We start from the raw sequence: 70,158 nt of genomic DNA on the forward strand, positions 1-70,158 counted from the left end.
ATACATTATTGTTAATATTAATACAGCTTTTAACATATTAAAGTCACTTTGAGATGAGGCACTAGTTAACCAAGTTAAACACAGGATGAACCAGACGCTAACAAGGCTGATAAATGCTCCACATCCACAAACACCCATCCAGCCAATCTGCAATTATTGAGCACACAGAGCCCAGCATTGTAATTTCCCTGACTCTCAACAGGAATTTCTTGTTTGCCAGAGTTTTTTTTTTTTTTTTTTTCATACCCTATCACAAGTGCAGAAGGAAACATTATGAAAGTACTCTTGTAATTACTGACATTTTGTTTCACAGGGAGCTGCTGAAAGAATACAAGAAGAATCACGGAATCACTAAATTATTTAAGTTGGAAAAGACCCTTGAGATCATCGAGACCAACTGTTAACCCAGCACTGCCAAGCCCAACACTAAACCATGTCCCCAAGTGCCACATTTACATGCCTTTCAAATCCCTCCAGGGAAGGTGACTCCACCCCTGCCCTAGGCAGCAACACTCTCCAAACAACATAGGATCAGGGAAGAATTTTCAAACCCTAGGAGGAAGCAAAGGAGATATTTCACCGTCCTGGCAGAAGAGCATTTTGTATTTTATAGCAACCAGCACTGTCCAGGTCTCTCCCAGAAGCACAGTCCTGAAAACCTCCAAGGAATAGCTGCAAAATCTATTTGGTTTTTTTGTATTACAGAGTCATGGCCACTCCGTGCTGCTTCTGTCACTGACAGCTACAGCTGATATCCAGCCAAAGGCTGCAGCTCTGGATAGCCCTTGCAAAAGCTGAGTAGAGGCAAGTGGAAGATGCTTTTTCCTCACATTCCTAGCCCTAGATGATCTCCAAGGTTTCTGTCAAAATTCTGCCTTATGCTAACATTTTAGTGTGTAACTTCATTGCAAATTTACTATACATATCAGTGCTGTTTTGAGTTATTCTTCTTCAGTGTTTAGTCATTAGTCTTTTATTCTACCTGTGAATCATGGGAACATTGGTTAGTGGTGTAGTGCATTATATCTTGTACAAAATAATTACGAGATATTTATGTATGTACGAATGCATATGCACACTGTATATAAAGTAGTAGATAATTCGCTTTAGTTTTGCTTTTGGATTAGTTGTAAACTGTATTTTAATCTGGCTTGGTTTTTTTCAACCTTGATTGCATGTGTATCTGTGCATGGGTTAGACAGTGACAAAAAGAAAAGACAAACCAAAACATAAGCAGGGATGTGATGACATCTAAAACCTTACCCTCATCACCCTGGCATCCAGCCTCATCCAGTGCACCTTTGTAAACCAAAGCAGACAATTTTTAACTTCTTTTACCAGGTGCAGTTCATAAAACCACAACTCTTTTACACAATCTTTCCTCTGGGGAGCCTCTTAATACCAAGAATCTCAGGATTAATTTCACCTGAAGAAGGGAACTGCTCTGAGGGGAGCATTGCTCACCTTGATGACTAAGGATAATCATTGTGGCATTGGAAGGAATGCTATCAGTCTCAAGCAAATTACTGTAAATGGAGACTATGTGAAAAAATGTCCAAAGAGTACATGGAATTTTTAATCTCTTGCTAGGATTTTATCATTTGGCACAGATCAAAGCATTTTCCAAAAACCTGCACATTGACAGTGTAAGCTGTACTTAAAAGCAATGTGCTTTATTTTGTGAGCATGGATTCCTATTGATTTTGAAAATCTAGTGTATAAGAGTTTAAAGTATATTTCTAAATACACAAGGCATTCTGTCCCACCTCTCAGAGAACTCACCAATCTGTGATTTCTACCTACGGAATTCTACCTACCACTCTAACTCAACTCTAGTTTAAGAATCCAAGACGAATGGTATTGTCATTTTCATATGTATAAATATTTACAAATCAGGCTCGTACAAATCAATGGGGCCTAGTCCCTACATTTTTCTGTATTTTCAAAATTCTGTTTACACCTGAGAGAACGTATCTCACAATGGGAAAGTTTTTTTCAGATAAAGCCAGCAGACAGACATGAGCTGCAGGCTGGGCACTCCTGCATAGCTGCAATGTTTCACATTCACTGGGGCAACGCCTCACTCATCATGCTGCTCTTCCTTTCGCACTTACTTCGGGGTCACAGCCTCATCTGGATCTGTATCCAGTCCAGAAAAATGCCTGTGGATTGCTAGAAGCTTAATTTATCCTGTGGTTTTAAAGTCAATTACCTTGAATTTCTGCTGACTCCCAGAACTGACAGCACCCTTTGTCTTCCCCAGTAGAAACTGGTGAGAGAGGAGAGGACCAAACACAGAAGAGTGGAACACAATCCAGGATAATTAAGGCTACAATTTAATTTTTTTTTCCCTCATGGCTGTATGTGATACATTGTACTAAACTTTGGGATTTGCTGCATTTCAATATAACAAAGGAGAAAATTTGCATAGATATAAACTTTCAAACACGTCATTCAAATCTGGCTCCAGAAATTATTCAAGATTAATTTTGAAATAGTTTTGGTTTTTAATTAAAGTTCGGCTTGGTATTTAGGGAATTACAAAATATCAAACCTCAAGGAAGACTCTAATTTTCTCTTGGTAGGTGTCAAAGTTTATATCTTCTGTCGCAGGGGAGGAAATCCCCACTTAGCAGTGGGATGGAGTCCAGCAGGAATTCTTCACACTGCACTAAACTAGCAGAGGACATAAAATTTATATGATAGCAGGTGTTTATAAGGTGCAAAATACACATACCCATAGATAAGGAAATAAACCTTTCTTTTCAATAGTTAGGATTGGCATTATTGCTTTCTAGAGCAAGAATGTAATCAAACAAGGCTTGTCAACAAATAGAATTTCCATGATTTAAATTTCCAATTTCCATTTACTGAACAATGCTGTGAACAAAAGCAGTAGAAGAAGAAATGAAATGTACTTCTCCATCTTTGTTTTTGTGGGTGTCACAAAACAGGGTGGGACTGAACTCATCAAATCAAAAAGAGAGAAAAAAAAAGTAAATCCTGATGGTTTTGGGTTTCAGAGGAAGACAAAAGAACAAAAACTTGCAATGAGGTTCTTTGTAAACCACAGGAAGAGGATGATAGAAATTTTTAAAAACTACTTTTAACTAGTTTTTATACTAAGACATCTTTTAAACTACCCTAGATAAAAATCCAGTTACACAAGGGATTTTGTACTTTATTTTGTAGATTTTGTGAATGACTCATAAGCTTGCATTCATATCATTATGCAAGTTATATTAATAAAATATGTATGGTTGGCAAAAATTTCATCCCATCCTGCCAGAATTTAGAGCACCTTTTTATTGGGAGGCATTTGACATCAACTGGTGCCCTTTGGAGATGAGGCATAGTGGGGACAATGAATCTGTGATTCTCCATTCCAATTTTAGACTCCTAATACCTTGAATTACATGGAAATGCATTCATGACTATTAAAAGCACAAAAACTCTTATTGAATACTTGTTCACATCACACATCATTGCAGTAAAAAACAACCTGTGTGCTCCTGATGTGGTCAACTGCTGTTTTTCCAGCCAATAAACATTGAAAAAACAATTGATGTTTGTGCTGTCCATCAATACTTGTATCTGATTCTGATCAGCCCTGTGCAGAACTCCATGGCTAATGCCATGTAAAATCTCAGCAAAACTCAGTGGATTTGTTCACTTGGAGATGTTCTGAAGGAATAAGTAGAAATTGTGACAGGAAACACTGTGTGATTTTGGCACCACACACTTGTATGCTGCTGCAAGCTGCAAGGAAAACTTATTTTTTCCTAGTTAAAGATAATAAGTGTCAGACTGACTTGGATAATTACAACTGCTCTACTCAAACATCCAAATCTTCATCCAAATGAGTAAACTGTTGGAGTGGTGTTTAGGCCTTCAGTGTTTAAAAAGCTGACTCAGGCATCCATCAGCTGACTTTCCTTCTGTCAGACAAACAAGAAGCTGCTTCTCCATCTCCACGTAAATATGTGCTGCCTACATCCTTTTCATATAAACTACATATAGCTAAGAATAAATTTGGGAAGAAATTGCCAATAAACAATGGTTTCTTGGAGCAATGGCAAGCTAGAGGAGCCTTCTAATCAAAAAAACAATGCCAAGCCCTTGGCCCTAAAGCAAGATTTCCTTGCAAGTCTGGATGGAGCCCAGCCAGTTTACAAAACACTGCAACAACTGCAGGAACTGGGGCAAGCATCTGGGCAGCTCCCCTCCTTCCTGCAGCAGCGTTCAGACCTCATTTATAAACTGAATGTACTAGCAGAGCTGGAATGGGTGATGTGCTTCTGGGTCAGCAGGACCCTGAATGTCCAGCATGATGCAGGCTGACATCACCAAGGGTTTCATGTGCTACTGCCCTGTTCCTGTGCAGCTCCACCACTCCAATTATTGTCAGCTTCAGCTGTTTGTCATCAGGCAGTGAGATGGGTGATGCTTCCTGAAGGCTCCCTGGAGCCAGCAGGGAGGGTCTGCTGCCTGTAGCCAGCTGGACGAATGCAGCACAATCTGTTAGACCTGTTAGAATGACCCCAGGTATACCTGCACACACCAGCCCCGTGTAGAAGTCGTGCATTTTAAACACAGCCCTCACCTCCACCTCCTCTGGAGCACCTTGGCAAAGTGTCACAGGCTGAAATCAGAAAGCAAAAGCAGAGGTGGCTTTAGGCAGATCCCTCTGAACTTTCCCCCTCTCTCTGTAATTTCCCAAGATTTTGAAGGGAGGCCTCACCCACTTGTCTCAGGTCTGACAGCCGAGGGTGTAGGCACTAATTGGGTTTACAGGCTTCCAGCCACGCGGATTAGTCCTACTGCCCCAAAGAAGCGGCCGACGAGAACTCCCTAAAGACTGGGACACTTTTCCTTCCTTCTGCTTATAGACGTGGCCTCCTGACATAAGGATGTGCTTAGGAGTTGCTGCTGCTGTTACCCCTTCAGAGTAGTGCACCTCATCCAACAGCTGTTCCACCCATCCAGCCTGAGCCTGGGGTTCCCTGGCACAGAACACCCCAAACACTGACTTCTTTTACTGCACACAACCTGGCGAGACAAACTCTTCAAACTGCCCATTCCTGCACACAATACCTGTATTTTCCATTTCCTAACCTGACCTGTAACAAATCCCCTGGATGTGACGGCTCACACCACACCAACCCATGGGATGCGCAGCCAACTTCCAAACCGACCGTGTTTGTTTATGTGGTGGGAATGAGTCCACGCCAAGGTGATGGCCAAGGCTGGAGCCAGCAGAGAAGCTGAGGTGGCATGGCTTCAGGGGAGCTGGCACAGAAGCCAGAGGCTGGTGGAGGAGCCAGGATGCAATGGCTGGGGAAGGAGGCTGTCATAGGAACAGGGTGCCCAATTTGGAGGCAAGCTGGCAGAGGAGCCGGTGAGAGGCCGGTGGAGGAGCCTGGTGTTGGAGGAGCCCCAAGCACCCTCCGCCCGGCTCCATCTCGGGGGAAGGACAAAATCCTCGCTGGGGGCTGCCATGGAGCCTGGAGCCACCTTGGGTCGGCTGTCGACACCCAAACGCTTTCCCAAAGGGAACGACTTTCGTGAGGAGAAGAAAGTCTGCGCGCTCCTCCCCGCAGGCCCCCAGAACAACGCTATTTTAAAGAAAAGCCACTCTCGCTCCAGCTGAGCGCCTTCCTGCCCGCACCCGCGGCCCCCCTGGCTCCCCCGTCCCGGCTCGGCCCCGGCAGGAAGGGGAGGGACCGACGGCCGTTCCAGCCGACCGTGGAGCTGCGAGTGACCGGGCAGCCGCCGCTCCTCTTGCCCGGGATCGGCATGTCGGCGCCCGCGACGGGCAGGCAGCCGCTGCCCGCGGCGGTAAGGCGGGCTCGGGGATGCGGGGAGGGGTGTGAGGAGGGCGGCGATGCCGCTCCGCGCTGCCCCTGGTGCCCCGCGGCCCCTCCGGGGGAGCGGCTCCGCGCCGGCACCGCCCTGGGCGCGTCCCGGGCCGGGCCGGGCCGGGCAGTGCCGGGCAGCGCGGGCAGGAGGAGCAGCGGCAGCGCCATGGCTTTCGCCCGCTGGTGGTACGCCATGGTGAGTGAGGGGGAAAGCCCCGGCAGAGCCGGGACCACCCCGGTGGGGAGCCGGCACCGCCCTGGGAGCCCCGCGGGAGCGGTCGGCGGGGGCGCGGGGTGGGGCGGGCGGGATGCTCCCGCCGCTCCCCGGCGTTCGGGATGGAGAAGGTAGTGAGAGAAGGGGGTTGTGGCGCGGCTAGAGGCGAGGCAGCTCATTTTAAAATAAAATGTCCCAGTGCTTCAAGTCAGGTGGAAACGCAGTGCGCTCCAGCTGTCCGTCCGCATCGCATCCCAGAAAGCGACGCAGGAAACGGGGTTTTGGTGCTGTTAGCAGTTTTCGTCGTCGCCCGAGTAAGGCAGGCTCGCGGGGTGATGAAACCGCACCAGAACGCGTAAGACAGGATTTTATGTGGGAATGTTCATGTTTTGGGAAAAACTGCGCTGCGCCTTTTCCCAGGAGCGTGTTCTTCACGGCAGGCGGGTGGTGGCGGTGCTGCCGGGAAGAGCCGTCGTTTGCCAGATCCTCCCTGAGCAAACCACAGCTCTCTGACGGCTCCGTGTGGTTTGGATGGACTTGGGTCGCTGCTCATTACTTTGATGAACCCGCGACTGCTTTAAACGGCTTTAAAAAGCCTTTAAGAAACCTTTATGCACTTTTATTACACGTAGGAGGAAGCGGTTGGCCTCTGTGTGGAATGGTGAAAGGAAAAAGGTTTGCATTCTGTTAAAGTTTTACTGAAAGCATATGTTGTGAAATGTTGGTTTCAGAGAAAATATCACTTTAATGCATTTCCAAAATACATGATCCTGTAGGTGAAACCTCTTGAAGTTATAACTGTAATTTTAAGTTGCTTCATGTAGCTTGGATCAGTGTTTTCAGGTGTCAGTCATTGTGTTAAGTCAAATCAGTGTGGTGGAGGTGACAGAAAATCACAAAGGGGAAAGTTTGAGAAATACTGCTCTAAGCTGTGGAATGGATGTAAAAGGCCTCGTTAGCTCTGTGTCATTGCATCCAAGGGAAGAAAAGATATCAAGATATGGCTGTGTGTGGTGAGTTAAGAAAACTGCTCCCACAGCCACTCTTTTGGAAACCCCTGGTTGTGGTTGTTGGCACTTGTGGGCCTCCATGTGGGACTGGAGTCCTCTCCCATGCATAGGGAGGTAGGAGAGGTGGATGAGAGGGACAGACACAGAGGCGATTAACGTTTTTACTGGGTGGTGTATTTAAAGCTGGGATTGGATGCAGTAAGAATCTAGGTTTCACCTTTCGATTCCTTACCTGGCTTGATTGTAGCTCCCCTTGCAACGCTTTGCATCTGACAATTTTCCAAGCAGTGTAAAAGATCTCTGTCTTCCTCCCAGTTGCAGCTGAGAGCAAAAGTCAAATTCCTATCTCCTTAAATAGCTGTAATGCTGAGTTGATTGACTTTAGCTGAGAATCTTGCAAGACTTCACTTCTTGCCCAGTTACTGCAAGTCCTCCGAGATGCTGTGCAGTGGCCTTAAACCAAAGGCTTGTTAATGCCTTCTAAATCTCCTGAGGTTTAGAAGGAATTTCTTGCAAGCAAAGCCTTTAGTGAGGGTTGGATTTTTGTGCACATAAGTGTCTGTTCAGTTGTTAGTAATTTTCTCTGTGCTTTTTCACCAGTTACTTTCTAGTTTATGAGTGCTGTTTGAGTCAGAAGTTTAAAGGTGTGTCTTAATAGTGTGCTGACATTTTCATGCACTTTAGAACTGGATGAAGATCTCAGGGTAAACTTTCTTGCTCATGACACGTATTTTCGTGAACATGTAATTATGGTTGTGTGGGTTTTTTTTCTTTTTTTTAGTTAGTAAGGTTGGAAAATATTTTAAGCCAGCTTAAAAGCTACAGGGAATTGTTATCTCATGAATTAAACTAAAATTGTCACTTCAGCTGTATGCCCACTGTTGATGTGAGAGAGCTGGAGCAGCTCTGACCCACTGCTTTGGTTATGAATCTGTATCTCTGGCACTGGAATTTGAGCAGGAAAAGGAAAGAGTGCCCAAAGAAAAAGTCAGCTTTTCGTCATGAGTTGTTAATATGAATGAGCAGTGGATGTACACTGTCCCACAAAACCTGAGCTTAGCCTTCTGACTAAGCAGATTGATTTACTGCCTATTTTTTTGGTTGGTGTTGTTCTTGGTTTTTGTTGTTGTTGTTTGTTTTTCTGACTTTTTTTTTTGTTTGGTTGGGTTTTTTTTGTTGTTGTTATTTGGTTTGGAATTTTTTTGGTGTTTTTGTGTTTTTGTTTGGTTTGGGGTTTTTTGGATTTTTTTGTTTGTTTGGGTTTTTTGGGGTTTTTTGTTTTATTTCTTTTTGTATATTTCATATTTTTTTTTATTGGAGGGTTCAAAGTTTGAAAATTCAGATAAGAAAAGAGTTGTTGAAGGGCATTATTGAAATGGGCTCCCTCATCATACCTTATGCATCAACTGTTCAGGGAACCAGCATGGTTTCCCCAGGTATACTGTGAAGCTGTGCTTTCCCAGGTTACCTCCTCAGGACAGCAGACTTTCCTGCAAGGCAGTACTTTCACAGGCTGTTTTATTATCTGAAGCCAGGGAGTGAGTATCAGGGCTCTGTGTGTACCCAGTGCATGACTCAACTTACTGGGAAAAAAAAAATCAAAACAAAACTGCTCTGGTCTGACCATATGTGCTTTGTTCCCTGAACTGGAATAAACATATTTGTCCTCTGAGTCAAAGTCTCTTTATTATAGATGCCGTTTGACATTACCTTCTGGAGGGAAGATGCCATGCTTTTAGTGTCTCTCTGACTTGAGTTTAGGGATAGCAAAGCTGTGGTCCTCGTCCTGGTCTATTCTGCATCCTCTCTGGGCACTGAAGCTGCCCTGGGATCCCTCAGGGAGTTGCTCTGCCTGAGGTTGAGGGAATCCGGCCAATCCCCTTCCATATGTCCCTCCTAGTTCTGGGTCTGGATGCTCTTTTGGTGCCATCGTCCTGTCTGCTGTGGGTTTCTTTGGTATGAAGATGAGGAGGTGGACTTAGGGAGGAAGGGTAACACAGATTCAGCCCTGATAAAGGCCTGGTGTGCTCAGTAAGAAGTAAGTATTTAGTTCCTACATTCCCTGACTTGGTTTAGTAAAAGAAAAAAAAAAAAACAAACAAACAAGTACAGACCCTACACTTCAGTTGGTGTTGCTGCTTTTAAAGCTATGTCTGAATTTGAAGAAGAAAACAAATGGAAGCAAGAGAAGACTTTAATAGCTGGATTCAGGATAATACTTGATTTTTGGAGCATTTTGATGCTGAGGGTATTCATGCAAGAATAGAGCCTGATCAACAGTGTTCTCCTTTAACTCCTGAGCCTTATGGCAGTGCTGGCTCTGAAATTCCTGTTCAGTCAGCAATAGGAGACTCACTGGCACTGCTCTTACTGATAACGTGTGCGATGTGCTTTTATTGTAGCCGTAAAAAGCACAGATAGCTGGGTAAATTGTGTCTCTACTGGAAGTGCTATTATGGAGCAGTGAATCAATTAATCTCTTACCTGAATAGACAACCAAAGAGGTGTTATTTTTCATCTAAAGAGGCACATTTGGAATATGACTATAGCATTTCCAAATTTAAAACTCATTGAGTGTCTTAGTCATAACCAAATTCATTTTAAAAACTTGAATTGTTAGAGGTTGTCCAAAACAATTATTGAAATTTTTGTTGTTATAGTACTTTTTCCTGTCTGCATTTTCTCCTGCTGTTGTGCTGGAACTGATTTCTGTTGAAGATAGTGCAGTGATACATGTATCATTACTTTCTGCCTATAGCCATGTAAAGAAAAATCTGCAGGAACTAATTACTTGGTGGATTAGCAAGCTCTGCCTCCTGCTGCTCAGTCCCGAAAACAGAAGGCAATAAATGGGTCTTGAATCATCTCCTGTCTTTACTTAACGAAACAAACCAGACGTGAATTCTTCCTTCCAGATGTCTCAGTTGCTGTGGGAAGTTACACTAGCTGAGATACTAGAGAGTAGCTGTATTATGTTGCCTTTTATATTAACTTCTTGCTTTTTGCTCTTACTATTTTTGAAAAGAGATTTTTTTAGGGACCATGTTCACCACTTTTCAGAGAGGCAGTCAGTTACAACATGCTGAATACCAGTGTGTGTGCTGAGCAAAATGTGCCTTTCTTTACATTGCTGCACATTAGAAACTACTGGGATTCTACATCAAGTTAAGTGAAAGGAAGAGGAGATAAAAGATGCAGGAGGTTCAGGGATCCTGGAAGAACAGTGTTGTAGATGTACTTACCACAAACAGTATTTCCTAATGTGCACCTGTGCCTGAACTGTTGGAGCATTTTAATTTTTTTTTTCTCTATCAGCACCAGAATTACAGCAATCATGGTAACAGCTTTCTTTCAGGTGAGAAGGGCTGGGCATAACAGACATTTCAGTGTGTCTGAGGGGAGTTCAGATATTGGAGTGGGTTGCACACATCATGTTAGTGTCTCTGAGAGCTGTTCAGTTGCTGCTGAAGCCTTTGTTTCTGACATTTCCAAAACAAGCACTGGAGAGTGCTTTGCTGGTGTGGGATGAGTGATAAGCTGAATATTTTCCAGAACTTTTCACGAGAACAGTCATGTAACTGCCCTAAGAGTCATGACCTTATGACTGATTTCTCTTGAAGTTATCCAGCAGGCCATTTATAAATCCTGTCCATTAGTGAGAAGAAAAACTGTCATATTGCTGGTAGCTGAAGGGAATCATCCTTGTACTAGGAAATTTGAGAATTTCTTTGTGTGCAAGGTAAGACTTAAGGTCTAAATAACTACACATCTATTTTCTCTGTTCACAGCATGGTGACAAGAAGGCAAATGAAGCTTCTTCCAAGGCAGCAGAGAAAAATGCAGAAGTAGAAAAGGTAAATCCAAGTGTTTGAAAATATTAAGAAGAAAAGTTGGCAATGAATTTCCTCCTATGCTCACTTTTGCCTTTTGATAGCAAAGTGGTAGTTTTTGGACAATAAACTGTTGACTCCAGACAGTCATAATTCATCCCGGGAACATTTAGTTTTGTCTTGTGCTGCTGAGCAGCCTACTGGAAATTATTTTTTTGCTCTGTTTGTACTTTCCCCTAACACTTCACATTGGTATCTGTGGAAGTTACCTCAGTGGAGTGTCTGCTGTGCAGTGCTGGTACAGTGTGGGGCACAACTGGTGGCCCTGGTTTTTGAGTTGCCCAGAAGTACAGGTGAAGGGAGTGCACTCTGATGCTTTCCACCTGGTGGTTCATCCACAGCAGAAGCTGTGTGGGAAATAACTTTGCCTAAGCCTGTTTGACTGCACTGCAAATCAGGGTCAGTGAATGCTTTTGTTACAATCCTCTGAAGTAGATGATTCAAGCAATTGCTTTTCTTTCCTGTCCAGAAAGACAAGGAAAACTTCTCTAGCCTTAGAATATGTTCCACCTTTACTCTCCAGACTGCTTGTTTTTTTCATGAATATCACTGTGCATTTATACATTCTTGGTTTAATGCCATATTCTTTGACTGCACATTGTTCTTCTTATTAGAGAAGTGTTGACATTTTTTGTAGCGAGGGTGGGAGTTGAGACCTGTAGTTAGAGTTCTGGGGCTAATGTTTCTGACCTCTTATTGAGAAGATCCAGCAAAACAAAGACTCTCACTAAAATTTATTGTCTGGATACTTCTGCTTTTTGAGTCCTTAGAATACTGCATGTATGTTTACTCTTGTGGATTTCTTCATATGTTTTATTTGCTCCATCCACTCTGCAGTGCTTAAAAGTGGAAATAGATCAAAAACCTCTAACCTCTTCCAGAGACCTGTTGAGGGGCATTGATCCCACTGTGACTCATACCTACCTCCAAAACACTCTGATTTGTTAAGCAGTTGAGGAAGCAACTCAAAATCTTTCAACAACTTTCCCAAGAGTCTACAAAATTACATTTTTGTTTAAAATTCAGAGATAATTCCTATAGTCTTTGTTTTTTGAGGAAGAAATTTCTAATATATCTGCAGAGAGCTTTGGGCAACGTTGTCTAGAATATTGCATTTGTTCACCTGCCTGCTAGAAAAAGTTTGGCATTAGAAAAATTACAAGAAAATAATGAGGTCTTTGAACAGTTTGTATCCATACTGAAAGGAAAACAGTAAGATCAGTATGGTTGTTGTTTAACCAGAAATAACACCAAACAACTCTTGTCCCTTAGATTCTTTGGGTATATAGTCCTGAGGGAGTGAGAGAAGGAGGGCAGAGTTTTGAAAACCAAACTTAAGAAGGGCCTGATGCTGGTTTGAGTGGGAGATGCCAGTTAGTCACAGCATCAAGATTAACTCCCCATGAATAGTGTTAGGGTGTAGAAGAGGCTTCTTAACCCTTTCTTCTTGGAGACTTAAAAGCAGACTGAAGAAAACACAGCAGATTTGCTGTAGATAGAAACCTGTTCAGTAAGAAGGGATGGAGCTGTGATACCATGGTGGACAGGGTCGTGTTGTCCTTGGAAAGATTGTTCTCCATCACTTCTGTGCCTCAAGATACCAGCCAAGGAAAGACACTGTCATATTTGTTTGCATAATTTCAGCAGTGCTGCTCAAGCTGTGAGTCTAGACAGGATGGGGGATCTGCTTGCACATGCAGGATCAGCTCTGGGTTGAGATTGACACAATCTGTCAGTCCTGTGATGAGCAGCTGAGTGTGTATCTGTGCATGGAGCCTTGTGGAAACAGGCAAAACCTGTGCTGGAAGTTTCCAGATGTGTTAGAATATGTAATTTGAAAAAAAAAAAAATATATATATATATAAGAAGTTCTTCATCAGTGTAGACATCAATAAAAATGTATGTCCTTTTAGGCATTGCTCCATGGCTCAAATCATAGGGATCTGTCTTAAAATCTTGATGTCTTGGTTGTTAGAACCTTACATTTACTGAGTTCACCTTCTAGGGACAATCAGACACTTGCTGAAAATCTTGAAAAAAAACCCACCTGAGAATCTCATTTCAGCTTTACTGAAATGTTTTCATTCCTTGTGGGTGTGTGTATGAGGGAAAGTGAGAAATAGAAAAATAGAAACTTCCACTGACACTGCAGGATTTGATCTGCAGCCTTAGAAGAAACATAGATTGATGTAAAAATAAAGTACACAGACATTAAGCAGGAAAACTATAAAATTATTTTTCTATAGTTGTAAGTAAGAGTATGCCTTAAGTAAGTAAGAAACTGTATTGATAAGATGGTGAAGGGTGTATAGTGTAGAAATGTAACTGTATAGAGTAAGCTTAGAGTTTAGAAGTTATAATAGAAAGATACGTGTGTAGGTGTGATAGTAGCCCATTGGATAAAAGTATACTCATTGCAGCAGAAGTAAAAGTGATGTTAAAAATGCAAAATAAACTTTGTAGCAACTGCCCATAGGGTTAGAAAGTTATAAATTGTCTTGTAACAAAGTACTTATGACTACTTTGAGCTATGGCCTACTGCTTGCTCTTCAAAATGTCACAGCCTTTGAGAATGATGTTTATCTGAGCAATAAATAGTTTTTAGCCCGACTGTAATCCCATCCCTTCCAATTAAAGCACTGATAATAATAGGGGGGTGTTAACAGAAAAGAAAAGGTGGTTGTTGGAATTGCTGGTTGCTCATGCACATGAAGCTGTGGCATGTTGTTGCAGCTGGGATGCAGCTACCACCCAGCAGAAGTGAGTGGTGTGCTGCAGGTTTCCCAGGTCTGTCCCTCTGTTCTCTCACTGTGATGCGACACTGTGGGCCTGAGCCAACGTGTTTGCAGCATGCCATTGCAAAGGGTGTGGAATAGTAAATTTCCTTTCTTTCCATTGCTTTCTGGTGTTCCAAGGCTTTTAGCAATTTGTCAGTATGTGAGGGACAGCTTGGTTTTATTTTAGTCCCCATCTGGGCATTGTCTTCAGCTTAAGTATGTGTGTGCCTTTCTACCAATTTCAGATCACTTCCACTTTTGAGGCCATTGGGGCAGGAGTGCTCTAGAAGCTCTTGGATGCTAAAATATATATGGCATGGCAGATGGCACAAAATCACTGAAGAAAAACCCAGGGTGATTTATGAAATACACTGAACTTAAGAAATCCATGGCCCACAGACTGAGTCTGGAAGAGTATTTAGAAGAAATATCAACATAGACCTGAACTATGTCTGCATAACTGGTTTTGTTTTCTTTCCTATCTGCTGCTGACCACTGCTAGAGACAGGGGAATGATAAAAGTGAAGCTTATCCAAACCCAGGAAGGCAGGTCTTGCACTGTGATGAGGCACGTGGTCCTGCTGTCCTAATCTTGCACGCCACGTCCAGTAGGTGCTGCCTGTCAGAGGGCTGCCCTTGGGGCACAGTGTGTTCTGCTACACAGCCACATGAAATTCACAAGAATAATGCAGAACAAGTGCTCACATTGTGTGTGGCTGTGCTCTGAACCCCCCCCTGCTCTGAGTAGATCCATGTTAATAAGGTGGAGAAAGGTCTGTTCTCTTTTTACTGTCTCAGAGGGAAATACCAAGGAGACATTCTGTATCTGTGTAAAAGCCCAGCCTGTGCATGGCTGCTGTCTGGATGTGAAAATGTGATATTAAAAAGGAAGACAGAGTCATATATTGTAGGAATTGCAAGCCCCAGCTCAGAGTGAGGCCATATTTCACCAGGTATGGTATGAAACAGGACCCTCTCTAATGTGTCCTGGCATTTTGAGTTGTTCTTTACAGGAATGTAGGTAGAATCTGCTTTTTCAGCTCATTGTACTTATCAGGAAATATATTCTTTACTTTGAAAGAATGACAGTGATGATTGGTGCTAAGGCATCTCTATCCTTTTAGAATTGATTCTTTGCTCTGAAATCAGTGTGACTATGATACTTTTTAATCCCGAGGCTTGTCACTTCGGATTCCTTATCCAGAAAAAGCATTAAGGCTGAGTAAAGGCATTATGACTGGTGAAAATCTCGTTGGGTTGCCCACTGCTGGTCTGAGTTGTGGAAGTGCATGGGTAGTTTTTACCTAGGGTGTTTGTGAGGTTTCTTTTTACTTTGCTACCAAAATATTAATTTATATTTGCATTGTTTGTTTGTTTTCATTCTCCTTTGTGCCTCACAGCACCTTGGCACTGGTGGAGGGGATTGTGGCCTTAATTCATCTTCAGTAGAGGAGTGGGAAGGTTCTGAGAAGCACAGCAGCAGCTTCTTTAGCTGTCTCCCTTTTCTGTTTTGGTGCTTCTTTTGGCTAAAATGCCAAGGATAGTTGAAAAATAACAATATTTCAGTTAAATTCTGGCACTTGCTGAGAGCTGTTGCCATGTAAGTCTCTGCCTTCAGAAGGAATACAGGGTGGTTGTTGTTTGATCTGTTCTTGGATGAAAGATTGATGGGGGATGCTGAAATGCTGCTGATGGTTGTCAAAAATATTTGCAGAACAGAGACTGCACACCCTTGCCTCTTGTGTTTTTTTTTTTTTCTCAAGACAAGTGTGCTGAAAGCATTCTTACTGCAATCTTACAATGAACACTTGAATGTTGTAGTCCAAAGTGAACACAAAGTCCACATTTCTGGACACCAGTCTTAACACGTCTTCCTTTGCAAATCCATTTAGCAGAAGAATGTATATTTCATCTTCCCCTTATTAAACCTGCAGAATTAATATTCCACTCTGAAACAGTGTTCTGTCTTTTTGAAGGCACTGCTAACAATGAAGAGTAGATTATAAGTACCTGTGTTCCACAGCTTTTATTCCTTCACATACAATACTTTACAGGCCCATAATTCTTTTAATTCATTTCATAAAGAAGCTGTGCATTGATAATTCATTGTCTCTGTTAATATCAGGTTGGAAAGCAAGGTGTGAGTACAGCTTCAAGGTAATTCTTCAGTTGTTTGTGTCTGAGAATGTCACAGAAGAAAAATACTCTTCCAGTTCTTGGAGGGAGACAAGATGAGGATAGCTCTGATGTATTTGTCAGTGAAGACATCTGAGCTGGTTTGCATGGAGGGAACATCTTGGGAAACACCTTAACATCCTTATCTTAATAAGGGTGAAAGAAGAATAAACCTGAATTGAATGATAAACATTGAATGATGTGGCCAGTGCTTCCGCTTTTACAAATATATTAAGGGATGCATAGATACCAAAGAAGTTGCTGTTGAAAGATGACTCTGGGAACTAAAATATGTATTACTCCATGTTCTGTAATCAGTATTCACTGAGTCATACTTATTTGATATGGTGGCTTCAACTTCCACATGGCTTATCTCCTGGTAATCTTTCTCTGTTGCAGAGGAGAATTTATTTGTTAATTTTCTTCTCTATCTTTTATTGCTGTTTGGTTTACCACCAAATAATTATTGGCACTAACACTTTTTTCTTTATTCTGTTTGGTTGGTTAACACAAGTTCATACTCTGAACAAGGATTATTTCACTCTGTTAGGTGGTTCTGGTTTTGGAGGGGAGGGTTTTCTTTATTGGTTGTTTGTGTCACTTTTTAGGGGGACTTTTTTTTTGTTTTTTGGGGGTTGGAGTTGGGATTTTTTTTATTTGTGGTTTTTGGTCTGGTTTTTGGTTTGAGTTTTTTAGGTTTGGGGTTTTTTTGGTTTTTATTTTGGGGTTTTTTGGTGGTTTTGGTTTGGTGGCTTTTTGTTTGTTTTGTTTTTTTTGATTTTTCTTTAATTGTTAGTTTGGTTTGGTTTGGTTTGGTTTGGTTTTTTGAGGCTTTTTTGGTAGCTCAGACTTGCTGGGAGGTGGGGAAAGCTATCCTTGTGCCTGAAATTTTTGAGTATGTTGGTAAGTGTCATAAAGATTCCCTTCTCTAAAACAGTACTCTATGGATTTGTGGAATTCTGTGATTCTATGATATTTACAGAGCATCACAGTTCTGTTAGACATAGTCTTTGGTACCAAAGGTAAATCTTGAACACCATAAACCCTGAGCCAAAGGCTGAGGATGAGATGGCAGTCAAGATCTGTGGTGCTGAAGGTGTGAGGTGTGCCCACAATTCTGATTGCTTTTCAGTTTTGCTCCTTTTTTTTTTTTTTAATATGATTATTTTATGGTGACTTCTTTTTTTTTTTGTTTTAATTTTTCTCTTTGAAAAGGGGAGGCTAGCACTTCAGACTCTGAGCTACTTGGACAACTTAATTAAAAGTTGAAAGATTTGTGGGAAATGCTCATTACAGGGTCTTCAGTGCACTATGTCAGAGACAAAGCCCGAGGTGTTCTGCATCTCGGTACTGTCTTTACAAAATTGTAAATGCATCACACCTCCATCACCTGCCTCCAGGATCATTACCACCTCAGCTGGAACACTGTTTCCTTCCTTAGGGAGTTAAAAATGTTCATTGTAACCAGAGTTGCAGAGTATGTGCAAGGAGACTGTCTGCTCCCTTAGGAATGTGTGGTCAGAGGAGAAAATACCAAGACAAACCCGACTGACACATGATGGAGGGGGGCTGTGGTGAGGCTCCTGTGTGTCTCTGGCGTGTGTTTGGGGTGTCTCTAGGCTTTGCTGCTGCTTTTTCCTTTAACCACATCCCTCAGCCTGGGCAGAGACCCCAGGTTCTGGGCAGGTCTGTAATGGGCAGCAGCAGTGGACTTCAGTGGCTGTGCAGGAAAGTCCTGGGCTGGAACACTCTTAACATCCTTTTAGCAGGCAAAAAAACAGTGTTAGCCTTGGGGTTTGGCATCCTGTGGCCTGTTACTGGGATGTCATTTTTTTCCCAGTGTGATCCTGGATGTAAGATGCTTCTTAGTTTCAGTTGGTACCAGATTTGGGCTGTATATTTGGGCCTCTGCCTCATCTCTGGAGGTGACTGCTGAATGTGCATCTTTGCTCTAGCTTTTTGTTTTTCAAACAAAACCAGAAAGAAGAGGTAGAATTACCTGAATGGCAGAGGTCTCTGTATCTCCCACATTGTTACAATTCTGGTGTCCCGTCCATTGAAAACTGGAGCTTTTGAGTTTGCTGGTTGAATCTCTGGTCCTTCTGCAGCCTGCTCTGCTTGTTGAAATGTGAAATCTTTTATTGCATTGTGAATCTTGCACTTCTTAAAAAAAGCATGATTTTGCCCTTAACTTTGTATCTTTACTTCCTTGCCCTAGGATGTTACCTTCTGGTTGCCCACTCACATCCTGTCTAAACAGCAATAGCTTGCCCCTCTTATTTTCGTGGTACTTTTTATATAGATACTGTTGCTTTAACTGCTAGCTTAAAATGGAGTCACTGTGCCACAGGAAATAGAGCAGATTTATGTATCCTCCATAAAACACTGCAGGAGAACTCGGGCTGTTCTGGGTGTGCACATTTCTGGGCCCTGAAATGTGCCTGTGTGAATTAAAGTTACGTAGGAAAGTTCATTTCTTGATTACTTGCCTTGCAAAAATGTTTTAGGGGACATTTTTAAGTGTGGTTTTTCTTTTTTTAATACTTTGGATTCAGTTGGGTTTTTTTTGTTTGCTTGCTTCACTGTTTTATTTGGCTTTTCTTTTCCTTCATTGACATTTCTGACCTTTATTATGTCTTTTTATTTTCTAGAAGAAACAAGCAAGTGCTAATGTCAGCCAGCTGCTCAAAACAGAGACAAGTGGAGCAGCTGCTTCTGCTCAGGTAATGTGAACTTAAGAAAATGATTTTTTTTTACATGTGGAGAGGATGTGGTGTGACTCCATACCCTGCATTGGGATCGAAAATTATTTGTTTGCCAACATTCAACACCACAGGGGTGCTCTTCATGACTTGCTACAAATTCTAACCCATTGAAAGGAAAGGGGAGCACAAGTCAGCAGAACCCCAGTGTTGACATCGTGAGGAAATAAATGGGAACATTCTCCCTTTTCACATGTTCTTTGTTAGTCTCCTAGTTATTCTAAAGAATCCTGGCCCTGTTGATGTCAGTGGGCACCTTCATTTGACTTTTGGGGGGCTGTTTCTTTTTTCACCCTGAGGTGTTGGTATTTTTTGGGTTTTGTTTACTTGGTGGAACTTGGTGAATTTGAAGAACTGACAGCTTCTTTTTTCTTTCATTGCCCCCAGAGCAGTTCAGCTGATAATTCAAGAAGCATTTTAAAGCTGAATTGCAAAGGAGTGCAGGTGATATTCTCTCAGGGAAGCAGGGTGCTCAGGTCTTGCAGGGCATTGAAAGAGGGTGCTGAAAATGCTCTTGCTGATGCTGCACCTGGTAGCCATTGTTAGGTGCGTAATTGTCACAGATGAGTAAAATGCAGATCACTTAGAAGAGAGGCAGCAGTATGCTTTACTGAAGTAAAGAAATATTTTTGATGGACTTCAGTGAAGTTTGACGGTAAAGTTTAGTCTAGGGAGAACTCAGTCTGGGCCCATTTTGATGGCAGTATCAAGAGTGAGGCAGCTGGGTGCTGGTCAGCAGTGGAGACAAGATCAGTGTCTTTGTTTAGTTCGGGTACCTGTACTTGTCCTGTCCTGTCCTGTACTTGAAATTCTGGGTTTCAGATGCACCTTTTGACATATTTCTCAACCCACCTTGACTCCCATGTGTGAGCCTGGGGCTTTCCAGCTCCTCAGCTCACACCCAAGATGTGGAGCTGGCTGAGAGGGGTCCACAGATCCACCACAGTGTTCCATGTCTGCAGGGAGCCTATTATTGGAAGGATCCGAACAGCAGGAAGTGTTTCTGCTTTTGAATGGGATTTTTTACTTTCTTAATCGGTGCTTTTGTAAAATAATACACTTAAGATATCTGCATGCTTCCTAAGTAATTTGTTTTTGCTTTTTACTCAGTGAGGGAGGACACAAAGATATAAATCTTGCTGTCCCTTCCTTTCAATGTTTCTATGTATTACTAAAGACAGCTGTTATGGCTTGATACTGATGTAATGTTAGTGTTCTTATGAAAATGTACTTTCTTACATAATTGTTGTGAGATGTGATTAGGAATAGAGCAGAGTAGGCTTAAGCTTAATAATAAAATAAAAAAAAAAAACTTTATTAAACTATTACTACTATAAAAAACACAGACAGTAAATTTAGGATGAAGACTCTTCAAAACACTTTTTCTCTTCTTACTTAATTTCTAAACAAAACTACAGTGAGACACTACTCAGGATTCTTGATTAAGTTGCTATTTTAGATAATTAATACTTGGTTTCTTAAAGGAGAGAGGAGAGAGACGTCTCTTTTTCTTTTGTACTACAGACTCTCTTAGGAAATATTGTTGTTACTCTTGTGCTTTTATGTTACACATGGTAACTGCTTGGAGAAAATTTGCTAGTGTGACACTTTTTTTTATGTTACAGTGTTTTTACTACTGTGTATGGATAGACTGTTTATAGGGCTCCTTTAAGGATGTTTTGTTACGGACTAAAAGAGACAGTAGTTTAGTATTTTATTTTGGGACTACAGTCTCTTCTATTCTTTTAAGGGGGCTGAGGGTTTAAGAATAGAGATTATCTTCTTCTTGAAGACAGAGGGCGCCACTGTTCAGTTCTAGTCTTTCAGCTTTCTCAGCTCACCTCGACTAAGCTATATAGCTTCCCCTCTCCTACCTAGCCTGTAGCTGAGCGAGAAAAGTCTGCACAGCACTCTAACCAGAACTAAAGAGAAAACTCTCCTGAGAGTTCTTGCTTTTAACCCTCTGTGTTCTCAAAAGTGTATCCATACTTTCAGTAGTTACTCTAAGTACTAATATCTAAACCTAACCACTTATTGGTTTGACCCAACTTCTTGAAAAAATTCACTTCTATGCCAAACCACAACAACAGCCCACCATTTTTAATTTTTTTTTTCTTTTCTTATTTTTCCTTGCACTTTGCCAAGGTTTACTCCTCCTACTCAACCTGGATGTCCCCAGCTGCATAGTCCCAGGGATGCTTATATCTAATTTGCTGGCTAACACAGCTCTGAGTCTTTTTTTTTTTTTTTTTTTTTTTTTCCAGTATATGTTCTTTCTATGATAAGTAGAAAGAACTTCTAAGTGTGGAAGGCACAATTCATACATGCTATTAAGCCTAAGAACTGGAAGGTAGTGTCATGAAAATAATGCAATGGAATTGCCAGGAATTGCTGTAGATTAGGTTATGGCAACTTAGAATGTGTATTTTAACAGTACTCTCCAGTTTCTGTGACATTCCAGCATACTTACTGTAAAGATTATGTACTACAAAAATACTCACCTCATACTACCTAATATTGACTTTTAATCAGGAGCTAATTCAAGTTCAGCCTTTTAAGTTCCCACTCAGCCATTTCCACCTTTTTTCACTTAGGCTAAATCTTGTGTTAATTGTTAACTTTTACTCTCAACAATCCCCTGTGATCCTATAGTGTTACTTAAAACAAGGAAAACTCAGGGATTTGTTGGAGTTTGTGCCACCCATACTTTTTTTCAACCCATTTGTCTGGCTGTTTTCTTTTCTGCCTTTATTTTTGTCTCTAAAAATATCTGTTGAAAACAATAATTTTGCAGGTTTGGTTTTGTGTTTTTTAATGAGGAATTTTACAGGAAGGGAAGTATTTCTTAAAAAGCGAAGGCAGCACTTTCTGATTTCCTGCAAAACCAGATCAAATCTTTTAATGCAATCAGAAATACTCCACAGGATTTTGGACAGTTTGGGACTGCTGTTTCTTCTGTTATTTATTTCCCTCTGATGTAGCTTTAATAATTCTGTTGGTCAGTAGTACTTACTTGTCATTACTTGTCCCAGATAAATTTCTAAATCCTTACCAGAGGCAAGGTAGGTGGGATGGTTAAGTTGTTCCAGCTCCTGCCTTTTATTTTTTTCACTTGTTCCTACCTTATGGTGAAATTAATTAAACTGAAGAGCCAAGAGGGGGTTTGCTGCCTCCACATCAGACCTGGGTAATTTTTCCTTCATCTAGTAAGTAATAATAACTGATGGCTTGTTTCTTCTGGGGTTTCTAGTTTTCAGATACAGGAGCTTGTGTGTGCTGAAGGATTGTCGCTGTGTCATGCCTAAGCATGTGGGCAGACTGCTTGTCCAAGGGAGAGCACTCAGCTGCCTGGCTTTGTTTTCATACACTGTCCCTCAGAAATGCAGTTTTCTGTGGCTTCATTTTACCCCTGTGCTCTCTGTTGTGTCACTCCGGAGTTCCTGGAATTGCAGCCAGTGTTTACTCACTGCCTCTGCTCCCTGTGCTCTGACCGGGGTGTTAATTGTCTGCCTAAGTGTTCTGTGGTGCAAGAAGTGCTGCCTCTCCTGCCTCCTCCTCTGCACTAAGGCCACTCAGGAGGCTCAGTCAGCAACATGGACGTGCCCAGTTTTTGTGTGACTCAAATCCAAATGGATTATTTAGAGAGGCTTCACTGAAGCAGGTGTTCTGACTCCTTTGTTTCTGTGACAAACCTTTCTTTCCCCTCTGATGGGGAAGTCATCTTCGACTGCTGGTTTGTCCCAGGGGGGTTTCAGTGAGCACCAGGCTAGGCAGGTAAATGGAGTGAAAAGGGAGGTTCAGGTAAGGCTGTCATCATCAGGAATGTTTACTGGGTTGCCTAAGAGCAGCCTCTTCCATGCACACACTGACTGCCAAGGTGCACAAACCAGGTCATGGCTGACAGGATTAGCAGGCAGCAGTGGGGAGGAAAAACTGAACTAACCTCCTCCCTCTCCTGCCAGTGCTGCTGCATTTCCTTTTACAGCCTTTAATGAAGATTTTGCCAGTTCCACAGCCATCAGGAAAGCCAATTTCCACCTCAGTGTTCAATCATGTCTATTAATAGAAGGGACTAATACTTGAACACAGCTGGATCCAGCCACCCTTCCTGGATCTTTGTGTTCTTATATGGTATTTCTGTTGATAACAGATGGAGTTTTGCTGCTTTTTATGTAGCAGATTTTTTGCATTGCTCCTAATGAGTAATTATTTTCTTTTTCTGGCTGGCTGCTATAGCTTAGAGAAGTGAGAATCTGTATTACTTTCATGGCCTATTGAAGCAGTGCTGGGAGATCTCAACAACAGTGGTGGAAATGCAGTAATTTTTAAATTATTATTGTTGTTGTTGTTGTTGTTTTGTTGTTGTTTTGTTGTTTTTATTATTATATAATGATAATAATAATATAACAATAATAATAAATTATTATTATTATTCCGATTTTCAGAGGAAGCTTCTTGACCTTAATGATTAAAGAAATGTAAGGGTAATTACTTTTCGCTGGCACCCAAATTAACATTGTTCTAAAGGGAATTCTCTCTGCTTTCTCATGCAGCAAACAAGAAAACAAGGAAAAAGAACAGCAGTTGATAAGTATCTTTGAGTGAAATCCCCACTATTTTTGCAGCAGGCAAATTTATCTAGTTTATCATCAAAAGTGACACCTACTGTCCGTGTTTTTTTTTCTGCTACACACCTTATTAACTGTCACCAAATTTTTATTTTGTGAGCTTTGCAGAGGCACCTTATTGTGAAGGAAGGAATTTTTGAGTAGAAGGCTTCTGAAGTCACAGGAATGTTTGGGAATGTCCACAAAAATGCATAAATTTATTATTACTCTTCCAGTCATATTATGAAGGTTGGAAAGGCTACCTCTAAAATTTGAGATTTTTCAGAAAAAAAACAATTCAGGTTATCTGAGGACTTAATTGCCATGTTCTCTCCGGGATGGGTGTGTGTCATGACACAGATTCACATTTTTTAGGTGTTCTGCAGCAGGACTGTGGCAAATCCTGGGGCTCTTCCTGGAGGTTGCCCTCAGAGCTGTTGGCAGCATGTGAAAATCAGGAAGGCTGTGCCTGTGTGGAGAACAGTGCTGGCTTTCTTGGTGGCAGGGGCATGCTAAAAATAGACCTAAACATTAAAAATTGGAAGCTGCTGGAGTACAAAAGGTGCCTCGTGCATGGAAGAGCTGGCTTTGTGTAAAGATGCAGGATTTGGAACTTGTAGAGATGTGCAGTGGTCAAAATAGCACAACCCTTTTGCGAGAAAAATTCTATGCTTCACTCAGAAATGGGATATTTTCTTTGTCAGTCTGCAGATGTTAATGCCTTTTTAATTCTCTTCCAGGGCTGACTTTTTTCTTATTATTCACTCAAGATAAAGGGCAAGGCAGAGGCTATTATGAAAAAGTGGATAAAGATTTTGTTGATGGTACAGGGCTTTTTCTTGGAAAAAATCTCTCCCATAATAACACAGGTATTGAAAATTTGATTATATGGCAAAAAGAAATTCAAGAGCAGATCACTACTGGTATTTCAAGAAGCACCTGTTAATTTCTAGACTAATACAGATTATTTGGGTTTGTTATGCTTAAAAATAGCCCTGGTCAGTCAAGTTTAGGCCTTAAGTGGCCTAAATTATCTCAATTACTTTCAATTAGTAACATCCATGTACTCAGAGTGTCTGGGTAATCAGTCCAAATTTAGAGACTGTGAACTCATAACAGGGCTGAGGGGAAATGTGCAGGCTCCTTCCCTCGGCACCAGTGCTGAGAAATCAAAAGGTGGGAGGCAAATACTGCTTTTTGGATGCTGAATTTAGCTTCACCCCTCGCTTTTGCTGTGTGGCTCTCAGTGACAGCTGGGACCCTGGTCTGGCCAGCTCCAGAGGCGACCCCAGGAGGAGCAGCAGGAGGGGTTTGCTCACTGTGGCTCAGTGTGGGAGCCCGAACCTGCAGGTCTGGGTGCCCTCCCCGTGCTGCTGGGTGGGGATTGCATGGCTCAGCACTCCGGCTTGCCAAGGGCTTGGCTTGGCCAGCAGCTCCCGGAAGCCACAGCCCCAGCCCCAGTGCCGGGGCCAGGAGCAGCCGTGTCCCTGCAGGAGACTGGAGCCACACGTCCCCCGAGTGAGTTAGCTGTTCCTGCTTTGCTCTCCTGCTGCCTCTGCCTGAGGTTTGTTTCTGCTCATGCTGTAGTTCCTGTTCTCTTTTTGTTTGTTTTCTCCCCATTCTCCCCTCTTCTGGGAATTCTGTGGGCTGCAATAACACAGGCTGCCAGCTCCAGGGCTTTCTGGCGTACCTCCCCTGTCAGCAAGCTTGAGGCATTCCAGAGCAGCGTGTGGTTAATAAGCTTTTGAATTTATTTATTTGAACATACTGGAAACAGCCTTTTCAGACACCACGTGACACAGCAGTTGGAGAAGAGAGGGACAAGGAAGAGCAACCTTTAAAAGCGGTGTCTAAGTTGTTCTGTATTTATATTTTTGTTTTTGGCGGGGTTGGTATTTTTTCTTTGCTCACAGCCCACGCTCTTCTGGCTTCCAAGACCTGTGTGATTTTTTTGGGATACTAATGCAGGGCCTATATGCCTGTACGGAGTATTGCATAGTCAGGGTGTGGTGATCTGCAAGAGCAACTTCTTGTTTGAACTGTGCTCAGGTATCAGTAGTTTATTGCACTTAAAAATATATGTTTTAGATATGTTTTAGCATATCTAAAATATGCTAAAACATCTGGGGAAAAAAGTAATGCTTTTCAATAAACTGTTTGTATTGTTTCTGCAGTAGTGAAAATTTGATAGGTAGGTATTGCTTAAGTAATGCCACCGTTTGATTATTGTTGGTAATATTGTCTCTCTTTCAGAGAAAGTTAAAATAGTGCATGAAATAGCCCAGAATTTTTAAACATTGCAGACACCTGTGCTGAGTTCTTCTTGATCTCTTTTTTTTTTTTTTTTTTTTTTTTTTTTTCTTTTGGTAACTAGTTTCCTCAATGTTTTATTTTTTAGATTTATATAATACAATTTATAATAGATACTTCTGCATTTCTGCATTAGACATTCTCTTTTCTAGACTAATATTTGTTACACTCAGCCTTTTATATAACACAGTGCTTTTTTGGTTTGGGGTTTTGGTTTTTTTGGGTTTGGGGTTTTTTTTTGTTTCCTTAGAGTGGTTAGATACTTGGGGTATGTAGAGCTTGCAGAAAATTCTGTTTCTGATCTTGGAGTTGCAGAAATGAGCTCCATGAATTCTGGGCAAGTCTGCGCTGCCCTGGTGGCCCTTGGAGGATTGGGAGTGAGGGTAGAGAAGAAACCTCTCTCTCCAGAAAGCAAAGGAGCTGTTTTTTCACTGACTTGGTCTCCAGCCTCTCCACTGTCACCATTTCTGCCTTTTGTTTCCCTGACAGGAGGATGCTTGTGTTCATTAACACTTTGGGGCTTTGTCCACAGTCTCTCCTGCCAAAGGGAGAACCTGGCAGGGAGACAGGGAGGGTGGTGGCTTTCAGCACTCTTTGGGAGCTCCTTAAGGCTCAGAAACTCTGCTGGTTTTATGGAAGAAGTCAGGTTTGTGCCTGCCTTTATGCCATGCTCAGCACAAGTGCTGGAACCAACTAGAAAATCAACATTTTTGATCCCCAGGAGGGAAGACCTCTGTGAGGCAGGATAAAACCTCACCAAAGTGGAGATTTCATATTTTTTAACTGAACCATAATGCAGTTATTCCTCCAGAGCATGCTGAAGGCCCTTCTGAAGTGATTTTAAGTTGAAGCCAATGCTGAAGCAGGAAGTGCCCCAATCTGCCTCTTTTTAAGTGGGAACAATAAAACAGTGTTGGAATTTTCTAAAATTATCTAAGAACAAAGCCCAGCGGCACCACCACCACCATCCTGGTTATGCAGTGTTGCCCTTGGATGATATTTTAACAGACAATTAGTAAGATTCCTTGACTGGGTGTTTTTTATTTATTCTTCTGTGTTCTCCGTTCATTTTGGTAGCCATGTGTGTGTCAGTCCTTATACAGCTATTCATGAATATTTTTTCTTTCCATTTCCTCTGCATTTTGGGAGTGAAAAACAAATTTCCTGTTCTGAGTGCTACTCTTATATTGGGTGTTGCCTGGCTTGATTGCTGCAGTGGAAATAATTGAATTTATAATCTCTGAGACCTTTAGCCACAAGATGAAGTTGTGTTTAATGTAGCTTTAGTGTCTTTTTCAACCCTCCCCCCCTCCTTTAGAGAACACTCGTTCAGTTTGTGGCTCCCTGGTTCTGTTTGTTTGTGACTCCCCTTTTCATCCCAGCCCTGCAGAGCAGAGTGTGGTGTGACACTGCAGACCAGGTGACACAAATCCTAGCTGAGCCCAGCAGCTCCGCATGGCATGTGCCTGGCACCTAATCTCCTGTTTTCCTGGTGCTTATTTGTCAGCCTGCAGCTTGCTGCTGCAGACAACTGTGGAATATTCTGGTGTTAGAAACAGCATGCAGAGAATGGGAACAGTTGGCTGGAGAAAGTTGCAGCTAAATGCTCACATGTGGCAAAACTGAAAAGAGGATTTTTGAGCTGCACAAAAAAAAAAAAAAAGGGAGCTTGTCTGCAGTGACCAGCTCATACATTACTGTAATCCTCTCTTGTGCAGAGTGGGAACCTGAGAAGAGGCTTGACAGGACTGGTGCACTGCTTCTAATATCTGAATATGACTGAGTGGAAGTGAAATTTCAGTGTGTGACAGCTTGTAGTTTATTGTCACAGAAAAGTCACAGGAAGTTTCCGGGAGGAAGTAATCGAAGAGCTTTAAGGAGAAATAAGAATGGGGAGTTTAAAGCTGGTTGTTGATTAATTTAAAAGAAACAAGGATTGTGCAGCCTGAGATACTGAAGTGGTCTGTTTGCAGACACACGGAATATGAAGGCAGCAGATGAAGTCTGTTACCCCGCTTGGAATATACTGACATTTTTTTTCCAGATCACTTCCGATATCATGGAATAACATTCAATAGAAATTGCTTTTGCATATAGTAAAGTCTTTAAAGCAGTAAGCCAAGATGCATGCTGGAGTCTAAGTAATACCTGAGGGCCACAAATCGAACTGTATGTAAAGTTCTTGCTGTATAAATACTGTGCATGACCTGTGATCAGCTAGCAAACTCTTTCCCTCTGCTTCCAGAAAAAGCAAAGAGGCACAGTGCTTCTTGCCATCGGCTGCAGGACACTTATAATTTTTTTTTGGCAATCATAACTTCCTGCATATAAGTGAACATAAACTGAGGTGTTGGAAGCTAAAGGAAGAGTGAAATAGTACAAAAATTACTTTAAGTGAATTGTCATTCACTAGCCTCAGTTGTGTTTTGTTCCAGCATAAAGCTGTTTCAGAGTCGTAACTGTTGCTGAAATAAAGAAAAACAAACATGCCAGTATTAAGCCTTGGGGGCCTGAATTATGTTGCTGCAATCCATACATCTTAAAACAGACATCTCAGCTAAAGGTGGTTTTCAGTTTCTAGAAAATGTGAAGCTTTGTTCTACACTGTGGTAAATATAATACTGATCTTACTCACTGGTTTGCTTGATAACATTTCACTTAGTGTGACCAAATTCAAATGCAAGTAGGTTACCTCTAAAAACACTGCTTAAAAACCTGTTGCATTAAATTTGAGTAGTGTGGTTAACCAGCTTTAGCTGATGCATAAAATTCAGTAGTGAAGTATTGAAGAGTTTTGTCTCTGTGCCAGAATGGCAGAAATTTTATTCTAGTATTCAAAGTGGAAGAAACCAGTGATTCTGTGTAATGGAAGTTATCTGGCTCAATGTTCCATGAGCATCAATAAATTTAGCAGCACTTGAGGCCATAAAAGAGTCTTTACAAGCTAATCAGCACCTCAGTCTCCTGGTTCAAAGCAGTTCCTTTAAAAAATTGTCGTGTTTTTGTTTCATGAGGAAATGGCTGTATTTCCTTTGTGTCTTTTACTATCTCTAAATGGTTGTTGATCTTACTTCTGAGTATAGATTAATAATGGTTGCAAATGCTTGTTCTGCGTGGTGAGAAAATGGCAGAATAATGAAATTTTAAGGTTATTCTTTTTCACAATAGTAGCTGCAGAAATTTGAACTATAATGATAGTAATGGATTGTAGCTATTTTTCAGTTATATTCACACCAGCTGAATTTATGAATGCTAAAAGAATAAGAAAACACCTCTACAGACAACTACATCAGTGTTTGAGTAATACACAGGTACTAACTAGAAACCTGCCTCCTGCTCTTCCATTAATTGAGCTCTTAATAGTAAGCCCCTACAAAATTAACTGAGAGCTTGAAATCTTGAGAAAAATATTGTTTTCTTGGTTGTTGTGGGTATTTTTTATCTTTCTCTTGAGTGTTCTCTCAAACAAAAGCAGTTGTTTTTCTTAGAAATGTAATAGCAGAGCTGCATATAAGAGCAGCAGTGGCAAAATAGTATTTTCCAAATTACTTGGGATAGAAAATGACACAGGAGCACCCAAAGTTGTAATTTTTAAACTCAGCTATTGTGGATACCGCAGCAATAAAAGACATATAAAGAGTTAATGCTTAATCTTTTTTTCCCATTTTAAGTCACTGCACGTCTGACATGCTGTGTAGCTTTTAATATGCATGTTTATAGATTTATGTATTTATTTGTACCTGTGCACACACACCCCTTTGGTGTTATCCCTGTCCCACCTTCTGCCTCCTGTGTGTGTGCCTAGGGATGGGAGGGCTGCACAGCCCTTGCCACACACCATCAAAGCAAGTGAGAGGTTTAACCTTTTAGCAGCTCAAGTGGTATTTCACACTTCAGCGAAATAACCCATTATTTTTCACAATGGTTCTCTGAAGAGCTTTTGCTGCCCACGTCTTACCAACGCCATTAATTAAAGCTCAGTATTAGGGCCATTCACGGAAAGAAGCAGCCACTCATTGTCAGGTGGATTAGGTTTTCCCTTGCATTACACACCCTGTCAGTTAGTAATTGTGAAATCATAGGTGTTGTGAGCTCTGAGCCTGAGAAGCAGTCCCAGCTCAGTCATTCTGGGGTGGGGGTGTTAGCCCACAAGAGAACTTGGGTAGCTCTTCAGTCCTCTGTTCCAGACTGAGTTCAGCTAGATCACTCTAAAAATGTTTATACAAGCTCCCACAAAGGCTGCTAGAGCTGGAGGTGCCTGATTTATCCAGGTAGCCTTTGCCTCAGAGTGACTCTTCTCTCCAGAAAGAAGATCTTTGAGCACAGACCTGAAAGATTCTTTATTAAAGGCTAAGCCACTTCTTTGTTTCCCATCTTCTTGGGGCCCTGACCAGAGTACAAAGCATCAGGTCCTGACTCACCTTTTTCTGCCACTAATTCCCTCATACATACTTTTTCTTAATTTTTCCCCCTAAACCTGCCCTCATATCTTTCAATATTCATCTCTGCTGCAGTGTAATGGTGGAAGTTGTGCTAGCACTTGACCTAGAGAAGCTAGGGAAGCCAAAGAGTTTGAAAGTTATATTTTACATTTATATTTACGTTGTCACAGCAACAGATCACTTTTCCCCAGACTCCTCTTCCCTTGTTTGTTTTTGGTAGGAGAATCTCAGTCTGTGACATTATGGCCTTTGCATGTTTTTGTCAGTATTGCTGCCTGTCTAGAAGGGCTTGGTGTTGTTTTGGGTTTTTGTGTTGCTGCCTTCAGCCTACCACCCGTATCAGAGATCAGAAGCTCTGTTTCATTCAGCTGTCTGAAAGCAAGATAGTAACACATTGTTACAGACCAATTTGCCCATTTTATTCGAGAAAAATGTCACCTCAAGTAAAGTGGAAAGTTGCAGTGACACTGTGTCCTCCTCTGGAGGTTTGTTGCTTTATTCTTGTTGATTCTTAATTATCTTCTTGTTGCCACCTCAGCATTTCTTTGTGGGTTGCTTGCTAAATGTTTGCAGTGTCTCTTCTGGTTTTGAAGGGCTTCAGCTGGTGCATTGTGCCCCTTTCTGAGGTTGGGCAATGACCTTCCTCAGCCTGATGAATCTTCCTCACAAATTTCCAGAATTTATAGTTTTAGTTGACGTTGGCTCTCACTACACTTGGGGTAATTTCAGTGATTTTCAGGTCTGTGAAACTGAGTGCACTCATGGATTTATTTGCTTGTTGTTTTATTTTTTCAGAGGGCACCTGCATCCAGTTCTCTGAGCTGTTCAAATTTTTAGTTTTGATGTTGTCACCATTATTTTCTTCTTCTCCTGTTACACTTTCCATTTTTCATGCAGATTTCTGTAATAGTCACAGTGAGACCAGGTAACCAATTTCTGATAGTTTTGTTTTGTTTTGCTAACCCACTGCTTGGCTTCTGTGACAGTTCTCTTTCAAACAGCATGAATGCTGCTCTGCTAACTTGATAAATTAGTTTCCAAGGGTATTCCTTCTCTTAATTCCATCAAATTAGATCCCAGATCTCTTAATCAGCCCTTCCTGGAAAGCCATCCTCTAACTCAAGAGCACCTGAGGTCCTTTGGTCAGCTCCAGTGCAAAGACTGATCCTTGTTAATTACCCTACACTGCAGGTCACCCAGCAGCTCTGCTGGCAGGGTGGGGTAATGAACAGGGATCAGTCTTTGCCTAATCAGTGCTGTCCTGTAACCTCTTCCCTGTATGTCGAGTCCCTGCTGTGGTGGTCTCTCAGGGTCTGTGGTGTCTCTGGGTGTTGGATGACCCCAAGGTTGTAAAAGTCCTTGTTCTCCCAGCCCATGCAGCCAAAGAAGAAGTCTGAAATGCATAAGATCAGCTTATCAAGGTTTTTTATTTTTCCTTATCTATAACATTCTTTCTCTGACCTGCTGAGCTCCGTCTAGCAAGGAGGCCATGGCATTCTGCTCTGCCCTCTCGGGCAGTGTTTACCTTTTATATCAAAAGTTACCTATAGTCTGTTTACAATAACATGCCAATATCTAACATCTATGTTGGACAGTGTGTCTCTACCTTAAGCGAATAGAAAAGTGTCACCATCACACCAAGACATGGAGGACAAGGAGAAGGAAAGAAGGCTAGGACATGCCCAAATCCCTCCATCTTGTACCCCTTAATCACATTCTAAAAACCCCCAAATTCTACTTTTTCACCCTATGTCAGTTCACCTATCACACTACTCAAACCCTTGTGACTTGTAATTCCTCATATAAGGTTGTCAGTCTTTTCCACGGGCTAAAATCAAAGCTACAGGTGTTTTTGACTTCGTGCCAAGGTCTCCGATCCCCCTGCCAGGGTCTCGAGACAGCCAGGCCAGCCAGATGGATGTCCTGGACTCCAACAGCAGTCTTGGTGGTCTTAGGCAGGGAGCGGCTCCTGGTGGGCCATCAGTGGTCCTGGATGCCATGCTGTGGATTTGCCTCCCAGCTCACACAAGAGCTGTGTGTTAACCAACCCCCAGGCTGGGATCCCTCCTGCACATCACTCCCAGGGCATCAGGGCTGCCACAGCACCCTCCAAAACCCACGCCTGGTTTCAGGCAGGACCCACGGGGTGCAGCTGCAGGAAGAAAGGAACCAGCACTGATTGTGCTGGTTCTCCCCTCCAGCTCTGCCCTCCAGAGATCCCTGACAGCTCAGAGGACACCCCACTTTCCCTTTGCAGGATCTCCTGATGCACTCCTGCCCCAGCCTCCTGGTGGTTAAACCCTGGCAGTTTGACACCCCAGCCTTCCTGCGAGGGGGTGCTGGGGCTGGCCACGCCGGCGTGCGAGCAGGGTGTGCCACCAGCTCTGCGTCAAGAGGGTTTTGTTGCCAGGTTGCCAGGCAGCACATCAGTATTTACCTCCACACCTGACACATGTCCCTGTGCTGCTTCACGCCGTCTGCACTTCCTGTGTGGGGCTGTGGCAGAAACATCTGGGCACAGCTGGTGGCAGAGCAGGGTCCTGGGGACGGGAGAACCAGAGTAACGTGTGGTAAGAGGATGATCCTGGAGCCAGGCTGGTGGTGACAGGTGGTACAGTGGTGACCAAACCAGCAAGAGGGCTTGAAGCTCAGCAGCCTCTTGGCATTGTCAGTCTGGCTGCAGACCCCACTCGCTGAAGGGCTGTCAGAACAGGGACCCTGCTTCTTCCCTGGAGTGGCTCTTTTTGGGGGTAGAGTGGAAAATTGTGGGCCTTTATTATTGTGGGACTTGAGCAGTAAGTGGGGGAAGTGAAGCAAGGCACTCCTGTGCCTGTCCTGCTTTTCTCCGCTGGCTCCTCAGGGCTTTGTTCCCCTGAGTGTCTCCAGGGAGGATGGCTTCATGTCCTCCACAGCCCCTGGTCAGCAGCCATGCATTGAGCTGTTTTCTGTTTTCAGAACTGCTCCTCTTCCTCCATGAGTACCTCCATTCTTCATCTCCTTGCTTCTGCTGGTCACTGCCCTCCAGCTGGGCAGGGCAGGAAGAAGCAGCTGGGGTTTTGGGAAGTTTTCACTCATCCCTGCAGGTTGTGGTGGTGGTGCTGTGCTGTGTCATGGGGAAAAAAGAAATTTTCAGTGCATTTTAAGACAGTGGCTTGGTAGGAGTTTTCTGACGGCTGGAAGGGAGAATGGTTCAGATAAATGTTTTCATTATTAAACAGACAGGGACTATGGTGACTAATACGAAGGTGTAGAATAGATACCTACTTGTTAGTCATGCAGAAGGAGTTCAGATTGATTTCTTGCTGGGGAAAGAAAAGGAGAGGAAAAACTGTTAAAGAGGAAATTAAGTAAAAATACCTGATGGTAGTAGTGGAAATATGTTAAAAGATTATTAAAAACTTCATTTCTTTGCCCTGATGTAGGAGACTCTTTACATTCCTGTGTATGTCTTCACCTATGCAAAAGCTCCCATCTCTTAAGTAGTCAATCTGTAGGTATATGGAAGCAGGTATTATTTGTTTACTTTTCTGCAGTGTTACAACTGCAGATTCTCTATAATATATATTTGGAACAATCAAACCTCTCACTGAGGTGTGTGAGAGATCAACTAAGCTGGTGGGGGGAGACAACGCTGTTGTCATCATAGTGTGCATTTTAAATTCTGTACAGCTCTTCTCTTAGTGCTGAGAAATCCTTGTGTTGCAAGAAGTTAGGGGAATTAAAAATTTTTCCATGTGGAAGTAAGAAGCCACCCTGGGGTCTAGAGTAGTAATATGGCTTCTGTTCATTCAAGCTCTGTGTGTGTGTGTGTGTGTGTGTATGTGTTTTCATACTTCAAGTAGCATGGTAAACAGAGACAATATAAAAAATAGGACAGAAAAAGTAAAAAAAAATTATAAATTATGCTGTAAATTTAAATGTGACCTATGAATGTGTTACTGTGACAGGGATAGCAAATCACAGGATACAGCTTTGAGCGTATGCAAAAATACAAAATACACCTTTAAGCAGAGGAGCATGAAGCAGGAATAGAGGAGTAGTATTACTTCTTTATAAAGTATTGATGAGACAGCTGGAATGCTCTGGGCTTTGAAGTTTGATACAGCCACAACAGCAACACAGCATGGTGTTTTTGGATTGACATCCCTGAAGCCAGAAGAACAGACCATGTCCTTTATGGAGTTCCAGAAAGGTTGGATGATACATAAGAACACTGCAGGGGACATGTGCTGCTCACATATTAACTAATTCTTTTTGCCTTGACATATCTGAGTTTGATACTTTAGTATTAAATATCTTCTGTAACAAGCCAGTAAATCCAAAGGCACAATTTTTTGTTTTAAAAAATTAAAAAAAGAAGCGTGGGTGAATCCTGCAAAGTAAGGCTATATGCTTCACTGTGAGAGCAGGATTTGAGTTTTTCTTGGTACTTGATGGAAAATTTGCTGTCAGTGTATGTCAGAGGAGAAAAAATAATGTTTAAAGAAGGTCTGTGGGCATCATAAAACTGTCGAAGTCCTACACGTATGTATTGTAGAAATACAGGCCAGGCAAAAGATTTCAAATAATAACTCTAATTTTCAGAAATAATTTATTCTTAATTTTCATCTGGATAACAAGTGAATTCAGATTCTTTATGCTTGCTTAATACAAGTATTTATTACAAAAGTAAAGTTGTTGTTTTTTTCTTTCTTAGAAGCAATCTCCTTCTGCAGATGCATCAAAACCAGAAATTATGAAGCCATCTGAAGCTAGGGTAAGAATTTCACAAGGAAATCATGCTTGCATGGCACATGTATGAAGCCATGGATTTTCATTTTTAACACTTTGATACTGAGTAACTTTTCCCATATTTCTTATCTGTAGCTCAGTTTCCTCTGGGAAAAATAATCTAAAAAAGTGCTATTCAAAGCAACCAGAGGTTTTTACAACAGCAATAAAAAGAAAATTAATTGCGGTGTTAAATTTTAGCTCTGTCAGTTTTGTGACATGTGTATAGCTTCCTCCAATGTAACTGCAGGCTTATTTACCTTGCTGATGATTTTTCACATACTCAACAAATCCAGGATGAGCTTCAGCTTTCTCTGTACATACAGTTGCATCTTCTCATTAATCTCCTGTGTTTCTCTGTCTGACAGCTCCCCTGCCTTTGCCCTTCACGCTTGTTCTGTCTTGATTTATGACTGGGGCTTCCTTAGTGTCAGGGCTGTGTCATCATTCCTGTCCTTTGCTTGTTAGGAGAGAGTAGTCATCCTCAGGTTGCCTAACAGGAGTTACCTGTGTTGTTTAAACAAATGATTAATGGTTCTCCCCCCACCTCTTCCATTTTCCACAGCCATGACAGCAAAACCAACAAAAGCTGGATGCCAGAGCAGGCCAGCAGGGACTTGTGTGGTGGTAAAGGCTTGGGCTGCCTGCACCTTGTGTATATGCCAGAAAAGGGGTGCATGGAGGGGTGAGGGTGGGAGAGGTCCCTGCAGGTGCTCTGGTGCAGGCAGAGCCAGCTCTGCAGGTAAATGGCACTGCTGGAGGCCCTGCCAGGCATACCTTTTGGGTACCTACAGCGCGTTGGCACAGTCAGAGATGAGGTCTGGTTACCTTCACAGTGATATTTTTTTTTCCATTTATCAAATGGGAAGTTTATCTGTGATAACATCTTCCTCTTGTCTCTGTTCATTCTGGCCTGCATCCCCATCTCTGCATTTGAACTTAGCCATTACATTCCACTCAGCCTTTTCCTCCATGCACACGTACATCTAAGAGCTGAATGGCAATTAAACAAATTTTCCATTTGTGCACCATCATCATTACTCACAAATGAAGGCATCTGCCAGCATGTGGTTTCTCCTCCCTGTTGTGTTTGTGGGCAAGCTCATTTGTGTCATGTTCCTTAGTGCTGTGGTTCTCCATATGGTCTATCCCAGACAGCTACGGTCTTTTCCTACTTGAAATTTAAAGCAACTCTCAGAAGAATGTGGTAAATGAGCCAAAAATAAAGTAGCAGAGGCATGCTTCAGCACTGTAAGACTGGTAAACACAAATCCCTTTGAAACAGTGGCTTGCATTTGCATGTGTAACATAATTACTGTTTTCTTTTAATGTCTGTTGCATTATTAATGTCTTTCTTCTGCTGGATTAAACAAGTTATTTGCATTTTTGACAGTAGAAAAGAAGTAAGGTTGCTGAGTCACTTCAATTTCTAGTCCTAAATTTCCTGCAAATTAACAGATCTTTCCCAATTGCCTGCTATAACCACATCTCATTTCTCCTTCCTGAAGTCTCCCTAGTGTGACACTGCTCTTAAACATGCTCTGGACCTCTCCTTAGCCTTCAGTTCTCTGTGCGTGTATCCTTTGCCTCTGATGAACCCTCAGAGTTGTGCCCTCCCTGAGAAAGCCCTGAGTTCACTGTGGCAGAGGAAGGAATGTGGAATTTCTTGTTCTGTGGGCAAAGCCTGGGGTTAGGTGGACAGTTTGGAGGACCAGGCTGTAGAGCCAGCACTCTGTGGATTTGGCAGGTTTGGAGCAAACAGAGCGCTGCCACCTCCACTGTCACAAAAGCGTCCCCTTCCGCTGCCTTCCTTTTGCACGTGTTTGTGTAACTGCACTGTGAACCAGGGAACCAGTGAAAAGTGTTATTTTTCATTTCAGTCAGTTTGAAATGCATCCTACTGGATTCTGGCACAGTGCAGGTGGAAGCAGGCAGTTGAAGGGGAAATGGAAGTTCTTTTTCTCCAGAGAAATTCAGTGCACACCATCAGCTTATGCCGTGGCTTCAGTCTGTGGCTGCTCACAGTTGACTCTGTTTAAAGGATGGCTGAACAATTTCTTTGAATGGATAGTCTCATATGAAAATTGTTGGGTTGATTATCAGTTTTTTTGTTTGATTTTTTAAAAAATTAGATTTGAACCTTGTAATTGCTAAAAGTGTATCTAAATAGATGTCTCTTTGTGTGAGCAGGTGTTTATAATAATGTGGTTTTTTGTGGCCTCAGCTTTTGTGTGCAAGTCTTGAATCAAATCCTTGCCCATAAGGGTCCATTTATTCTTCAGCAAACATATCACCAAACATAAATTTATAGCAATTCAATTTATAGTAATTCAAGGCAATTCTGCATATTTTAAACATTACAAAAGGATAGTAAATGATGCATACCTCACAAAGAAGGTGCATAAAGTAATCGGTAAAATTAAATTTACAGTATAAAAAAGAAGACTTACAGTTGTTCATAACTGGTTTGGCAAGCTGAGAATTTGTATTCAATTTTCTGTACAGGTGTTGTTGGGTGTGGGCAGAAGTGCAAGTACATATATTTTATGGTCCTGCAAAAATAAGGTGTGTTTAGTTTTCTTCTGAAAGGCAGATAAGAAAAACCTGGATTTGTACTCTGACAGCAGGGCACTTAGAATCCTGAGCAAGCAATAGTCCCAGAGCAAGAAGAGTCAAACTGTATTCTTTTTACTTCATCTTTGCACTTCTGCTACGTTTTTTGCATCTTGCTGCTGAAGGATACTTCATGTCTGATTGACTCTTTGCTATAGATGTTACAGAAACACACCCAACCTTAATTTATCTTATAAACTAGGAAAATTTTGGATTATCCTTTCACTATTTCGTGTACAGGTACAAACACGGACGTGTGCCTTTCAGTTAGCAGTAGTCATGTAATAAGGACACAAAAGCGGGAGCATATAAAGCATGACTAAACCTGAGAGCTGCTGTGCTTTTAACCAGGTTTTAGGCATCAGGACAAAATACAAAGCAGGGAATTCGGGGAGAAGGTGGGAATCTGCGACCTTAAGTGAAATACTTATTTTTAATACCTTTTTCTCACTTTGAGAATTTTTGCTTCTCCCTCTCCATCAGTATTTCCCCATCTGTGTGTGGAGGTGCGTCCCTCAAAGCTTCAAGACATTTGCCAGGATTATGCCCAGGCATCTGCATTTAATGTGTGCTCAGGATTTCCCAGCCAAATGTCTGCAGTTCAGTGTAGGGGTGTGAATACTTACGTAACAGAATGTAAACAAACTTAGCAAATTTCTCTGTTTGGTCAGCCAGAAAACGGAAGCTGGGTGATTCTAAATGGTAATGAAAGTTTGGCAGATGAAAGGCTCTTTCTGTGTTGCTCATAGTGCAGCTGAAACAGCAAGAAAAAATAGGAAGAAAAATATGGAGAGGAGGCTGAGTTTCTCTCTTCTTAACAGACATAACAATTCTATAATTTTTCAGTTTTAGTTCTTGCTGTTGTAATTTATTGCTTACTGTACTACTTTGACTGAATGAATGACAGGGATTGATTTTGTGGCATGGCTGCACAAGGTTTTCAGGTGTAAACCCTGGAAGTGAACCCATGTAATACTATCCTAGCCAGGTTGTCCAGCTCTGTTGTAAAATAAGAGTTTTAGGAGATTACAGAGGAAAGAAATACAAAATTTCTGCTGTGTAGTATAAGGATATTAACATATATCCCATATCCCACCCTTTGTATGTGCTGTTGAATCTAAGTAATTAATGTCTTTTCCATCAGGACATGTATTTTTATAATTACTTACTTTGCAGTTATAATTACTTCATTGATAAATTTGTGAAAAATAATTAATTATGTAATATTTGAGGCTATTTCAGAAATTGCTAGTGGCAATTTGGGTTTGGTATCAAACCCAAATATATGTTATATTTTAACATCTTTCCCTGTCAATCCTCCACGTGAGGAGTCAGTGTGTCTGTGTGTGGATGTTCGCATACATTTGAGTGCTCTTAAATCACTGGCAGCTTGTGTTAGGATGTTGTGAACTGCAAGATTAGTGTGTAGTAGTTAGACAGCATGTGTGCTGACAAGTGTGAGCCTGTCTGATATTCTCCTTTACATAATCTGCTCCTCTGCAAATAATCATGCATATTAATCTCCGCATAAATGTTGTTTATATTTCAGTCCACACCGACAACCAAAGCAGGAACTGAAAAAAACACCCAGTCAGACAAGGTAAATACCTGCCTTTCACCTTTGCAGAGCTGCTGCACTTTGGTCCTTTACTAACTGTGAAAGCAAAGAGGCTAAACTCTCTTGCCTGTTTCTGTGTCACAGGAAACTGGTGTGTGAACAGTGACATATTTTTGCATAAACTTCAGAACAGCCCAAGAAGTGTCCTCTTAATCATCTTTAGATCTCTCTGGTGCTTGTTTGGTATAGCATGGATCATATTCTGTAGCATTGAGTGGCAGAAATGGTAAATTATCTCAATATTTTATTTTATGACAGCTAACAGACTCTCAAAATAAACAGCTGTCTGAAGAGAAGCAAAAGGAACCCAGTGATGTAAGTTGGATAATTTCTACCTCTCTCTCTCTATATATATATATATCTCTATATATATATCTCTTGGAATTTTTTAATGAGGGTTTCTTCTGGTATTTTACTTAAGTCTTTTGCTTAAAAAAATAGTTTGAAAAAACAAAAAGCCAGCCCTCATTATCTAATGATAACAGTTTGTCTCTACACAGGGAAAAAACCAAACCACACCTACTGTGACAACAGCTTCTAAACCAAATAACACAGGAAAAGTAACTACAACTCAGGCTGACCAGCTTCCACCAGCAACCCCCACAGAGACAGCAAAGGTATTGTAGGAACACAACCAGTTTTTATTATTTAAGCCAATTTTTATTATTTTATTGAGGGGGTGTTAGGAATCCACATCAGTATGGATTGTTTAGCTGAGTATTGTCAAGTGACACTTTTGGGCCCCCAAAAATCACAGTGTATTTAAGCTTTTGACAAGCAAGTAACAGTAAGATCATCACAGTTTTAGGCCTGTTTCTGTGTGTTTGGGGCTCTTCTGTTTTTCTCTCAGTTTTTTTTTAAGTTCCTTGCAGCTTCACAGCTGTCACTGGCTCTTTGTCAAGCTCTTCTCTTGCCCCCTCACTGCAGTGTTGGCTCCAAATGTAGCAGGTCAGCTACAGCAAGGCTTTGAAAAAAACTAAAGTGAGGAAGGCTGGGGAAAAAAATGTGGGGAGGGGTCATTTCCACAGGGTAAATGGAGAAAAAAATGTGAAGGAAAAGCATGTGGTGGCATCAGGATGTGGATGTTTTGTTCTGCTGGTGTGCACATGTCCGGTGACAAGGCCGGGGTAACACGAAGGGCTCCTGCAGCCCTGCTACAGCACCCGTATTTTTGGCAGTAAGTGGCAATGTCAGAAATGCAGAAGTCTGCATTTTGTGTGGTGGCGTTTCCCCTCCAGCTACCTGCCTGCAGCAGTTTTCACCCCACCAGCTTGAGCACCTTCTGCTGCTGGAGTTTAATGGTGCATTGAGAGCTACCAGAAGTAAATGACAGCTTTCCAAAGAGACTTGGAAGGGGCCTCAAAGTCTTTCTTGCCCTGCAGATTTCTTTCACTGTGAGAATAAAAGAAGGAAGTAGAGTGCTTAAAAAAAAAAAAGCTTTCTTTCCCACAGCAAAAAGTCACTGGAAACAGAGCTTTTATGATGGTAGCTCACTCTGCCCAAGCGTCTGGGTACTGTGCATCTGCACCAGCCAGTTGCTGAGTCCAAAACATTGTGCACAGCCTCAGCATTGGGTGTTTTACTTTGTTTTGTCTCTCTTTTAGCATTGTTATAAACGATCTCTTCTTTTCTCTCTTTTTCTTCTCCAGCAAAAGTCCAAGGAGATGTCCACAGTGACTGGTGCAGCTGCTGGAACAGGCACACCTGGTGCAAGTGTGGTTGCTGCTGCTGACAAATCAAGTACCGAGGTTAGTAAATATAACTCCAGACAAAGGGTTCCCTTGTAATAATGTCTCTCTCTGAAATACTTTGGTTTCAGGAAAAAAAAAAAGGGTAACTGCTGAAGTACTGATACATCCTCAATGTATGTATGATGGTGGAGGGCCATCTGCAGGAAGAAGTGAAAAACAACTGTTGTGTCATTTGTGTTTTGTTAAATAGGACTTCTTTAGAAGCCAGCTTAACATTATACAAGCTTAAAATCAGTTACTCCCTATCTTCGGTTATATTTGAATATATATGTGTATCCACTGATACACAAATACAAAATACCTCGTTAATGCCACTGGAGAATTGAGTTTAGAGCCATTCTCACTGAAAAAATTGGTGAGTAATATCCTGCTGAAAGAAAGCTTTTAGGTTGGTTTCTAGGAGTATTCTACAGATTCACCAGATGCTTCCGATTTTTTTTTCCCCTGTGTACACCTTGGTAACTTCTGCAATGGTTTGTTTACTTTTTTAGCCTGGTATGGATGAGTCAGCACTTGATAGCCTAATAGATACCCTTGGTGGACCTGAGGAAGATGTGCCTACTACTCCTGTTTATACTGGCCCGGAAATAACGGTATTTTACACATCACATTCTTATTTCTTAGAAGATTCATCCCTTAATTATATCTGTAGTTGCTCATTACTGTGTTGATCCAGGACTTGTACCTGTGATCTGTGAAGAGTTGAAACAGAGTGTGCAAAGTTACATTTTAATGTTGGTTTTGTTAATATAGAAATGACACAGTTTTGGGAATTTGTTGAAGAATGCATAACTTTCTGAGTCTGAAAGGGAGAATCATGAAAAAGGATTAGATTACAAGCTTAGTGGCTCAGTAAAACATGACAAAAACTTTGGAATACATAAATGTTTAAAAAGCAATCTAGGTTCAGCAATACATCCTATGATCTAAGACAGTGAAATGGCTTAAATTAGGAATCTGGGAATGTTCTGCTGGATGATGAGCACTGTTGAAGCAGGTGAGGAGGCATGTGCATGACAGTAGGTACTGAAAGACACTACAGAGTGTCCTACTCAATATTTGCATTTTCTCTTTGATGGTATCACTGTAGGTGGCTCAATCAGAAGTTTATTTCAGTAAAGTACAGTACAGAAACATTAATTGTGCATTATTTTCACAGGAAGATATATATTCAAGATACTTGGAAGAAATGGGCAAAAGGGAAGGTAGTCTCCCTCCAGAGTATGTTAAACTGTTGAAGGTGAGCCAGTTAAAAATCAATAAATTCTTCATGTGTCTTTTCTGTAATATTGGATATTTCTGCTTCTCATTTACTACAAAATTAATTCTCACTTTAGAGCAAAGGCTATGGCAAAGACGTGGTCCCACCAAAACCAAATGAGCAAGATGAAGTAAGAACTTTTTTTTTAATATACTGGAAAGTGAAAGTAACCCAGGTGAAAAAAACCCAGTTATCATTGAATTCCTAGGAAGACATCAATGTTGCCTGTTCTCCAAAAGTCCCAGGCAATTTGGAGGGGGATGTGGGCTGCCAAATAACCTAGCTACTGATAAAACTAAATAGAGCTTGGCACAGATGTTTTTAATAAAGGTGTAGGAACTTTCACAATGCTGAAGCTGAAATGAGTAAAATAAATGCTTACAGAAATATTGGGCATAAAAATAACAAAGGGGAGAAATACTGTGCAAGTAGGAGTCTCTCTGTAATGCCTTCAGCAAAGACTACTTGTATTTCTACACTTGGCCAGAGATTTTTGTCAGCCAGCATAATTTTGCTGGTTGGGAAGTCTGACATACTAAAAATAAAAGCTTATCTGAGACATGAATCAACCAGTGGGGGCAAGCACCTTTATTTCTTGTTGTGTCAGGAACTTGTGCCAGTGAGGTCACTGTGTGAGTAATTGTGGGACACACTCAGGCTGTAAACTGAGCTTGACCCGTGTGGATATTTGAAGCTTCTCATGGTCATAACTTGGTTTGCAATTCCTTGCTCAGAAGCCAATGACAGATGATGAGCTTGCAGAGGCCCTGTCATCTGATTTCCCCTGCAGTGCCGCTTCTGCCCAGGAGAAGAAGACAAGTCTGACAGAGGTATTGACACTTTCCTTGCCATTGCATGCATTTATTGTGTGGAAAAAAAATGACGCTGTTATCATAATATTTCATTTTAAAGTAGATAAAATTTCCTGCTTCTTTTCTATATTTGCAAATTTGCTTGTAATTTCATCTCGCTCGCAGAAACCAAATAAAGAAGGAGAAATAGTGCAAGCACAAGCAGCAAGTTCAGTTAAGACTCCAGCTCCTCCAATGGAGAAGAAACCAAAATCAAAAGAGGTCTGCATAATCCTTTTTTCACTGGTTACCTTATAGTTAAAATTTACAGGCATATACTGCTGTTATGTGTTTTTGTTCTCATAAAGATGCTCATCATTCTCATTTTCAATAGTAAATCCTCTTTATTATAGAAAATACAGCAATAACAAGAAATGCCATTGCCCAGATTCCATTGTGCCTTAAAGCTCTTACTTTAGTATATCATCTGATTTTCTGTCTGGATTCTGAGGAATAACTGTTGTTCTTCTCACTAGAGGAAGTAGAATAGAAATATTTGTAGGAAAATTTTCTTAGCTCTGTGATCTGTGTTTAAAACTTGGATATGATGTAACTTTCTCACATTTTATGAACTTTCTGGTTTCAACCTCTAAAGAGAGCAAGTGTGACCTTACACTTTTCCAGTTTGCCAAGTCAAAGCATATGAGAATTGTGTTAGATGACACTGTGGCACTGTGGTTTTTGGGGGGATTTTTACTTCCTTTTTTTTTTTTTTTTTTTTTTTTTTGTAGTTGTTGTTGTTGTCTCTTTAAGAAAAGCTGCTAATTCTGTGACGTAATTTGGTGTTAAGTAAATTGGGTAAAGCCAAACCAAAATGACCAATTTGGTGTTGGCTGTTTTCTTCATATACAGTATAAAAACACTTGAGGTAAAAGCTCGTGCCAGTTAAAAGAAATTACAAAGCGTTTTGCACATTTTCTTAAAATACAGGAAATGAAAGATGATGCAATGGATGCTCTTCTTGATACTCTTGGAGGACCTGAACCTGAGCCTGAAGAAGATCCTACCCCTATTGTAGAGGTGTCAGAGGTAACACCTCACTCCTTTTTTACCCTGGCTTACAGACTCTGCCTGTGGAACCCCGAGTTCTCCTTGTTAGACACTGAACGAATATGTAAAATAACGAGCAACTGACTTTGATATCAAAGGCCTAAGGAATGTGTGAGTCTTCAGTTAATAAGAAAATGAAAAACATTCAGAATCCCAAGTGGATACAGGTAGAGTAGAACATAGTAAGGTGGTCAGGAAAATTATGAGCATGTAATTTGTTTGCTTACACAAGCAAACATACATATAAACATACATTCATTCACGGGTAGCTCTGTTTTGTGGTTTTTTTCTCCCAGCACTCTATACAATTTATAGCAAGCTTTCATTTTGTGTGTGCTCCATTTCCATCAAACTCCATTATCTTTCTAATTTGAGTCTTGCCTTTCACTGTCTCTTGAGGGTTGTGTTTATCCCCAACAGACAGAATTTAAACAGTTATCCTGTTTTTGCATGTTGAGCTTTAACTTTTTGGTTTAGTTTTGCAAACTCTGTCTGTAACAATAGTTAGAGCAGGTTTTTTCCTGTCTTCACTTATAGCTCAGAGCAAGCAAACAATGGGGAAATAGTAAAAAAATCTTCTGTTACTGAGATAAATTTTGACTAAAAAAGAGCTTCTTGTGTTGCAGACTTAGCCAGTCTGGGCCTTCAGATTACTCAGTAGATGCATTTCTTCATTAAGGAGGCCTAGAGAATTCAAAACTTTGTTTTGGTGCCAGTGATAGAAAAAGACACAGAATTATAGATTCTGTAATCAGAGCACTGAAGTGCAAGAAAACCTGACAATTTTGGACACACAAAAATTCTAAAAGTGCCTGACACAAAGACAGAGCTCTGAATACTTCCTAGAATTTTTAGAATTTAAAATAATTTAGCTGTATTCACATATGGTATTGAATCTTAAAGCATTATGATATTACCACAGGAATAAATTGAGGGATTTTAGTATCTTGCTACATTGAATAATTTCATCTGATGCCAGTCCTTTTGTACACAGTAGGCAGAAGAATCCTGACAGTGGAGATGTGTACTTGGAGCTTTTATTTTAATTCCTTTAAGTGCTTTTGGTTTTTTAATGTTGTTTCTTTTCAAGGCAAAGGCCAAAGAGAAAAAGGAGCAAAAGGCTGGAGAACGTGATGATACAATACCTCCAGAGTACAGGTTAACACCAGAGTTGGTAAGTTTTTCATATCTCCATTGCTTTGTAGGCAGGGCACTGTGCCTGACTCTTTAATTACAGAGAGAGGAAGAACATGGGGAAAACAAACTAAACTAGAATTTAATCACTGGCTTTCTCCTTGGTGATTCCTGTACCTCTTATTTCCTCCTCTTCCTTTGTGGCTATCACTGTTTTTTCCAAGCACTCTGGGCAAAGATCTCATCTCACCCATGAGACGGGTGAGTCGTCTCAAATGGAAAAGTCACCCCTTCCTTCTCCAAGAGTGCCGTTTCATGTTTCTGGCATTACATTTCAGCCTTGTAAAATCCATCCCTTGCAGGAGTGCTCTTTGGTATCACTTTGTAATGTAACCTTGAAACACTGATGTAAAATGGTGGGAAAATGGCACTTTTTATTTGTTTTGTTTTGTTTTTGTGTTTGGTTTTTTTTTTTTTTTTTTTGGGAATTGTCACCCGAAGTGATGGAGATGGAAGATGGATTCAAAGTTAACCAATACAACAGCAGAACACTTTTTGGTCTCTTGTAATGTGCAGACATCCCATTTGCTTTTTTGATCTAAATATCTGGCCATGTCAAAATCCCCACTACCCTGTCACTGATTAATTCTTGAGTAATTTATTTTGCCTTATTCTGGTGGTGATGATGGAGTATAGAACTTCTTGTAACAACAGAAAATGTCAATAATACCTGATTTCCTTCTAGGATAAAGATGGAAAACCAATATTGCCGAAGCCTGAAGAAAAACCAAAGGTTAGAAAACTGACAATATTGTAGGAGTGTGGCTAGATATCCTGTTTTCTCCCTCTCTGTCATCACTTCTCTCTGTGCCATGATGTAAGTCTCTTGGTCTGCTTCTGTGTTTTACTTCCTTGCAAAAAACCTGCTAGTCAGAAGGTTTTCTCCCTCTCTGTCATCACTTCTCTCTGTGCCATGATGTAAGTCTCTTGGTCTGCTTCTGTGTTTTACTTCCTTGCAAAAAACCTGCTAGTCAGAAGTGTCAGGTGGAAGTTAGTTTTATTGAAATTCACTTGTCTGTGAATGAAGCGCTCATACAAGGAAAAGGTTTAGACAGTTCAAGACAGGAGAGATTTACAAAAATTATTGCTTACTCAAAAGAAGGCTATGTGGGGAGATAGTAAAAAGCATTCTATAGAGGTCTATTGGAGCTGTTAAGGATAGAGAGAGGTGAAGCAGGAAAATCCTTTATTTTCTTGACAGTTTCCTCTTGCTAGTGATCCAATATAAAGGAATTTGACTGGAAATAAGGAAAAAAAGCTGCTGTGGACATTTTTCTAATCACAAAGAACAACCTGGACTTTGCAAAGAGTATCCATCATGGCCTAGAAAGTGCAAGAGAGGATTAAAATACTGAAAGAAACAGTTGTAACTCCTGATTTTGAAGGCACAGGGGAAAGCAAAGGAACTGTGCACTGAAGAAACTGAGGGCTCCACTTTAGAAATACTGTGAGCTGAGGAGTGCTGCCAAAATTTGGAAAAGCACAGGAAATCTCTGCTCTCCTGAAACGAGTGTGAAGGTCAGGATCAGTTCGAGTGCCTCCTGGGCACAAATCTGAACTTCAGGGTTAAACTGTGGAGAGAGGGAGTGCAAAGTACTGGGGAAAAAAAAGACTTTTGGTCTCTAAAAATTTTTATTTCAGGTCTCAGGCATGTGATTGTCGTGAGTGGTGGATGTTTGAGAGCTGCACAGAAGGGAACTCCTACCAGGCCTGTCATGAGGACAAAAAGGGAACAGCTCTGCTCGGGGCGGGGGGAGCTCGGCCCTGCTGCCAGGGGATCACCGTTAATACTGAGATCAGTGAGACTAAAATCAGCAAAATGGAAAAAAACTGTGTTAACAGCTGCGTTCAAAGCTGTGTTAACAGCTGGGAACCATCAGCCACTTGCTGCTCTTCCATGATTTCTGGTGAAGGCACAGTCCTTCCTTCAGGACTTCAGCTGGTGTTTGGGCCTCCACTCTGTGTAGCCTTAAGCAGTGGCATTACTCGTAGTGAACAAAATTTACTACCTAAGTGTCTTTTCTTATTTAGTGTCTGAAGGAGGGTTTCAGGCATTACGAAAAGTGGGGCCTTACGTGTTGAGGCACTTGATAAAGAATTAGGGAAAGGGAATGAGGGAGGGATTTCTCCCTCAGAAATGTCATTTTATGCATTATGAGTCTGTCCCTGAGCTTAAGTTGCATGCAGCAGGTGAATGGCCATCACTACTAGCAAAGATTTAAACATTTAGCTTTGAACAGGAATTTGGAGGCTCGCAGGAACGTCAGATGTGTAGATGTAGGGATTTATGGATTGCAGAGGCCTAGTTCACATAGTGTCAGTACATTGTAATATATCACAAAGAGCAGGAAACTAAAACTGCATTTTTATTCACCAAAACACATGCAGTGAAAAGCACTGAGTGTCAGCAGTCGGTGGACAGGCTAAGGGAACTTTCAGGGAACTCTAGTTCTGCTAGTAAATATTAGCATTTTTTTCCTAATTAAGAGGTTGTATTTTCCTTTTCAGTAGCGTGAAAAGGAAACCCTGTCTTGAACATATCTATATCTGGTTCTCTATATTATGTTTTATATTATATGTACAGTTCTGTACATTTTATGAACTTACGATAACACAGAAACTTATTCTGGAGTGTGTTTTTCTTAACTGCAAAATTAATTCTCTTTTGTTGCACATAATAGTGAAAGGTTATTTCAGTGTAAACTACAGATGTTTTCCTGCTTTATGAGTAGCTGAAATATAGTTCTTGAAAAAGTAAATTAAAAAGAGGCAGTGAATCACCTGTGCCACATACGGGTTTTTGTTTGTTTGTTTGTTTGTTTTTGCAGCCTTTGAGTGAATCTGATCTTGTTGATGAATTTTCAAAGGACTTTGCCTGCCCTGCACAGCCTGCAGTACAACCCAAAGCACCAAAGCCCAGCAACATATCCAAAGTAAGTCCTTCTGGTTCACTGGAGAAGCTGACACTGACAGTTTTGCTAAGACTGGGCAGTGCTAATGTTCTTTCAAAAAAACTCATTTTCTTCTCTTCCTGTTTTATCCTTCCCATTGCCTTTAGTGGAACATGCAGTATTGGCACTCAGCTCTTCATTGAGCATCTTCTGCCTTTAAATTCAGACTTTTCTTTCTCGTTTATTACTGTATTTAGGAAAAAACAAGCCATTGAACAGGCACATTTTATTGTTTTCTAAGCATATTCACTAAAATACAGTGTAAATTGTTCTGTTTCAGAAGCCATCGGGTTCTGTGTCTGCAAAAGCCGCTGAGGATAAAGTGGTCCCCCGTGCCACAGCTTGCACTGTGCAGTCTGCAGCTCCTGTGCCTTCAGTAAGTAGTGGAGCCCTTTCAGCTGGAGCTGAAGCAAAACTCAATGTTTCGTTTATGGAATGGTGGAGCATGCTGTCAGGATGCTCATTTCAGTATTGCATGTTCTTCCTCCGCAATGGTAACCCACAAAGGCCGAGTGGTTCACAGAAAAAAAAAATGGCAAAAAAAACAAAGCTGAATCAAGCACAAACTGAATGGTCAGTGACCTTCCTCAGAGAGGAAGCCAAACTGATAGTTCTGTGGTGTTCTGTGCTCTTACTGCCCTAAAGGGGGTACTCTTTGTGAACCTAGTGAGGACTGCAGGAAAAGACAAAACCAGGTTTCTTCAAACTAAAAATTGTTTTTTTCCTTTATCAACACCCATGCAGGTTGGTCCTGTGTCGGATGAAGCACTGGAAGCCTTGTCCAGTAGCCTAGGGAAGAGGGAGCCTGATCCAGATGAGAAAAAGCCTGCTGTGGACAAAGTTAAGGTAGAGAAAAGAATGAGACCTCAAAAACACCTTCAGCGTTACTCCATTTCCTCAGGTCACAAATACAGTAGACGTTTATGTTTTCATTTTTTTACTAACAAAATGTACTGTTGAAACCAGTTCTGTTCTGCTTAGGAAGTACTAGTAGGATTTCAACACAGTGAGTACACTTTTCTAATAATTTTGACTATTGCAGTGCGGTAGTTCCTTCAGTTTCTGAAAACTGTTTTGTTGTGTCCTGCTGAACTGAAGCAGAATTAAGATGCACATCAGGGATAGCACACACTATGGTCCTTTTTCTGAAGGAGCCAACTTTATGATGAGGGCTTTAAATTTGGAATTATGCAGAAAAATTTTGGGGTTCATATTTTCAATAGGGAGCCATAAGTAAGTCACTGAAATCCTATCCAAGGGAATGCTGTTCATAGACACAGTCTGAATGCTCCTGTGTGCCACTCTAAACCAGATGGAATTGGCTGGAGTCAGAAACCAGCACTTCTAGTGGCTGGAATTCTGCCAAGCAGAAGTTCCCAAAGTTGGCTTTAGTCCCTTCTCTTAGTTGGCATTTTCCCAGCATAACTTGTATGGGGATAATAATTTTTGAAGTGGGCCACTGATTTCTCTCTTCAGTCTTCCTTTGCATGCAGCCCATATAGCTGTTGAGTGGATTTGCAAAAATGTCAAGAATTAAGACTCAGAGGTATTTTTGATTTTGGTCCACCCTTGTCTATTCACTTAGCTCTGCTAGCTTCACTGAAATAGGTGGAGCTACTTCTAATACACAGAGGAAGAAACAGTCAGGGGAATGAAGGCTTTCTCAAGAGAAAATGCTTCCTTTTAACTTCCATGGGATTTGTATCTGGTGGTTGTATTGAATGAGAAAGACCAATTTGAATCAGAGGGCTGAAGGCTGGAAGCTTGCTCATGTGAATTTCCATGGGTAGTTGTTTTTCTTACTGTGATTCCTATTTTTCCTTCACAGGAGAAAACCAAAAAGGAACAACACAAAAAACTGGGTGAAGAAGAAGAAACAATTCCTCCAGAGTACAGACTAACAGAAGCCAAAGTAATTTATTTAATGTGCTTAGTCTTACTTCCCTTTCATTCCTCAGAACATGTGGGTGAAACTGAGACTCCCATTTCATTTTGAAACACTGATGTTTTGGTTCAGCCATTTTTATAATATCTAGAAATTCTGGTCTGTAGTTCCCACAAATAGCTGCCATCTATCATTGGATGCCTGCATGGGCATAGAAGTGGTTTAGATGCAGGTACCTGCAGATTAATAATTCTGAGATTAGTTCACTGGAGTCTTTCAGTAGCTTCTGGTATTTTAGAAATAAATAAATTGTGATTGGTTAAAGTTGTTAAGAAACCCCGAAAGACCTGGATGTTTTAAGTGGCATTTTGAGCAGCAGCAGCAGATGCTACAAAGGCTGCTGGTTAGGTCCCTGTCCCCTGTAACACTTTCTATTGCTCAGAGAATGCTCCCAGAGTGCTTGAATTGCATGGCTGTTTAAGGGCTAATGCAAGGGATTTTTTTTTCTTTATAGGATAAAGATGGAAAACCACTCCTACCAAAACCAGAAGAGAAGTCAGAGGTAAAAACAGTGATGATTTCAAATAACTGTTTCATTCATGACTTACTTACCAAATGTTAGCAGGGTTACCCAGTGTTCAGTTTAAAAACGGGCTCTGTTACCTGCTTACTTTTTAAGAGATAAAGAGACTTATACACTTCTTCTTTTTCTTTCCAATGGCAGCCTATGAGTGAAAATGATCTTTTAGAAGGTTTGACAGAAGGATTTTCCTCTTCTTCATCACCACCTACACCATTACCTATATCAACTGTACTAAAGGTATGTTAGATTTCTGAAATCTGGTTTTATTTACAAGTTGTTTGAATAATCATGACATTTTTAATGTTTTCTTTATATAAAGTTCCTTAAATGAAATGCAATAACTAAAACTTTTAAATACTTCTTGCAGTAAGTTAATAGAAGAGCAGGACTTTAAAAACCAGACAAACAAAATACTAGTTATGTGACCTATCTTTTTGCCAGTTGCTTGCATAAATACTAATTTGCAGGTAAGGATTTTAAAAGTGTTTTTTGGGACTATTAGATGGCTGTGCAGGTCACAGCACCTCAAGGCGGGCTGTGATTTACCAAGTTGTGCAGGTGGTGAGTTACAACATCGGAGTGCCTGTGGGAGCAGCAGATGACTCCACCAGTCAGGGGGTGGCATCAAACTGCAGGCGATGCAAGAAGAAGAGGAAAAAAGCTGCATCCCTCTAAAAAGAAAAAATTTCTTCTCCCAAAGCCACAGAAAAACCCTTCCAATTACCCCAGTCCATGTGTGTCCCCAGTCCATGTGTTGTAATAAAGTTTTCCCAGTTCCCCTACACCCAAACACCCAGAGAAAAACCACACCCAGCATCATCGCAGCTGGCCCTCTCCATCAGCAAAGGGCAGCCGTTGCTGCAGCAGAAGGCTTGGTGAAATCTTATTTCTTTTGGAGTCATGTTAAACCTGTTTAAACTTCAGCTGGTGAGGTTTAAGCCACTGGTTGAGGTGGAAGAACAAACTGAGATGAGGAACAGTTGCACAGAGTGTGTGGGAGGGGCGTGTTTCAATCTGAAATAAGCTAAGCTCCTCAGGAAAAGCAAATCCTAGAAGTCAGCTGTGTGGGTGCTGTGTTTTGGATGTGTTTTTTGGTCTGACGGGTGTTTTCCTCTGGGCCCCCTGTGTGCCTTGTTCTTCCAGAAATCCAAGGATGGTGCCAAGCCTGCGAGTTCCTCGGATGTGATCTCTGCTGCTACGGTTTCCTCAGTGCACTCAGCAGCCCCTGCACTTTCTGCCACTGTAAGAAACCTCTCCTGTAGGTTCTTACCCCAAAACAAGGGGCTGAGTATTGAGGAGAGGCAGCAGCGTGATCCAGGCAGTGTGACCAATGTGGACTCTTGCAGAATTTATTTAAATTATAAAATTATAAATTTAATTTATAAAATTAAAATTATAAAATTTAATTTTATAATAAATTATAATAATAAATTATTTTATAATTTATTGCTAAAAATGGCTATTGCAGAGAAGGAAAATGTTCTCTTGGGGAAAAAAATTTGAGAAAAAAAGAATAAGCGGACACTCCCTTTTCAACAGTTCCACAGGCAGTACCATGACCATTTTTGAATACCAGGGGAACTTCCCTTCCTGGTGTTTATTGTAAAGTTGCTCACACATTTTGATCCATGCTGAGGGATCCTACCCTGGTGCTGCCAGCCTGGCTTGGAAGGGGAATATAAAGCTCCTCCTGCCTGTGTTAGATTTAAGGGCTTTTTTTCTATCCAGGTTCTGTATAAAATTGCAAAATCTATGGTAATTGCCAAACATTAATTGCCAATTATTTCACAGAACTGTTCTCATTACAGCAGCTAGGCTTATTTATATTAAAAAAAGAAAACTATTCAAGAAAGTTCCATAAGCCCTTCTTGAAATTATGTTTTCTGCAGGTCAGAAATATTCTGTATTTTCCCCAGCTATTGTGCTACACTGCAAGTACTACAGGAGTGCTCTTTGTTCACTCAAGTTCTACAGTTCATTAGCCAGTACTTACAATAGATTTATGAATTACATCATTTTTGCAGCAGATGTGCTTTCACAAATGTGTTTCTGCTTTGTTAGGGAGGAAAAGAGATGGATGAAGCCTTGGATCTTCTGTCTGATTCCCTGGGACAGAGGGAACCTGACCCTGATGAAAACAAACCAGTTGTGGATAAAGTGAAGGTAACAAAAGACATTCTGAAACTTGAGCAATTTGAGGAGAAGGAGGGGTGGGAGGGAATAAACCAAACCAACAAAAAAAAACCATCCAAACCCCCCAAAATCTGCAATGGCTCCCATACGCTAAGTGGGGTATATGGCATTGGGATTTCAGATGTTGTAAGAGTAAGGTTATTGGGGGAAAAAAAATCCATGCTTTTACCTATAGGTATATCAACCACTTTTCAGTCATCTGGATTATGTATGTGTTCTGTGAAAAATGATGATTTGATTAATGTACTTTAGCCACTTGAGGGCAAGTGCTGAAATGTTACAGGAGATTTGAAATAATTTTAGTTCAGTGCCTTTTATTGCCATTATTCTCATCATTTTTCAGGTGTCTTCTTGGGCCTCAGTTTCTAAATTTTTTTTTTGTCCCTCTTTTTGTCTAGCTTTGACTTTTATAACAAGTTCACTTAATCAGGCACATTTTTAAACTTCCTTGTTTCTGCCAGTTTTGTCTTCATTAAGTCTTTAATAAAATCCTATAAAGGCCCTTCCGCTAACAAGAAAATTAATTTCTGCATAACGGTAGTAATAGTAGTAATAAATTTTAATTTGAAATAGCTAAGTTAAAATACATTACTGGGAAAAAACAAACCCACCATATGCTGCCTATCGATAAGTTTAGGCTGGAATCTTAGCTGGAGAAAAAAGAAAAAAGAGATCTCTAAAATGTCTGCATTTAGAAAGATAAAAATGTTCTTCATCAGTCTGCTTAAAAACCTCCTTGTGGTGTTCTGTGTGGCATCTTCCTGGTATGCTGCCAAAAATCAGAGCAGTATAAGTTGAAAAATAAATGTCATTTTTAAAACTTTCAGGCATGAAACATGCCTCAAAGTGAAATGAATAAATGGGGATTTTCTCAGTAGTTTTAAAATTTTAAAGTGAAAAGGGATATCTGTCCTGAGTCTGATATGCCCTCTGACTTGTTGATTGCTAATATTTCTAACATGGGTAATAAAGTTTTTTTTTTTAATTAAATACTTTCAGGAAAAGGCTAAATCTGAACACAGAGACAAGCTTGGAGAGAGAGATGAAACAATCCCACCTGACTATCAAAAACTTCTGGAGTCGGGTGAGCAGGTAAGGAAAACCTTCCCTAGTTTTTATTTGCAGCAGTGGAAATTGAGTCTATCTGAACCAGTCTGTCCACTTTGGAATTACAAGTGGAATAAGTGAGTGTCTGTAATGTATTTATATATTAGGGTAAAACATGGAAATATCCTTCAGTGAGAGTAGCTCTATCCTCACATGCTTATAAGTGAAAAAATAAAAGGGAAAAAAAAATAAGGTTTTTTTTTTCTTGTTTTGTTGGGTTTATTTCTTTTCAACTGGGCAGTCTGAACAAATAAAATCACTTGTAACTACTAAAGAAATCCACTCAGAACAGTGCAGGTTCATTGGCAATCTGTGAACACCCAGTAGTGCCATATGTAAATACTTGTATTTTTAAACACTTATACTAATCTGTCTGGTTCAAAATGAGTGAGGATCTGCTTTTTTTCTTCCCAAGAGTAAACCAGCAAAGCCAACAGCAAAGGATGACATGAAACACAAAGGAAAGAAGGTAACATTTATGATGGGGTTTGTTGAGGGTTTTTTAATATTTGTGATATTTATTCTGTGGTCTTTTTTCATGCTGTGGGCTCTGATTTTGTTTCAAAGTTGTGTCTCTGTAGGACTAAGGGGTGATTAATTGCAAATACTCATAAATGAAGGTGGTAATAAGAACAGCAGTGGACAGTAAAACTTCTGAGAGGTGTCACTCTTCACAATAAATGTAGTTTTTATGTACAACTGCATTATGATCGTTCAGGAAATCATGCCTCTTGGGAACCTCAAATAGATGTCTCAACATATGTGTGGAGTTCAGGTGCATTTTTCTTTAAGAAAAGGGATAATTAATTAAAGCAGACTTAAATTCCTGAACCACTAATTTGACTGTGGGAAGCTGGGTTGCACATTTTGTGACTTCAAAATTAAAATTATTGCAGAAACCTACGGATGACAGTGCAGCTATTGATGCCTTATCAGGTGACTTTGATACTTGTGCAAAGGCTCCTGCTACACCCCAGCACTCAAAGGTAGGACATTTTCTGCTAATAACTTGCAAAATAAACAGTTTTTCGCTCCTCACTTTTCGTTGCAGTCGCTCCTTTTAGGTTTACAGGAAGCCTGTCCAGATGCAGGGATTGTCTCACTTCTGCAGTGGAAGTTGGATGTATTTTGCTGTGTGCTAAAGATTTGGAAGAAGGAAGGTTTGTGGTAATTAGAACCTTTCAGACAGGCTTGGAGAAGTAAGTTGAGCAGAGAAATGTGGTAACAGTTTTTAAGAGTGTTCAAAAACTGCAGAGATGCAGAGAAACCTTTGCTCACTGACAGGAGGCACTCTGTAGCAGTGGTTGTTGGCTGGAGCTGAGACACAGTTCAAGAGGGTTTTGTGGAGAGAAAAGCAGGGAGCAGCAAAGACTTTCAGGTGTGTTAGGGAAAACAGTGGAGTTGACAACAAGAAAGGAGAAAGAATGGACTGGAGAGGTCCTGCAATTGAGAAAATGAGCAGCAGCTTTGAAACTTGAGGTTCAAATCAGCTGTATTCCTGGGAGGAAAGAGCTGTTTCCAAACAGCTCTTCTGGCCACTGCAGTGTCCCCCACGGGCTTCCCTCAGCACACAAGCCTCAGGCAGCTGAAGACAGGACAACTGGTGTTTCAAGTGCTGCTTCATCTGCTCTTGAAATCCAGGGCTAAATCTGCTGTTGCAGCATTATTGCTTGGTAGAAAATACAAAATCTGCCCATCTCTACCAGGTTTTTCTGATGCAGTCTCCTGTCAGCATCGCATGTGTTGCTGCCAAACCCATTCAAAGGACTGTGTCCTGGCAGTGCTCTATTCTTTTTGTAACTGTAATTTTTTTTTTTCTTTGGAGTGTAGGACAAAAGTGGAAAGGAATCTACGACCACTAAACCAAGCTCAAAGGATAAAGGAAAGCCCAGAGACACGAAAACGGTACAAACACATTTATTATAGTATGGGCAGTCATACAAGAGGGGCAGCTGGATTCTGGACTTATGCTACAGGGTTGTTATTTTGGGGGAGTTTTACATCAGTATGTTGAACTGATCCATTTTTGTAAATATGAACATAGGAGAAAGGCCCCTTTCTATTTCAAGGGAAATTGGCACAGGGGCAAAAAAATACGTATCTTTCAGCCAGAGTGTTGTTCTCTGTCGGGGGGGCCTCAGTGCATGCTCCTCAGTTTCTCCTCCCTAGATTTGTAGATCTAAGAGTCCTACCTTGCCTGCCTATAGCTGCCTCAGGCAGGATCCCCACCACTTCTCTCATTTTTTGACAGTTTTGAGTAACAGCATCCGAAAAGTGATTTAAAAGTGCTCCTACAACCACAGCCAGGTTCCCAAGTTATTATAATAAATTATGTTTTAAAATTAATGAATACATACATACTTTCATAAAAAAATAAGAATGAGCATGGTATGGAAAGGCAGGCAGCTGTTTCTATATTAAAAAAAAAGAGGGGGGAGAAGGGGAAGGTAAGAAGGGTTGCTCAGCTTTTTTTTTCATCCAGAAGTAGAGAAAATTGATTCAGGTCAGGGTGAAGCTTGTTCCATCATGTTTTTCTCACAGAGGATATGTGCAGTAGATGCCCGAATCAGATGATTACATCTGCTCTGGGAATTTTACATTTCCCACGTCAGTGATGGGATTTCTGCTTGTTGTTATTATCAAATCACCACCGGTGCCTTTTGTGAGACCACAGAACTGACTTGCAGTTCTCAGTGTAAAACTGAGAGGTGTCTTTATCCTCCTCTTCAGGAGGATGTTCTGAGCTGTGGCCTGATCACTGCTGTGGGTAAAAGGGTGTTTAGGAACAGGGAATGATGACGTCAGGCATTACCCCATCTGTCAGAAAGAAAGCAGTTGTTGGTGAAAAGGTGAAAATATTTGTACACAGCAGGAGTCACAAATACTCTTGGTGAACTATCTGTGTTTCAGGTGCAGATTGTATTTATGTCTGAACTGTGATTCTGACAAGTGTCTTGTCACTGCCTGATTTCAGGTTTTAGCTTGGTTCAGTTTCTCATTGTCTCATTCTCTCTTTAGGCAAAGGGACAGTCCTCCAGCAGCAAATCTGAGAAGCAGAAAACAAGCTAAACGTTAACCTTACCAGGTGAGATTTCTTCTTCCCTGAGCTATCACAAAGACAATTTCATGCTTGGGAATTAAAGCTGAGTTTTGCTAGCAGTGCTTGAACCAAACCAAGACATGGTTAAAACTGCTACTAAATCAAAATGCTTAGGATGACTTTGCACTTCAGAGTTCCCAGGCAGGAAACCTTTATCCATTCAGTTTGTACAGAACTACTTTATGTAGCTAAACTCCTTTAGGCTGGTGGCATTCCAAGCTTTCCACGGTGTGAAGTGCTTCTTCCCTAAGACATTCTCACAGAGTAATAAGGATCAAGCACATCTCAGCTGGGTGTTACGATCTTAGGATACTGACCTTGTGTCATTACCTCTGCTCTGGACACACCTGGAGGCTTAGTTCCCATAATTCTTCCCAGATTTATTTTGTGAGTTTTATTTCCAAGTAATGGAAGAAAAGCACTCTGATATTATTTTTTTGTTTTGTTTTCTCCCCCTGCCCTAGGATCCTGCTGCATCGTTTAAAATGTCTTCTTTCTGTGGATGGATGATTATTCTTGAAGAACAAAAGCTGATGCCAAAAGCACATAGTTATTCTGGGTGGTTTTTGTACAGTGATACTTGCTGGACTTTTTCCTCATCTTTTCTTTTTTCCCAGTAGTAATCTCAGGTTTGTTTCTTTCTCCCAGCAATTCCCTTTATTAAGACTCACATAGTCTGACATTTTTGAAATTTCCTTCAGCATTCAGGAGGAAAGAATGCTTTCTATTTGCAGGAAATATATTGCAGCAATGAAAAGCTATGCCAAAAAAAAAAAGAGAAAAATATATCTGCAGACTTTTGCACATAATCTTCACATAGTGCCTGTAAATCTCTGAAGAGTTCATATGTGCTAGCATTTTTTAACATTGCAGTGGATGCATTAAGTATTCTGGAATATAGTGAGCTTTAGTTACCCTCAGCTGGGCTGTGCAGCCTTCTGCTCAGGCCAATTCCTGGTGAGAAGCTGCAGGCCAGCTGTGGCGTGGCTAAAGAGTGAGAAAATGGGGATTAGCCGCTTCTTCCAGCATGTCTGGACATCAAGCAGGTATTTGGGATGCTGCCTTTAGCAGTAGTTAAAACACACTAGGGCAGGACTTTTATTTTATTATTATTAATATTACCATTCTTTCCAATTGTATCTGTACTGTTATCTCATAATTTCAGGAGTCTCCTGGACTGGACAAATTACAAATGTAACAGCTACCAAGGCAAAGGGTGGGGAAGGAAAGGAGGGGGACGAGCCTCAGCAGCGATCAAAGCTCAGGTCCAGGGGCGGGCTCCTTTTTATCTTATTTTGCACTGTTTCTAGCCTTCCTGTTCCTGGCACTCCAGCAGGGAGCGTAGGGACGGGGCTGAAGGTGTTGCTGCAGGGAGCAAAGCCCTGTGTCTCCTGTTCCCTGCGAGGACAGGCACGGCTAGGCACCTCTCACGGGTCAGCTGCCACAGCCCTGGGCTGCCACCACCTCCATGGGCTTTCCTCTGCCTCCCTGCCCTGCAGAATGTCCTTCTGCACATCCTGGCACATGTGCAGCTCTGCCGTGGGCTGGCGAAGGGAGGCTGCTGGCAGCAGAGCCCAGGGTCTGCGGGCAGGGATGGTGCAGGGACTGAAGTTGGGGATATTTAGACTCGTGACTGTACTTGCAGTCTGCCGCCATGCCACTCCAATAAAGTTTTTAAGGATGCACTGTGCCCTTCCTGGCTTTTCATTTATTGCTGCTGCTGTCAGGCAGAAGAAAGCCTAGAAATAAAGGAAAAAAACCACCACAAACGTTGGCATATTAAAATTGAATCTAACATTTCAAAAAAAAAAAAAAAAAAAGAAATCCGCAAAATACAAAATTGCAGAATCAGAAAGACCTTTGAGATCATCAGGTCCAAGCTGTGACTGAAGACCACCTTGTCAACCAGACCATGGCACTTGGTGCCACATCCAGCCTTTTCTTAAACACCTCCTGCAACAGTGACTCTACCACCTCCCTGGGCAGCAACTTCCAGTGCCCAATCCCTCTTTCTTTACATGTTGGCGACACTCCATGAAGGCCTTCACAAGCTCATCAAGACCCTGCTACTTTTTTTTTTTCTTTTGCCCCTTTTCCTTTGTATTTCAAAGCTGCATCATAGTTGACCAAGAGCAAATCTAACTTGTGGACTGCTGCTGTGCTGGGAGGCAGCTGGAAGAGCAAGATGTAAGTCACTGAAATTTATTGTGCCCAGATAAATCAGCAGGTCCTGAAATACCTGTGTGTGAGGTCCCATCTCTTCTGTAGGAGGGCTGCAGTGCATCTGGGAGAATGAGCACATCCAAAATTAAAGGGTGGGGAGGGAATAATAAGGGGGGGGGGGTTCTGTGGTACCAGGAAGGCCACCTAATTTTGCCCTCAGAAGTGAGCAGTTAAAAGCAGAAATGCCATTTACTGGTCACAAAAGAAATGACTGCACAAAAGAGGACAAAAGGTGGCCTTGATCTGACATCACCTGCAATTTGACTTTTTGTCAAATTCCCCGTTAGCCTCTTAAAATGTTTTAAAAGCAGCAGTTGACAATACTTGAATCGCATAAAATGTCATTAGCGTGACAAAGAGCTTTCTCAGAATTCCTGATTTATAAATATATATATATATATAAATACATGGAATTTGCCGTGAGCAGGAGGAAGTGGTGCTTTCCGCAGGGTTGTGTCAGAGCTGTTGGCTCTCAGCAGTGCAACAGGGAGCCTTCCAAACACCCATGGAGTGGGTTTGGACTCCTTGGGCAGGTTTGATCTCCAGGTGGGAGGAAAGGGAGGCATAGTCAAGTCAAATGCTTGGGATTAGTTCTAGATTATGATTCTTTTCTCCCAGTCTTTATTAAAATTCCAAAGTTGGGCACATCCATGAGGAACCACTTGGGGACTAAACACCAGGGATTCAATAGCCAGGGTGTGTTTGCAAGAGCAAAGAAATCAAGTGCCCTTAAGCAAAAGTGGCAATTAACGAATTTAGGTGACGTTTAATACAGAAATAAGAGTTTCCAGCAGGTAAACGGAGCAGGCCACTCACAAGTGCCTTTAAAACCGGAAACTCCACCAGTGAAAACCCAGCCTCTGGGATTTCAGCCTTGCTTTCCTGCAGCCGGATGTGGCACTCGGTGGCTGCTGTCAGGGCATCCTTTCATTGCCCTGCAGGTGGCACACGACAGCCACCAGGGCTGGCCGAGTGTCCCCTGCAGGGACAAGGGACAAGGTCCGGCCACGCCACGCGCGGGGACAGCAGTGGCCACGCCCCTTTACCCGTTGGTCCCGCCTCCTCCGCGCGACCCCACCCCCTTTCCTCTCCGCGACCGCCCCCTCGGCTGAGGCTGCGCCCCCAAGCGCCCCGCGCACCTCCTATTGGCCGGCAGCGTCCCATCGCGCCCGCCACGGCCTCCCATTGGCTGCGGGTGCCGCTGTTGTTGTTATTGCTGTTACTGCCTAAACAGGAGCGGCGCGGTGCCCGCGGTCAGTGCTGGTCACCGCTGGTCACTGCTGGTCACCTCTGGTCACCGCTGGTCACCGCTGGTCACCTTTTATCGCCTCTTATCGCCTCTTACGAACCCGCAGCTCTCACCCTTCATCTCTTTTCACCTCTTCTTGTCACCTTTTGTCCCCTGTCCCCGGTCATTGCCGGAGCTCGATCCTCGCTCGCTCGGTCCCTGCCTGGGCCATGTCCCTGCGCGGCGGCCGCGGGCTGCCCGGGCTGGCGGCCGTGTCGCCGCTGCCCTCCCCGGGCACGGCCCCGCTCACGCTGCTGGCGCTGGACAGAGATGAGCCGGCGGGCCCGGACAGGTGAGGGGGTGGCCGGGGAGCCGGGCTGGCTTTGTCCGCCCGCCCCACGTGAGATTCCTCCCACGGGACACGGCCGTGTGGGGCCGTGCCCAAGGGCGCTTTTGGGATGCCCTCCTTCAGCTCCGGCCCCCGACCCGCCAGGGCAACAAAGGGCTCGGGGCACCCGGGGCGCTGACACTTCCCCGTCCCGATCGTCCGCAGGCACCGGGACACCCCGAGGAGGTGGCACGGGGGGCCGCCCCTCCCGCGTCCGTGGCGCTCGCCGGCCCCGGAGCCGGTGGCCTCGGGCCGTCCCCGGGACTCGGTCTCCTCGCAGCCCACGGATACAGGTGAGGGATGGGGCTGCTCCGCCCCACAGCCGTCCGCAGCCGGCCCCGGCCCCGGGGTCGTGCCGGGAGTGTCGGAGGGGGGTCAGGGGTGTCTCGGCAGGGCTTGGCCGAGGAGGTCGAGGCGGGGCAGCTGCTGGGGAGCGTTAGGCAGGAACTCACACCTGCACTGCCTGGGACTCAGTCAGGAACCGCTCCGCTGGGGACCCCGCTGAGGGTGACATGCGACATTCCGTGCGGCACCGGTGCTCCCAACGGCGCTGCCACCCGTCTGCCGGGCGGCTCCCGGCCCGGCCCCATCCTGCCCGGGGCCCCGGGCTGGGGCCAGGACCCGATCCCCACACCGGGGCTACCCCTGTCCCTTGTCTCCCCGCAGGATCAGGTCCGGACTCCCACACACGGCAGAGTTCCGCAGCCTTGCAAGAAGAGTGAGTGGCCCCATCCCCGTGTCCCCCCGCGGACAGCCCCTGTCCCTGCCCTGCCTCTCCCGAGCAGCAGGGCCCGGTCTCAACCTGGCTGGGGGCTGCGTATCCGGCTGTGACCTCCAGTCTGTGTCTGGGGGGTGACAATCTGAGCTGCTTGGGCGGGGATACGGATGCCATTCCCTATAAATCCCATCTCTGCTCTTCCCACAGCTTCCAGAAAACCATCGCGGAGTCTGAGAGGGCTCTCAAAGAGTACGTGAAGGGGCTCTGTCCCTGGGGCAGAACATGAATGCCAGGCTGTCCTCTTTCCCAGGTTGTCCCTGTCCCAGACCCAAAAGCCAGGCTGTGCCCGTGCCCCTCCTGGGGTCCAGCTCAGGCTATTGGTGTTCGTTCAGTGCCTGCCCAGGTCCCTTTGGGGAGCTGTGACAGCTCTGGGGGGGGGGGGGGGGGGGGGGGGTGGTGTCTTACCCCACCCTGAGAACATAGGGGACGGAGGTGACAATGGCAGAGGGGTGGGACACAGCGGTCCGGGACACCTGTAGTCATTCGATCCTTTCCTTTGCCGGCTCTTGCAGCAGGAAGCCCTTTCGCCAGAGGATCCGCTTCTTGCCGGTGAGTGCTGGAGGCTGTGCAGGATCCTGCCGAGTCTCCGGCCGAGCCGGGACGAGGAGGATGGAGCCAGGAGAGGGAGCAGGGCTGTGCAGCACCGCTCATCCCCTGGCTGTCCCACAGCAGTGGCAGCTGGAAGCCAGCCCGGTGCTGAAGGACATCTCCCAGCTCCAGGTGCGCAGGGACAGAGTGCGGCGGCGGCAGAGCGAGTCCGAAGTTGAGGTGAGGGGCGCGGCGAGACCTGGGGGTCAGGGAGGGGGCACAGGGGTCCTGACGCCGTGTACCCCCAGCTGCAGGAGGGCTTTGTCCCCAAGAAGCTGCAGAGGCTGGGCCAGCGGAGCCGGCTGCCCGCCGGCCACGGGGCTGCCAGTTGGGACCTCTTTGCCAAGAGCCCCTGCGGCACATCAGAGCCGATGAGAGAGGCCGGAGCGCTCCAGAGGAAATACGGATCCTTGGCTGGACCAAGTGGCCATGCCGGTCCAGGAGATGTGTGCATGTGGGAGATGGGCGGGCTGGTGGGTCATGGGGACACTGTGACTCCAAACCTCCAAGGAACTTGGGGGTGGCAGACCTTGGGTACGGGATTCGTCCCTACTTGGGGGTGGGAAGCAGCTGGCAGGACTTGTCCCCTTCACGATCTCCTCTGCCTCTCCCCCAAGTCCCCCCAGCTGCTGCCGTGGCAGAATGATTCCACCGTGCTCCAGGGGATGGAGAAGCCGGTGACCACGCCAGTGATAAAGAAGGAGGAGGCAAAGCTGGTACGTGGCCACCTTTGGCAGTGGACGGAGCCCCACAGTCTTGGGGTCTCCGAAGGGGGGTCTGGGGCCGAAGGTCCCTGGGGCGGGGGCTGGTTGGTGAGCAGCACCAGCCCTGGAGCTGGCGGCTTGCCAGACCCCCAGGCAGCAGCGCGGGCTCTTCCCACAGCGTCCGGGGAAGCGCGGCAGGTGCCGGCAGCTCTTCCGCTCGCCCTCGGCGCCCGGCAGTGTCTACGGGCCCGTCCCGAAGCGGAGACGGCCCTCGGACAGTGACAGCCCTGCCGAGGCCAAGCGGCAGAGGAGAGTGGCCGGCAGTCCTGAGCAGGAGGCATCCCTGGAGCCGGTGGGTGATGGGGAAGGTGTCGGGGGAGAGCCAGCCTGTCCCTGGCAGGACTGGGCCACTGCCCGGCTGTGCCAGAGCCCCTGCTGAAATCTGGGCGTGTCTCTGGTTGGTGCCTGCGCAGGGAGTGTGGCTGGACCCTTGCAGGTCTGCCCAGCTCGAGGATATCGAGAACCTGCTGGCCAACGATGACCAGGAGCTCATTGGGGACTTCTCCAAGGTAGGGCCACGAGGACGGGGCAGCTCTGGGGGCGCCGCCCGCCCCCGTTATTCTGAGCAGGGACTACCATCGGAGCCCCGCAGTGCTGCCAAAGATAGCCCAAAGCGAGCTGGTGGCCCTTGCTTGGGGACCTGCAGCGGGTGAAGAGCCCAATCACTGCTCCCCAGCTCCGTGCCCGTGCCCCAGGCACGTTATGTGCCCCTTCCCCGCCCGGGGCTGCAGAACTGGCCACGGGGGGCTCCTGGGCTGGGGGGACAGGTGCCACCCCCGGGAGGTGCCCCTGGGACGGGGATGAGCCCAGGGCGTGTCTCCTCCAGCCTCACCTCCTGCCGACGGTGGAGGGGAAGGACCCGGGCCTGAAGTACATCTCTCCTGACACGGTAAGGGGACAGCGATCCTTCCGCAGCCCCCCCGAGGGGCTGCCTGTCTGTTGCCCCCCGAGCCCCCGTGTGTCCCCCCTTGGTGACACGCTCTCCCCGCAGCTGGCGAAGGTGCTGACCGGGCACTACAGCAGCTTCATCGAGCGCAGCGTCGTCGTGGACTGCCGGTACACCTATGAGTACCAGGGCGGCCACATCAAGGTCAGAGCCCCGCCGTGGCCTCGGGGCAGGGAGGAAGGGGGTTGTTCGAGCCCCACTGCAGCCGCAGAGGTGCCGAGCCCACCACGGGCGGTTGAGCGTTTCCCCACGAGGGGCGGAGACAGCAGGGATTCAGGATACCCCGGGATGTGTTGAGTACTCTCCGCGAGATAAAGCGGCCCCTCCAAAGATAGTCTCAGAGAGGAGTGAAGCAGCCCCTCCAGAGCCCCTCTGAGCCCCCGGAGGGGTTGAGCAGCCCCCCATGAAGGGCCCAGAGCCGCCCGGAGGGGTGGAGCAGCCCCTAAAAAACGCCATGCCACCCGTTCACCCGCTAAAGGATTAATTCCCAGTTGGAAAGTGTCGCCATAGAGCAGGACGGGAACAAGACTCCAAGTTAGAAGGCAAAGAGAATGAATTCTGATTTATTTCAAATGCACCGCTCTATATATAGAGAACATCGTGCGGACTAATTTCATTGGTCTTAGAGTAAAAACATCTCACGCCATTGGTGTGCAGTGAATGATGCACGGTGGCAGAACATATCTATAAAAATGTGAACAAGATAGATTAGAGAATTATTTACATTCTTTCCCAAATGTCTCCCAGGCTCTCGCCTGGTTAGAAAACCTTCTCTTTTTCTCTCTGACTGAACTGAGAATATCTACAGGAAAGAGGAGCATGATGGTGGCGGGGGGGAGGCTGGGGGCAGCGTCCTTGGGTCCGTGCAGAAAATGAAACTGGAGGCAGAGGGGAAGAAGGCGCCTGTGTCCTCCCCAGGGCGCTGTCAACCTGCCGCTGCAGCGAGACGTGGAGGAATACCTGCTGGAGCGGCCCATCGTGCCTCAGGACGCCGGCAAGAGGGTGATCATCACCTTCCACTGCGAGTTCTCTGTAGAGCGGGGGCCCAAAATGTGAGTGAGGGGACGGGGGGCACACAGGGGTGTGCCAGCTCCCCGGGCAAGCCAGGATCCCCGCACGGGGCTGATGCTGTGGGCTTTGCCCGGCCACAGATGCAAGTTCCTGCGGGAGAGGGATCGCTCCTGCCACAGGTACCCGCAGCTGTACTACCCCGAGCTCTACGTCTTGAAGGGAGGGTACCGCGAGTTCTTCTTCCAGTTCCCGGTGAGTCCCCTGCCGATGTCCCTGCGATGTCAGGAGAGCAGGAACTGGGGTGGGGGGACGGGGCACAGGACAGTGGGGAGGGGCGGCGCTGGCTTTGAGCCCCTTCCGTGCAACGGGAGGGGATCTCCGAGCCGGGGGCGCTGGCTTTGACCCGGGACGGGTGCGGGCCGGGGGCTGCGCTGCGGGGGCTGACGGAGCCGTGGGTTGCAGGACCACTGCGAGCCCCGGGACTATCGGCCCATGGAGGACCCGGCGTTCAGGGAGGAGCTGCGCAGGTTCCGCGGGCGGAGCCGGCGCGGCCGGCGGGCGCTCTTCATCTGCGGGCGGGACCTGTGAGCGCTCGGGGGGAAACGCCACGCTAGAGCTGGCACTGGAGGAAGGGTTGCCTTGGCCGGGCATGCGCCTCGGCTTGGGCTGGTTTGTTCGGATGCGTTTAGCTTGGTATTTAGGGTTAGCATTGCGTTTGCGTTTGTTTGTTGCTATAAATAATTTTTGTCTATTGTTATGAACTTTTGCTTATTGGTACGATTATTTTTTGCTGTTTATTGTTATGAATATTTTTGTGTTTGTCTGCTGTTAGGTCCGTTTGTACCAGTCTCTGTTAATAAACTCCTATTGCAGGAGAATAAACGCGGCTCCTGAGCTCTCTCTGCCCGCACCAGGGCGCTGCAGGGATGGGAGTCCCCGATCCGGGGCTGGGGACACGGGTAGGCGGGGCTGGAGGGCTCTGGGGTTTAGGGACGGGGACGGCTGCTGGCAGGGGACACGCCCTGGGGCGTGGTGGTGGCTTCCCCAGGGACAAGGGGGCTGGGCCAGGGCCAAGTGTTGGCCCCTTGGCTGCTGTTCCTGCATGCTGGGGTGGCAGCAGTGTGGCCCCGAACCCCCATAGGACCCTTTTTCCTGGGCATGCTGGGCTTGGCAGGAACCCTGGGACACTTGGGGTGGCTGTGGGACACCCCCAGGCAGGATACTCTCTTTTCTTAGGGGGTCTCTTGAACTTTGCAGCACCCCTAGAGCTGGGACACCCATTCCTGAGAGGAACCTGGGCTCAGTAGGACTCCCAGAACTGTGGCAGCCCCAAAGTGGGGGTCAGGGCTTATCAGGGCACTCAGCAGCATTAACCCCTCACATTCTGAGACAACTTCCGATGACCTGTTAAAATACAGTGGGCGCAAAAAAAGAGAATATCAGAGCAAATTAACTTTCTATAAAGTGTTGCCACAACAGTTTGGCTGTCACACAATAAGTTCCCTCACTTGTAATTATGAAGGACTATTTATTTAATTGTTGATATCTTTTACATTTCCCTTGAAATGCTAAAAGGTCGACCTTCTGGTCTACAGGTTCAGTAGACCCCCTGGTATCCATGGCACATGCTTTGCTTTGGGTCTGTGTCATAGTAACAAAACACCAAACCTGACTCATTCTCTGGGAGTTTTCACAGCCTATGCTAAAGCTTCAGTGGGCTTTGGTGCACCCCAGCTATCATGAAATAATGATAATAATATTATATTACTGAGTAATTTTTCATTACAGAGAAGTATTTAATGCCATGGGTATTGGGTAATATAATCTACACTGATTATATTACCCATTAATATATTATTATATATATGTATATTATTATAATATTATAGATTACATATACACCGTTGTGACGTGGCTGTGAAATACATGACTGAATAGTATGTAAAACCAATGAGTATGACAATGCTTCATCATAACCACATTTTAAACACGCTGCTGACTGAGTAATTTTGACACAGAAACAGCATGACAGTAAATGCCTATTCCCTGAAACTCACTGAGTGTTTATTTGAGCAGTGTCACAAAGAAACCAGGAAGCAATTTTCATCGTGGGCTGCCAGCAAGAGGCATTTCTCTGCAGGGTGCTATGCTCACACCAGTGCTGAAGAGCAAACTTTCTGTATGGTGCCCTTGTCCCAGCACAGCTAGGAAGGCACGGTTATAAGAGCCACCTGCAAAGGTTTTAGGCTGCCCACAGCTCCCCTCGTGGACCTGCAGGGACCCAGTGTTAGTCTCAGCTCTGTAATATCCTCCATAAATAATTGCATTTGCTTCAACTTTGTGTGTGTTCATGCATACTTATTATTCAGAGACACTCCTGCTCTGCTGTTTACCCTAGGCATGATCAGGAAACCAAACCAGACCTGCTCATTTCTCAGCAGATCCTTGCAAAATTGAGTTTTCTGGGACTGATGGATCTTGCTAGCAGCTCAGAGCTCATTAAGGAATCAAATTTAATGTCCTGGCAGTGTACAACTGCTTCCCACAGCATGCATGGATACACAACAGTCCCTGGATTTGGAAGCCCCACAGCAATGGTGCTCCCACTGTTCCAACTGGATACTGAATGCAACTCTCTAAAAGGAAATGGTGACATTTTTTTTTTTCCTCCTCTGATTTCCTCTCCCAGAGCACACTGCTCTTCTTCACATCTGTTCTAGGCCTCTAACAAACCAGCAAAGGGCTGGTTTGGCTTTAACAAACCAGTTAGTTTCCTGAGAGCTTGTGACATTAAAAATAACTCCAGGTCAGTGCCCAGCAAAGGCATTTCCTGGACCAGCTCCTGCTGGGGACAGGTCTGTTCTAAGTGAGCTAGCCTGTGTGAGTCAGTGCTCCCTGCCTGCAGGCAGCCCAGGAGTGTTGACAAAAATAGGAGAAGCTTGTCTTTCAACAATTCTGGCCCAGGAGATGATCTACCCAGGCTCCTGTGTCACCAAATTGAGGCTCCTGCTCTCCAGGAGCTGGCAGAGAATCAGCCTTTGGCACAAAGGTCATCTTCTGCCTTTGTGTTTAATTTACAGAAAGCCTAGGACAGGTCAGAACACCCACCCCAATATTTGTGTTACCTTATCATGCCTTACTGTGGAGTTTTCTTCTTGCTGCCAATCTTTAGCTCTGCAAGATCTGGGAAGCTGAGGGGTCAGATGCATCATCCACTGCTGCTCTTCTAAGAGGGCATGCAAGAATACACAACACTGCCTTTGCAGAGGCACAGAAATGCAACTTTCAAACTTTTAATAATTCTCTTCTTGTCCCCCAGGCTCACACACCCTGAATTTTGCTTTTTACCTTACCTCAGTCACTGTAGTCCTAATTTTTTCTTTTCTTTGAACACACAGGAGCTCTTCCTGCTACATGTAAAACTCAGTCTGGCCTTCTGCTGACAGTTTCTGTCTTCCTTATCTGCCTTAAGCCCCTTCTCCTCCCCACACTCTCACCTAACCCTTGCTGGTTGTGCCTCTCTCTTCTTCTGCCCCATCATTCTCCAAGATCAAGTCCATGGCCCCATCCTTGCACAATGTGTATGATCCACACCTCTCCTCCACCCAGACCTTCCCTCCATGTCACTTCTCCTCCATCTCACACCTGAGGTGTCACACAGCCAGGGCTGCACACCCCAATTCTGCTCCTGAAACCTGGGACAAATTTCCTCACCTTTCCACCTCTCTCTTTTTCTCTCTGTCATTTGTCAAGGCGGATATAAAATCTGTCTGTCTCACAGATTAAACATCCCCTGAGAGCACGGAAAAAAGAACGGCAGCTGTCTTCAACCCTGGCTTGCCCTGATGGTGAAGTATATTGAAATCTCTGCCCTGCCTTTTACAAGATCAGTTGATGGCCATGCTGTTCTGCTGCTCTTTTAAGCTTTAATCTCCTTGCTTTCTGCTGGTAACAGTTCAAGTGGGTGCGTTGCTATTTCCTTGCACATCTGTGCTGCAATTCCTCTCTCTGTGGAGGAAACCAGGGGCGCCACTCCCTAAAAAATGTCTTGGTGGCATTTTCAACTGCTCTTGGCTCTGACCCCCTCAGCAAGCAAAGTGGAGGGCAGGAATGCACTTTTAAGTACTTTTAACCATCTCACCTTAAAATTACTTAAACAAAGACTTTTATGTAGGGTGGGTTTGAACTTCACTTTTCAAGTAGCATTAAAGTGGAAGTGGTAGAGGCAGAGTCCCTTGTTAGCACTGCATTCTCCACAAGACAACAAAAAACATAAATAGAAGCAGCACTTTGTTTACATTTCATTCAGAGGCAAAACCTAGACTCAGGTCTTGTGGTGATGTGGCAGAAACCCTGGGATGGTGCAGGCCATGTCAAAGCCAGCAAAAGTGCTGGTAAATTCAAGCCCTCCATCTCTCTGCCTTGTTTTTGCTCCTCAGACCTTTGACAAAGCTGTCCAAATGTGCCCAACAGCTTCTGTCGGCCTGAGCAAAACTGCAGCTACTTCAGAAGAGGTCATGCCCACAGGAGGATCGGGTAAAAAATATATTATTAAATATATATAGTTATTATAAATAATATATAACATAATATATATTATATATATAATACGTATGAAATACATATATATATAATATATATAAAATATATGTTAAATATATTATATATATTTACATATATTAAAAAGATACTATTAAATACATGTAATTATTATATATAATATATATGTTATGTTATATATATTATATACGAAACATAAACATAAACATAAACATTTATATATATATATACACACTATCATTATATAATATAGTATATATTAAATATATACTATTAAATGCCGGCGTAAAGCCATTTGGCCAGAAAAGGCACATCAGCTTTTCCAGCCAGGCACGGGCAAATCGCCTTCTCCTCCGGCCGGGCAGCCTGACGGGGACACAGTGCCACCAGCTGGGCACTGGCAGCCCCTGGCCAAGCGCTTTTCCAACTGGGCTGGGTGGCAGGCGCTCCCCGCAGCCTCCTCTCCTCCCTGGGGAAGCTCCTAGCACGGACAACAGCGCACGCAGAGCCTGTGCCTGTCCTAGGTGAGGAGGGCAAACCAGCCGGCAGCACGAAGCCCGGATTAGGAGCTCCTGAGCCCATCAAGAGGACAGGAGCTAATCCTTGCTACGAAGGAGCTTTAGGGACCTCGTGTCCTGCAAGGTGCACCCTGCCATCCACCAGCACGTATTACCTGGGCTGGGCTGGGATAGAGGTAATA

General features: G+C 43.5%; 2 protein-coding genes across 7 annotated transcripts; both read left to right on the forward strand.

Moving 5' to 3' along the window:
* Window positions 1-5,849: 5,849 nt before the first annotated feature.
* CAST (calpastatin) lies at window positions 5,850-57,756 on the forward strand. Of its 6 annotated transcripts, none has more exons than XM_068177178.1 (30): window positions 5,850-6,054; window positions 10,871-10,936; window positions 18,576-18,647; window positions 34,742-34,801; window positions 38,978-39,028; window positions 39,305-39,361; window positions 39,547-39,663; window positions 40,696-40,794; window positions 41,289-41,390; window positions 41,957-42,037; window positions 42,135-42,188; window positions 42,793-42,888; window positions 43,036-43,131; window positions 43,840-43,938; window positions 45,050-45,133; window positions 45,839-45,886; window positions 47,982-48,086; window positions 48,385-48,480; window positions 48,849-48,950; window positions 49,933-50,016; window positions 50,504-50,551; window positions 50,714-50,809; window positions 51,716-51,814; window positions 52,634-52,735; window positions 53,765-53,857; window positions 54,288-54,341; window positions 54,769-54,858; window positions 55,698-55,777; window positions 56,891-56,957; window positions 57,437-57,756. In XM_068177178.1, exons 1-29 carry the CDS (start codon window positions 6,025-6,027, stop codon window positions 56,946-56,948), a joined length of 2,319 nt encoding a protein of 772 aa, XP_068033279.1. In that variant the 5' UTR covers window positions 5,850-6,024; the 3' UTR covers window positions 56,949-56,957; window positions 57,437-57,756. The 6 variants fall into 6 exon arrangements, with proteins under 6 accessions (XP_068033279.1, XP_068033275.1, XP_068033277.1 ...); XM_068177174.1 differs by lacking the exon at window positions 5,850-6,054 and adding an exon at window positions 10,499-10,600; XM_068177176.1 differs by lacking the exon at window positions 5,850-6,054 and adding an exon at window positions 10,499-10,600 and having other exon boundaries at window positions 55,703-55,777.
* Window positions 57,757-61,542: 3,786 nt separating this feature from the next.
* On the forward strand, window positions 61,543-65,776 carry LOC137464421 (M-phase inducer phosphatase 2-like). Its single transcript, XM_068175752.1, has 11 exons — window positions 61,543-61,778; window positions 62,102-62,138; window positions 62,259-62,357; window positions 62,432-62,893; window positions 63,060-63,233; window positions 63,355-63,450; window positions 63,768-63,830; window positions 63,933-64,031; window positions 64,806-64,939; window positions 65,039-65,150; window positions 65,361-65,776. Exons 4-11 carry the CDS (start codon window positions 62,549-62,551, stop codon window positions 65,484-65,486), a joined length of 1,149 nt encoding a protein of 382 aa, XP_068031853.1. The 5' UTR covers window positions 61,543-61,778; window positions 62,102-62,138; window positions 62,259-62,357; window positions 62,432-62,548; the 3' UTR covers window positions 65,487-65,776.
* Window positions 65,777-70,158: the final 4,382 nt, after the last annotated feature.

This window comes from Anomalospiza imberbis, chromosome Z (assembly GCF_031753505.1).
Source record: "Anomalospiza imberbis isolate Cuckoo-Finch-1a 21T00152 chromosome Z, ASM3175350v1, whole genome shotgun sequence".
In the NCBI taxonomy this organism is placed as follows: domain Eukaryota; kingdom Metazoa; phylum Chordata; class Aves; order Passeriformes; family Viduidae; genus Anomalospiza; species Anomalospiza imberbis.

Bases quoted from the DNA above. Each gene is read 5' to 3' on its own strand.
- CAST (XM_068177174.1), top strand. From the start codon at position 10,514: ATGTTAGTGTCTCTGAGAGCTGTTCAGTTGCTGCTGAAGCCTTTGTTT. The intron at 48,087-48,384 runs GTAAGTCCTTCT...GTTCTGTTTCAG, and splicing joins AGCCCAGCAACATATCCAAA to AAGCCATCGGGTTCTGTGTC. The intron at 48,951-49,932 runs GTAGAGAAAAGA...TTTCCTTCACAG, and splicing joins CTGCTGTGGACAAAGTTAAG to GAGAAAACCAAAAAGGAACA.
- LOC137464421 (XM_068175752.1), top strand. From the start codon at position 62,549: ATGAGAGAGGCCGGAGCGCTCCAGAGGAAATACGGATCCTTGGCTGGA. The intron at 62,894-63,059 runs GTACGTGGCCAC...CTCTTCCCACAG, and splicing joins AGAAGGAGGAGGCAAAGCTG to CGTCCGGGGAAGCGCGGCAG. The intron at 63,234-63,354 runs GTGGGTGATGGG...GTGCCTGCGCAG, and splicing joins AGGAGGCATCCCTGGAGCCG to GGAGTGTGGCTGGACCCTTG.